Source organism: Cupressus sempervirens, chromosome 4 (assembly GCF_028749045.1).
Source record: "Cupressus sempervirens isolate cs-2001-9-10 chromosome 4, ASM2874904v1, whole genome shotgun sequence".
NCBI lineage: Eukaryota > Viridiplantae > Streptophyta > Pinopsida > Cupressales > Cupressaceae > Cupressus > Cupressus sempervirens.
The window spans coordinates 472,241,997-472,314,085 of NC_143121.1; positions in this window are offsets into that span (position 1 = coordinate 472,241,997).

Genomic DNA, 72,089 nt, shown 5'->3' on the forward strand with positions numbered 1-72,089 from the left:
CGAAGTGGTAGCAAGCCAAAGGTAGGTGAACATTCCAATTGCTATAACAATCTTGTTACAATTAATGTCGTGTCAGTGGTTTTTCTATGCGATAGCTCTCCTTTAGTACTCTTGTTGTGCATCAAACCCCAATTCTCGAGGCTAGGAGACCTTCTAAGGAAGTTGATCACTCACTTGAAAAATGGATTGCCTATACTAAGTACCTTGTTTTAGAGGCCATAAACCTTTCTATCCACTAGCTCAGGTGGTCACCCATGCCTGTGAAGACATCCCATATTCTCACGATCCTTAGTAGAGACAAAAACCCCTTGGAAAATCATGACCCTTGGGAAGTGGATCTTGGCAGCCCCAAGAAGTGGGTGCACTATAAGGGGAAGAATGTGGTGCCAAGATTCTAAGTTTGCTCTGGATAAGTGTGACTAAACTTCAGTTTAAGTGGGAATTTAGTGGATACAATCTTAAAGCCTAGGTTGTGTGTCTTTTCACTTTAACAATAACTATTCTTGCTTATTATGTCTTGTGTGTGTAAAACATTGATCAAGATAAAGCCAGCTTACAAATTTATAACTTGGATACTATTCAAATGTTCTCAAAACATTACACATTGTCAAAACATTACACCTCTTTTTAAAAAATTGAAATTTTTTTCAAAAAACACTTGAAACTTGGAAAACATGGCAACTTGTAACCCTAGAAGTGCTTGTCATGACTAAAATTTCACCTTTGCATAGCATCGATTTGCATTTATCATTATTTGAGCCTCATACTTGGATTCTCTAGGCCTCATATTGCATCTTTTTAGTCCTCATTGTGCATACCCCATCTTACACATTTCATTCATTAGGGTTTACTTTGCATGCCTTAGTCTTTTCATTTCAACCCCAAAATCTACATCTTGCATCTTCCATCTTGCATGCCTAACCTTCATTTTGTACACTTTAACCCTCAATCTATGTGTCCTAACCATCATTCTACACCTTTATTCTAGTCTTAGCATTGTCCTCTTCCCTTTGGCTCTCTAGATCATCAATTTGGAAATCATAGAACCCAAAATTACCTTAGTTCCAACCCATCTTACCAACTATGCTGTAAAACTACCAACTATTCTCTAACTAGGCCCAAGTGAACCATTGGTGTAGTCGGCTCTATCTAAGCATACTTGGTAGTCTAAAAACCTAGTTTATACTTACAGACATCATTTTGGGACCTTAGGTGTGTCATTAGATAGCTAGATAGGCCCCCTTTCTTAGCATGTCCTAAACATCATTGTCTTCTCTTAGTGATTCATTCCTTAGGTCACAACTTTGATTTTGAACCTCCTATCTAATAATGGCATGATCCCCAAAATCCTAGATCTCTGGTATAGCTACTTAGCAATCACCTAGCTCAGAATCAACAAACATTCAACCTAGTCTCCCAACTGTGCCATAAAACTACCAACTATGATAAAACAGGCCCCAAGTGAACCATAGGCACATTTGGTATTTTTGGAGTTCACTTAGTGTTGTCAAAGCATAGTTGATGACTAGCAATATCATTTTGGGCCTCCAGACTACATTATGGGATCCTAAAACTATTTCTAGAAGTCTCTGTAGGTCCTCATCCTGCACATGACCCAAACATCATCTTGCACCCAAAATTACATTTTGCATCATAGGACTTTTTCATATTGCATATCTAATCATCACAACTATCATTTTTATCACCCTAAATGTCATTTTGAACCCAAAACCTTTGAATTCAGTCAAAAATATGAACAAATTATGAGTCCTAGATTATCTATGAATGTTGATGGATGATGGATCTTGACATCCTTTTGTCATTTTTATAATTTTTCTTTGGTCAAAATCTAACTATATATTGATGGATTTTACCTTGTCATATTTATCAACTTGATCTTTTTGTCTTTTATCTCTTTTTGGTCAAGATCCAAAGTCCATCTTCAGAAGGTTAAATTCTTAGACAAAATACTTTGCAAAGATTTGATCTTAAGTTCAAAACCTTACATACACCCTTGTTATTGAATTATCATGTTCTTAGCCTCCATAAATGTCACTTTGACTTACATGTCCCCTTCATCTTGCATTGTTTAAAACCCTAGCATCATTTATAATATCAAACCCCATCAACTTGCCTATCAATCAACTTGTCTCCTTGATCTCATACCCTCATGTTGCATGTCTTGAATGTCATTATCAACCTTATCATAACATCCTTTGTATGATCCAAATTTCATACATTAACCTCTAGCATCATTATCAATTCCAAGATCCAATCCTAATCTTCATTTTGCATAGTAATTTTCATCTCCTTCAGTCAAAATTCCAAAACATCACTTTATATTTGCATTTCAATAGTTTCCCTAGGACACTTGCACCTTTTCATATCAAAAACCTAGATCATTTTGTACTTCCTTAGGTTTCATAACTTCCCTAAACACTTCCAAAAAATACTCATATCTTGCATACCCACTTACAGATTTCCAAGTTTTGCCCTATTTTACTAACTGCACCCTTGTTTTACCACTTGCACACTTTAGGCGCATAGTTGGTAGTTTTAGAGTGCACTTGGTAATTAGGGATTTCATTCTAGGCTCCAAAATCATAATCTTCACTTCCATAGCTTGCATTTCTTCCATAAACTCGATAAAACACCTAAAAACACTCAAATCAATCACATTCTGCATATTGGTCACCCTAACACCTCTTTTTACCAACTGCATACCTTCTACTTACCTATTTCTTACTTGTAGGTCCAAAAGTGCATCAAGGGTGCATTTTGTACTATTGGAGTATAGTTGGTAGTTTAGGTGCATACTTGGGAGGCAGAGATTCCATTTAGGTTTTCCTCCATTGTATTTGCATCCTTATGTATCATGCTAGAAATTAAAAGGACACAATCAACTTTGAGACCCAAAGAACTATATCAACCATTGTTTTTTTAGGTACAAACACAAAAAAAACCTCATCTAAGACCAAAGAAGAGTAAGAAACTTCAAAAAACATTTGACAAGGACCAAACTGAAGCATTACAACCTTTACTTGTGGACCCATTAAGCATGTATCCACAAAACCCTAACAATCGAGAAATGGTGCAACCAACCCTAAGAAACACATCTATTATGAGGTTTCCTTCCAAAATTTCTCCTACACATGGAATGGCTCAATGGAGACCTAAATTTGAACCCATATTTGTACCAATACCACCCAAAGGTGGAAGTGTACCAACCACACCTAAGGATGAACAAACACACTCCTTCGAACTCAACAAACCCAACACAAGTAGCTTAAACCCCAACATATCAAATATAAAACAAGGTAGTCTACACTTAAGTGATGAGCTTGACACATATTAGGACATCACTCACAATGGAATGGCCAAGGCTTTTCAAGACAAGACTTTTCACAAAAACTTTAAATTTTTGGTAGCCCAAGAATTTGTCAAATTTAACCCAAACTTGGAGGGACTTAAGTCCAAATATCAAGACACCCCAACATTTTAAAACATACAAACCATGATTAATTTGGACTTGGATGATGGAAAAGAACCTTTGGAATTCTCAAACACACATATGACACCTATAAGATCTCACATAGAATCAACCTTTGAGATCCTCCAAAGTACCTTCAAACACATCAACATAAATCCCTTGTTTGACGAGCCTCTATCTATCAACGAAAATAAGATTCTTTATAAATATACCAAATGGAAAATAAGACTTGATCTCAAACACATAATGCAACAACAAGATGTGCCTAAACAATCTTGTACTCTAGGGGCACCAAACATACCTCCTTTGGAGGAAAATCAACAAAGCACACCCTTGCTCCTAACTTTACCAAACATTATGAAATGAAATGTTATGGAGCCTCCCATGAGTATACCATGTGAAACGTCAATCACAACAACCTGTATTGACATAAAAAGAAAAATGAATAGCCTTATTTACATTTCACCCATTCCCGAAAGGAACACATCTCATTGCCAAATAATTATGATGTCCCAAGGAGAAAGATCTAACACACAAAGGCATCAAAACAAAAACCCAAACATGATGTTCAACTCTCAAGGGCATAACCAACTTCAAAAAAATGACAACCTATAGTGGTACAAGGACTTAACATTTCTAGTACACAACTAAGTAAAAATCCACTTAACACATTCAACATATCAACAACAACATCAACCACAATAAAATCCTCAAGTGGTGCAAGGATCAAATGTTCATAACACACACTCCAATGTAAATCCACTTGAATTACATGCAATGTACCAAAAAAAATTCCAACAACAATAAGCCATGTTCACTAAAAAACATGAGCAACTAAAACAATAGCTGGAATACTAAAGACACCTTGAGTAAAAAATTGCCTATCAACAACATTTGTTACAACAACAACATACACAATGAAAGCCTCAACAAATACCTCTACAATAATAGTCACACACATGGTCTCACATGCAACCAATAAAGGTATCTCAACAACATCCACAACAAATGGTACAAAACAACCACAACAAGTGATGCAACAACAAAACATGGTACAAAAATTGTAATTGATACCACACAAAGTACCACAACAAGGACCCTTTTGTCTTCAAGGTACTAACATACCTCCACCACCTAGCGACACATCACCCAACTCTTTAGAAACAAAAATATCAGAATCGAGTAAACATAGTTCTTTCCATAATAAATGATCTACTCGTAGACACAAAAGACTTGAAGAGAATACTATCATGCAAAAACCTTATGAAGAGTTACTACAACACTTCAAACAACTTTCCAAACAAGTTGAGGCATTGGGAGTCTAGAAGAAACATGCTCTATACACAGAAAGGGACTTACATCCTAATCCATTTGATAAAAGTCTTTAAATGGCTCAATTCCCAAAACACTTTTAGGCTCCAAGATTCAAAAAATACCAAGGAAAAGGAAACCCTATAGATCACATTAGAAAATTTAGTGCCTCTTGTATTGAATTCAGTGATGAACCCACCTATCTTATGAGATCGTTCCCTCATTCTCTAGGTGGGCCTACACTTGAATGGCACTCCAAACTTTTTGGTACCATAAAAGCTTGGTCGAAATAGGCAAAAAAATTCATCTCCCACTTTGCCTTAAACATTAAGAATGAGGTGACATTTTTTGATTTGTGCTGAAATAAACAAAAAATGGATGAACCATTTATCACATTCTTATTGCACTAGAAAAAATTAGTCAATCAATGTTCATTAAACATTCCTAAAGAACAACAAGTTAATCTATGCATTGAAAATATAGTCCCTAACTTAATGTATGGACTCAAGATCAAAAGTCCAAGCACCATTTCCAACTTGATGAAAAAAGGGGCTAGTATTGAAGACACTCTCATTCGTAACGACATCCTCAAAACCAATACCAACTCATCTAATGACAAGGTGAAATGTTTCTCTAAGAAGAAGAATTTAACCAATGATGGTATTGTGGATGCACAAAAAATCAATGCATCATAACCTGAATTGACTAAAAAAGGTGCAAACCATAAAAATTCACAAACCCCCAAACAAACAACACCTCAACAATAGAAAAAAAGATAGAAAATTTACACCCTTGGGGATACCTCTTGAGACTACACTTCAATAATTACTCAGTAATAACTTCTTGCAGTTACCCCCAATCAAAGATGAACCACTAACTAGAGCTTCTTGGTGGGACAACAAAAAATTCTATGATTACCATCACACCAAAGGTCACAAGACCTCATCATGATTTTATCTAAAACATGAAATACAAGACCTTAGCAATGATGGTATAATTAGTATTGATCCTTCCTTACTACCATCCAATGCTGATCATAGCATCTTTAAAGATCCTTTGGGTAATCATGACAAAGAAAAGGCCTCCAATTCAAACTCAAACTCACAAGCCAATATGAATTACACAAGCACTAGATATGACTACACCATAAATTTATTCAATAAGTTTTACTCCCACATATCCATATTAACCTTAAAGGCTAAAGACCCTCATTGTACTATCACTATGTGTCATACCAAGATCACCCTACCTGGAGCTCCTTCTAGACCCATTGCCTCTACTAGACTTGCACCCCCTAATAGACCTAATGCTCCTACTTCATCTAATTATAGCCTTGTTAAATATCTCAAAAAAAACCCTATGCAAATATCCATCTTGGAGCTACTACATGTGTCCCCCAACATTAGAAGATCTTGAATCAAGCCCTTAAAGAGTCAGTAGTCCTAGATAACATTGATGTTTCCCAGTTATAGGACATGGTTGGAAACCTATCCTCATCACAACATATCACCTTTTCCCCTTAGGATATTCCTAAGGATAGACTTACTCAAAATTACCCTCTTCACCTCGAAGTCTTTATCCATAATTGCAAAGTAAGATGCATCTTGATAGATGGTAGTGCAGGAATGAACATCTATACTCTGAAAGTTGTCAAGGGTTTGGGTTACTCTAAAGATGATGTGGATCACTCTCATAGAATCAAAATAAAGGCCTATGATGATGGTGAATGATTCTCTAAGGGTGTCATCATATTAATCATTAGATTTGGTCCAACTATAGAGAATACATTGTTCCAGGTCCTAGATATCAAAATGAATTGCAACATGATATTAGGATGCCCTTGGATCCATGCTATGAAAGTAGTGCTCTCTACATACCACCAATACTTAAATTTTTCCTATAACAATGTAAAGGTTACCATCCCTAGGTATCCATATCCTTTCTAGTTTTGTGCTAATCTGAGAGATGCTACTACATACCAAGTCCCAAAAAATAATGATGCACATCCCATTGATTCCTCTAAATATGTGGATGCTAATATACTCCTTAGTAAGGCCAAGGAAAATATGAAGATTGAAGACAATGGGTGTGGAGAATACTTTATGTCTCAAGTATCCCACATTAGGGAGTCACTAGTTTCTCCCCAATCTTATGGTAAATCACAACTATTGCAAGAACAACAGTGCAAGATCAGTAAACAAAAGCCACTTCCATAAATTTTATTAGTAGAAGTGGCCTACCTAAATAATATGTCTATGAGAAAACATCTATCTATATTGTGAAAGAGAAAGCATAACAAGAACCCACTCTTATATCTCCTAACAAGTATGGACCTGGGTTTATTATCATACAAAAACAAGGCTATGACAAATGTAGTGGTCTTGGATCTCAGAAACAAGGAATAATTGAATCTATCACTACAAAAGGATATCCTCCTATTTTGGGGCTTGGATTTAAACCATTTTGAATAAGTCCTCCTAGTACTAAGGTACCTACATGTGAGACTATGAATGTTTCAAATGATGAAAAGGCATCTAAGGACACCCCACCTAAAGTCAATAATCCTTATGCATTTAACCATATCTATGTTGACCCAAATAATACCATTGAATTAGATATCCATATATCTACCTTCAACTAGAGCCCATTTAACATGATGATGACATCCCCTTACATTATCTTGAACTATGGGATTGGGACCAGCATAAACCACCAATTTTTGATCGATTCCACAATGATGACACTTTTGTACTAGAATTTGGAATCTATGAAGGCATTATGATTGACAATCATAAAGAAGTAATTTCTCCTAAAGAGAACACATTGGCATATTTTGGGGAGTCAACTCCATCTTCCAAATACGAAACTGAAAGCAAAGGAAAAAATAACAAGCATAGGTCTCTTGGTGAAAACCAAAAGATGCCATTAGACCATGAAAATAAAAAGATAAGTAGCTTCCAAGGATACAAAATGAAGAAGTTGATGCCATGCATGTATCAGTGTTCTAGTGTTCAACATTCCACAAAGCCTTTTTGAGCTCTCTCGATTAGTCTTCATGTGGGAAGTCATTGGTCTCAATGCTACCATCTCTTCCTTATATCCAACTACTTATACCCAAGTCCTACTACCTAACCCATCCAAAAAAAAAAATCAAACCTCTATCCATCAATTCTTTGCATATGTCATCATCAGTAACATCCGATACAACAAATGCTTTGGCGCAATTATCCTCGGATGCCTTGATTTGCTAGAAGAAAACACTATCTTACATATGGCACATAATGGTATGTCTTGAGGCCTTTACAATGGTTTGATTTTAGCTACATACTCAAAACAAATCCTATGTAGTTATGGTCATTTGTGGATCCAAAGATCATTAGCTACTAGAACCAACAAGATATTTCGTTTTAGCATTCATCAACAATATTCTTGATTCCATCTAAAGGACCTAAAAAAAAAGAAAAAAGTCATGAAAAAAAGAAACAAAAAAGTGGAAAAAGTCATGAAAAAATGGATGCCTTGATGAAAAATTGGCAAATAGGTGTCTTGGCATGAAAATTTGAGTCAAGAGAAAAATTCTATCCAGAAGTGAAAACCTAGCAAACAGGCACTTTGGGTAAGTACCATGGTGAAAACCTAGCAAATAGGCACCATGTGTAATCAGTTATTGCTTCTCCATCTATCAGGATTCTATCTGAGTTTTCCCCCTTCTTTGTCATTCCCTGATCATATCTATCATATTAAAAAACATCCCTAGTCCTTGATCATAGTACATGAACTGCTTAATGTCCATTGTTACTTTACCCACGCATCACCAGTTTGTACATACTCTGTAATTTGCCTTTGTACATAGTCTACATCTTGTCTAGGGGCATATTACCTACATAGTTCATGAGTTTGAATTTGAACTAGGGGCATATCCCTAATCGCTCATTATCAATTGGACTTATCACATACCAGATTGGAGCTAAGACTTGCAACTCCTTACAATCTTGAAAAAATCCTAAAAATTCAAATATGATCCTGAACAAAAATCCTAAAAATTCAAATATGATCCTAAATAAATAACTAAAAAATATAAAATCAACTAAATAAAATCACAAAAAATCATAAAACATCTTGAACAAATTGATAAAAATCATAAAATGTTCTGAAATAAACACTAAAAATCATATAATGTCCTAAAATAAACACTAAAAATCATAAAATTTCCTAAAGAAACAAGTAACACAAAAACATAAAATATCCTCAAAAAAGGCTAAAAATCACAAAATCTACCATTTTTTTTAATAAACCTTGTAAATAGTTACTGTGGATAATCATCCCTTTTGCTTAAACACTTGCACTTTCATAGACTAAAACTCAAAGCAAAACACTTCAATGCCAATCACACTATCTGAGCAATGTGAACCAACAATCAATCCAATGTGTCACTATGAACATATCAACCTGAATCAACAATTAGACCTATCATATTCTCAACCTATCAAACACTATCTGAAAAACCTAAAACACTCAAAAGAAAGTAATAATGGAAAATAATAGCTGTTGGCTCACACTAATTAGTGAGTGATTTATTTATTTTTATTTTTTTCTTTGATCATGTTCCTCTACCATTGGATGATATCAAGTGATCTTCTAGAGTGGCCAGGATGGTTCATGGCCATATTTTTTTGTCAATTAAAAATGTCCATTTGATAGTCTAGAGGATGTATATATGCCTTAGGAAGGAAAAGGTCATTTTTTGTCTCCATCATTCTTGTTTAAGCAAAAGTTTTTATTTGCACTCTGGCCCTTTATGCCATAATGTGTTGCATTTCATCTACCATATCAAAATAAAGCTCCAATAATATATAGTGCACTTTCAGAAGAAAAAGTGCTCACCTCATTCTAATAGGTTCTCATTCTAACTAGTCCTCATCTCATCCCTTGATCTTCTATCATTCATCTCTTCATCGACCACCACAATCATGTATTCTGATACACCAAATCATCTTCCACTTTCATCCAGCATCCTCGCATCACCATTAATTGTTTATCAACCTTCTTTGGCTTTTCACCAAGTATAACCTTTTTTTGACCAATCTTGACCACATTTGACCATGTTTGGTTGATTTTACCCATGTCATGATCTCTTTCTATCATTTTGGGCATGCACACAAAGTTTTAGGTCATTCTGAGTCTAGTTAGGTTGATTTTGGCCCTCAAAGCCTTTCGGGTGCAAATTGCATTTTTGGAGCATAGTTGGACTTCCCAAGTGCATCATGTGCACTTGGTACTACCATAGTGCACTTGGAATCAATAAGTGCACCGTAGGCATACTTGGGTGCATTTTTGGGTGCACTAGGGTAGTTAGATGCCAAGAAATGCTCCTAGAGCCCCTATTTCGCACTCCAGAGCCCATAACTTTTGTGTTTCAACTCTGATTTGAAATCTGTCAATTATGTTGGATTCGTATCTTCTTTGTGAAACAAATGAAATAATTTTCATTATTTGGTCACTATCTTGAGTGGTAACCCCTGAAACTACTCTGGACCCCTGGTCGACCCTCATTTTGCACTCTAGACCTCATAAATTTTGCATTTGAACTTTGATTTGTGATCCATTAGTTGCTATAGCTTTGTCATCTCATTGTCAAAAAATTTACCTATAATATTCATATCTCAATAAATTTCTCAAGAAGGCACCCATATATATCATTCCTATTGGGGCATGTTGTTATGGCTTTCTCATCAATGTTCTTTGACACAATACTCTAAATCACATTGTATCAAAGAGGGGCAAAATGAAGACACTAAAAAATGGTTCACATCTACTGTTTCATAACTTCTTCATACTAACTCATCTCATTTTACAATTTTACTAATTTTGATGTTTTGGCCAACTTGATCATCATTTGATTATATCTCAACAATATTCATCATCAATTGTATCCTCTTTCACATCATATCAAATCAACTCAGAATCATATCAAATCAACTTAAAATCACCCCAAATATATTTAGAATCACTTATAATCCATCCTAATCAACTAGAACATGTCAAATATCAAAAATCTACCATCTTCTCTCTAGTCCTAGGCATTATCGAGTGTCTCAATGCCTTGCAAATCTATCAATCTACCAAATCTATCAATCCGACCTTAGTACTATCATGGCTCTCAGTGCTAGGTCAAAAATGTCATTCACATCATATAATCTTTGACATTTTCAAGTCTCTCAGTGTTAGATCATTGCAATATTATATCAATTTAATAACATTGATAGTGTCTATTGATGTTATTATGATCAACCTTATCAATCAATCTTGATCTTGTAGCATTTACAATATCAATTAAATGTTATGTGTCCTTAATCCATCTCATGTGTCCTTGGCATGTTATCAATTTTAATCAATCAATCAATTTGACCATAGATTTGGTCTACCCATCATTATCCCAATTGATCTACATAATCATCACATTTTGTCAAAGGATATTGTCACATTTATCAAATCAAATTGGCTAATCATTTACTAATTTTATCTATAGGATTAAATGACCCATAATTTAATCCTACATTCATTCCAATCATTTTTCATCTCACATCAATAATAATTCTTTATAATTAACATACTCAATTAATTAATTTTATTAATTAATTGATTCATGATTTGCAAAACTATGGAAATTTTCAATTTCCTAAGTCTCATTTTCCACTTCTAATTTCCAAATTACTAATTTCCATTTGTGTGTAATAATGAATTTTTAATTCAAATACTCCACATAATATTGACATAAACTTAACATCATCATGATAGATGGGCATCTTACATCATGAATTCTATCCTTAGACTTGGCTAAGATATGTCATAATCCATATATTCTTATTCCCTTACAAATGTCTATATTTAGCCATCATTGTCATAGATTCTTGGCTTTAACTAGCTTCAAGGTGTCACATGATGCGTCATAGATCCTCCATCATTTTTAGCCATGTTGAATTCTATGTATCATGCAATATTTAATTTGGAATCTTGTGTCATATGTGTCATGAAATCTCTTGCCAAGTTGCATATCCAAGGTGGCAAGTCCAATGCTCTCATCTTGTATGTTGGCTATAAAATGAGCCACACTGCTCTCATTTCCAATCCTTCAAGTCCTTCAAGTCCTCCAAGTCCCTTGATTCTTAGTCCTTGAGTCCTTGGTCCTAGCACCTAAGTCCATAATCATCAAGCTTAAAATGACTCTTCTAGTATTCGCATAGCATTATCATATCATAGGCTTTAGATTTTAAATTGTGTACACTATAGGCAATTGGAGATACATCATATGGAGAAGAAAGAAAGCAATATGAACTACAAATGAAAGAGGGAGTTTTAATTTGTGTTGCTTGCTTTGTTTATTTGGCTTTCATGGTAGACTAAAGGGATTAACATATGTTTATTGAGTTTGTGATTTGCTCATAGTATGTTAGATGTTAGATTGCACTTATTTATAATGTTAGAAAGAATGATACATGGATAATAGATAGTGGTTATTCTCACCACATGGCTGGTGATAAAACTAAGTTTGAACACTTGGAGCACTATGCTGGTGGTAGTGTTAAATTTGGAAATAATGAACCATGTTATGTGAAGGGAAAAGGTTGGATTGCATTGACTGATGGAACCAAATGTGATAATGCCTATTGGGTTGAAGGACTAAGACATAATCTTCTAAGTGTGGCAAATTTGAACAACATTGGATTCAAGGTAGAATTCATGAATGGGAAGGCCAAACTTTTGGATGGTAAATGAAACCTAGTTGGAACTGGTAACTAGATAAGAGGTAATCTATTATTTCTAGATCTAACTGAGAGTTCATGCTTTTTGGCACATATAGAGGAAATTGGGTTATGGAATAAAAGGATGTGTCATGTAAGTTTGATAATTTGGTTACTATAAGCAAGAAAAAAAAAGTAAGAGATATTCCAAATTTGAAGAAACTTGAAATGACCATATGTAAACAATGTCATATTGGAAAGATGGGTAAGACTAGCTTCAAAAGCAAGAATTTCAATACCAAAGAAGTCATGGAACTATTTCATATAGATCTTTGTGTACCTATTGATACAAAGAGCTACATTAGAGACAAATTATTCATTTTGCTTCTTGATGATTATTCTAGGATGATGACAATAACCTACTTGAAGGATAAATCTGATGCCTTTCAAAAATTCAAGTGGTATATGGTTAGAGTTGAGAAAGAAACATGTAAAAAGTTAAAAATGCCTAAGATCAGACAAAGGAGGAGAATTCATCTCTAATATATTCAATGAATAATGCAATGAGAGAGAGATAAAAAGACATGAATCAACACCTAGTACACCTCAACAGAATGGAATGGCCAAAAGAAGAAATAGATCCATCACAGGCTGTGCAAGAACACTGATGATAGAGAAAAATATTGCAACCAAATACTAGAAGGAAGCAATAAATTTTTTTTTATACCTTGAACCAAGTTCAACTGAAGAAAGGTACATAAAAAATACCTTATAAATTATGGTATGGCTATAAACCTAATGTCTATTATTTAAAATTATTTGGAAGAAAATGTTATATCCTGAAAGAATCAAAGAAAGGAAAGTTTTATGTGAAAAGTGATGAAGGCATTTTCCTAGGATACTCCAACAAAAGAAAAGCATATAAATGTTTGAATCTTGCTACTCACAAGGTTATAGAAAGTGCACACATAAAAATTGATGAGTTTTTAAAAAAGAATGAATAAAAAAGCATCAAAGTACTTGAGAATTATAGATTAATTTGAGTCTGACACTTTAGCTAGTGTTTAATAGATTACTCCACCCAAGACACCTGAGTCTTGAGTGTCAATCGAGCTATATCTAGTGGCAACTGAGTTGTAGCCATTACAACCTAAGTTGGACATGGTTCAAACCAAGTCTGATTAGAGGAACTAGAGTCATAGTCTATGGGAATAGAGTCTTAGATAACATAAATAGAGAAAAATTGGAAATTCATAGAACCTTTGAGCAAGGTGAACCAAGTAAATTCAATCCAAAATCTAGAAGTAAGATACCTATACTTGCTAGATATGTTAGAAGTCATCATGCACTTGAGAAAATAATTGGAGATTAGATAGGAGGCATAATGAGAAGGAAAAAACTAAAAGGTACATGTTTTCTTACTTAAGAACCTAGACTTGTTAAAGATGCATTGAATAATGAAAGTTGGATTGAAGAAATGAACGAAGAGATTAAAAAATTGAAAGGAACAACAATTGGAATCTTGTTCCTAGAACCAAGAACAAAAATGTGATTGGTACAAAGTGGGTATTCAAAAAAAAAAATTGAATGAAAATGGAAAAATATCAAGGAACAAGGCAAGGCTAGTGTGCAAAGGATACACTCAAAAAGAAGGCATAGACTATGGAGAAACATTTGATCTTGTTGCTAGAATTGAGGGAGTAAGCACACTACTTGCATATGTTACATTAAAAGGATTCAAAATGTATCAAATGGATGTAAAATCATCTTTCTTGAATGGAATTCTAGAAGAGGAATTTTACATTGATCAGCCTAAAGGTTTCACTGATCTAAAGAAAAGAGACACGGTTTGTAAGTTACACAAACCTTTATATGGTCTGAAGCAAGCTCCTAAAGCATGGTATGAGAGACTAAATGGATATTTGGTAAATATTGGTTTTCAAAGAACAAATGATAATGTTGATCTCTCATTTTACATGATGCTAAATGGCAGGATTTTTTGCTAACTTCTGTCTTGAAAAGCTAATTTTGTGAATTGACTCCAAGGTTTTGGGCGATCTTGCAACCTATTGGAATCCACTCAGTTGAAGATAAATGTGAATGTTCATGAGGAGGCCTTTGTTGGTTCATTTTGATTTTGGATGAAATGAAGAATCTACACACTATTTCAAAAATAACACTAAAAAAACTATGTTTTTGTATATATATATTTTATGAATGCAATCTAACTATGCAACTAGTATGAAATCCTATTCTAACAAGGGGGTTAATAAAGAGAATAACAATAATTTTAAAGCAAATAACATGAAATTCAAAGTAAATAACATGAAATTGAAATACTAGTGAACATAAGCTACAAAAAACAACACGTCTGCGAGTTAAACTTTCAAAGAAATCAGTAGATAACCAATGAAAGTAGGAGTAACGCTTCCTCAATTCCACTTATGCAATCATCGATGATAAAATTTAATGATCATATGATATTTCACTCTTCATCAAATTGCAAGGCCATCAAAAATGCACTCATGTGAGATAGAGAGTTATGCAAGCACAATTTGATGATTTCTTCTCAAGCTAGATACGTCAGCAGAATTCATAAAACCATAGAAAACACCAAAAATAAAAGATTGCACAACCATAAACAAAGAAATAAACCTTTGGCTCAATCACAATTCCATGAACAAAATTCACAAAAAATATGACACATCTAGGCAAGAATTACTACACTCCAAACACGAGCACCAAAAGCATAATTTTATTACAAAATAATGGATACCCCAATTACATATTACAATGGACTATTTACAAGAAATCATCTCCTCAATTTTTGTTGAGAGAGAGATATCTTCATATAGTAAAATGCTTTTAATTTAATAAAACAAATTAATTATATACAAACTAACAATCTAACTAGTGCTTAGTACGACTACATCCATATTTTATTCATTAATTGGATGCGTGAGCCTTTACATGTTAAAAAAAAAAGAAATTATGAGAGAAAAAAGGATGAGAAAGCTTTGAGTCAAAGTGGAAGTGTCTGGAAGTGCTAAAAATGGAAGTTGATCCTTCAAAGGGAAATTGTAGGAGTTAAACTGTTGTCAAAATGCATTTCCAATGCATGGAAAGCTCTATTTTTAGAATTGGTAGTTAATTGTCAGTGGAGCTTATGGAAATGCACACTTTCAAAGCTGCATACCTGCAGACCTGCATACCTGTGCACCTCAAAATGGTTCAAAATCTCAAAATTTTACTAAGTGTCAAAACTGAAATTCTGGCATCTGGGTTTTGTTTTTCTTCATCCCAAAGCTATGCTTGGATGTTTGCCCTTGAATTTCTCTATAATCTCAGTAATTTTAGCCACATATGGTAAATCTAAAGCCTCATATTCTTCCTTGACCTTCTATCTATAATTTTCTACCTCAATTTGGGTGTTAGCAAAATCCCAAAGTTTGGTATCCAATTCTAACAAAGCTTCTTCAGTCCTGAAGGCTTGTTGGATATCTTCATCATCAGTAGCTTCCACAAAAATCTTCTTAAAATTCTCTACCACTACCTCTATAGGCAATAATTTCTCCCATTCCCCATCTTGAAAAATATCTAAGCAAACATTGTTATAATGCTTCTCTACTTCCAAAATTTTCTCTCGTGCTTGGTCCTTGAGCCTATGGATCTCTGCATGTAATGTTTCCATTACTCTATTACTATTTGCAATTTTCTCTATCCAATCATCAATCATATCCAACTCTTCCCCTATATATACATCTATCAAAACTCTATATCTTTGCCCTTTTATGGCTTCAAAAATTTGTAAGTCCTTACTCCAAGCCCTTGCTTCATCCATAAGGCTAAAGTCCTATTTCAAAATCACCACCATTTTATTCATGTTCTCCCATGTAGCATGTAGTAATTTTAGGTTCCCTTGAATAATCAAAATGCCCTTCTCTTAAAAAATTTCCCACCACTATTGATAGGCTTTCAAAAATGGGTCTAACTGTACACTTCCCCCTTCCTTGAGTATGGTATTCAATGTCTCCTCAAGGTGCTCAAGATCTAGAGGACCAACTACTTTGGCTAAATATCCCTTTAGGATCTTGATCTACCTTCAAAGTGTTCGTAGTTCAACCTCTTCCTGCTCCATGCTCTTGAATACTTCCATGATTCCCATGGTTACCACTAATTAGGCTGTATGGCATGTGGGTCTCCCAAGCATAACCTCTTTGATTTGATAGTCTTGGGGGCCAAGGCTTTCTACATCTGTATCTTCAGGAGGGACAACCACTCGAACAAACAATTCATAGTTCCATGTATTATTAACAAAGGCCAGTGGTCTTGCCTCATGCAACGGGGACTCAGGCTTATTCAAAATCTCTAAAGTCTAAAAAATGTCTTCCTTAGTAGCACAAAATTGAGGTCTAGTACTCCTCATTATTTCTTTTTAGAGCCATCTTGGGATGTGCTTAGCTAAAGACCTACCTCTTGAGGATTGAGCGGTGTGTTCTACTACTTCCTCCCCCTTATCACTCCTCCTTAGAGTCATTTCCTATTGTTAGGGCTCTCCTTTTGTGGTCTCTATCTTAGTAGACCTTGCAGCTTGCACCTCAATGTCTTGGGAAGGTGGTTGAGAATATTCCACCATTTGTCCCTCCTTTGACACTTCATCAGTCATTATTTGTTCTATTTCCTCCCCTTGTGATGGTTCCTGAACCTATTCCTCTTTTGAACTCTGGGGCAGAGGAGTAACTGAGCCTTTATCTACCACCATGACTTGTGGTGGAGATGGGGGTGTAAGATCAAAAATTGATGAATCTGGCGACATCTGCATCTAGTCTTCTTGTTGAGGTTCACCTGTAGGGGTATCCCTAATCTTATCACCAACTAGCTCTATTCCTATGGGCATAAAATCAAAATTTGACATTTTAAAAATGTCATCACCCTCTTGACTCTGCTCATCCACCCACTATTGTACTTCATCTTCTCAAGAAGAAACTTCCAAGGGTCTTGTTGGGGTTGATGGTGATGTACCCAGGGCACTTTTTCTCCTTTCTTGCTTTGTGGCTCTAGCTAGCTAAGTTCTTCTTTGCAAGGGTACCTATTCTTCTTCATCCATCTCCTCTTCTTCCTCCTCTTCTCCTTCTAGAATTGTCTTAAGATCAGATGGAAAAGGCACCATTCTCCTAGTCACCCTTTTCTTTTTCTTCATTTGGATTTTAATCCTCTTTTGTTTTGTGGAGGTAGAAGGGAATTATGGCTCTTCTTGTGAAGGAGGAATGGAAACTTGCTAACTCTCTCCCTCTTCTGATTGGCTAGGAACAAAGGGAGGCAATTGAGGGTCATCCTAGACTTGAGCAGCTCCAATATCCTTAGGCCCTTATACACTCTCATCCTACTACTAGGAAGGTGCTTGCACTTTGCCCTATTCTATTTCAATCCTTTGAGGGGAGATCCTCTTCCTTTTATTCTTTCCCTTCTTCTTTGGAGGATGATAGTATCCAACTAGGTGGTCAAGTTGGTATACTATCTCTAGCCTAATGGGAATTTGAGCCACAAAGGTAGGAATTGTGACTTTCTTCCCTCTACCTTTCTCTAGGCGGGGCTTGTGCATGAAAGATCACAGTGTCAGGAATTGGATCAAGTTGAAAAGGCTTTTTGATCCAATCCTTTGTCATTTTGATGACATGCCTCACTCGACAATTAATATCATCACCCCCCTCCCTGTCAAATTTGACATTAATGATGGGTCTCTCAACTATTTTGTCTGAGTTGAATAGGGGGTCTAGTAGCTCCCTAGAATCTTGTTGCCTTATTTCCTTTAGGATGTTCAGTTTGAGAGCCTTCTTCACTAAAAAAAAAGTCATCCTACAATAGTCCCTTATGCAGACATCGTAGTCATTTGTTGCATTCATCCAATGGTCTTCAATGGAATCTTCATGGTGGAACACTTTGCTAGCCAGACTCTCCACTTTCTTGATATTATCAAACAGGGCCTAGTGAAATTGTACTCCTCGAGGGGATAATTCTACCATTCCCACTCAAAGGATGGAATATCTTGATTCCATTTCACTTGGTATGGTCCTATGACTAGGGGCCATGTCCAACAAGGTCTTCATTGTCTCTTCACCCTCTCATATGTAGATTCAATTTTTTGTGCAATCTCCAATAACACTAGTTTGTCACTTGGATATCTAGGGAGATTCTTGGGGTTTGACAATACACCAGCTACCCGCAAATATGTGAATGTTTTAAATTGGATGAAGTATGGCTAGAGAGATATTATCTATGCTATTGCCTCATCATATAAAATCTTTCCATAATCAATTTCTATGAATCAAATAACTACAAAAATGAATGTTGAGAGCTTCTTCTTCACCAGTTGAGGGTAGACAATGTAGGGCCAGACATTAGGATCTTGTATACTGCCTCTTTTGTACAAACTAGGGTAGTTTTTTGCCCTTGTTGCAAGAAGATATACCATGGAAGAATTCATATAGAACTTATTTTTATCTTTAACTACCCCTAATTACTCACACAAGTTTTCACTTAGTGTGGTGGCCCAGTCTAGTGGAATTCTCATTGTCCTGATTGTCTCAATGAAATTGACCATAAAAGTGCTGAGGTGGCTAGCTATTAGTAGACCCATGAATTCTATCAAAAGAATGATGGAATAGCCAATATCCTCCTTCATATACCCCTTAGTCATGTCCACCATTCCTATGACCCTAACCAAAGGAGTCTTCTCAATGAGGTAGGAGGATTGGATGATTTTTGTCACCTCTCTCTAGTGTTCCCTATACCACCTCTCTAGTGCTTCCTAGGAGAGTCTTATGAACTAATCCACCCTGGGGAGATGGAAGACCCTTTCAATATTATCAGGTCATAGATCCAATACAACTTCCCTTGTCACACTCTTAACCACTCTCTCTTCAAGAATGAAATGTTTTGCTAGTGTCATGATCAACTCTGCTGACTGTATTGATATTGTATGTGAAGTTGTGCTTACCAACCTAGAATGAATCAAAGAGGATACTAGAGTAGATCTTTCCATGGATTTGTTGCAAATTTTGAGGAACTATCCCAAATCTGTATGTCCCAAATCGGTATCTTTGATTTCTACATGATCATCATGGAACCTCGATTTCGATGGCACACCTTGGAATTTGAACACAATGGGCTTTAGTGCCATTTTATCTCCAAATGTGGATGCCATTTAACCTGCATGACACAAAAAAAATGTTTACTAGCTCAAAATAAAAAGAAAAACTTAATAAATAAAAACGTAAATTTTTTTTAATTCCTCTTTTATTTAATGCAAAATAAGTAAGGTGCACTCTCTTTTATTATTTATATTTATATATTTTTATTTTTTATGTTTATTATTATTTTTTTTCAATTTTTTTTCCCAATTTTTCAATTTTTTGACTTTTTCAAATTTTTTTTTGGTCTTTTCAATTTTTGACTCTTTAACATTTCTTGAGTCCTGAATTATGAATTTGGGCACCCGAAAAAAAGAGTAGGGGGTCCCAATTCCTAGTAGGGAATGAGGCATGCATAGTGGAACCGCAACAGATAAAAACTATCGGTATATTAAAGAGGTACCTCAAAACAAGATTTTGTTAGTCAAAATATTTGTTGATGATATTCTATTTACAAGTCATGATGACTTATGCAAGTCATTCTCTAAAGATATGAGGAAAGAATTTGAAATGTCAATGTTTGGAGAAATAAAATTCTTTGTTGGTTTACAAGTTCATCAAATGAAGGATGACATTTACATTACTTAGTCAAAGTATGACAAGGAGATATTTAAGACCTTTGGAATGGAAGATTCCAAACTAGTTAGAACACTTATGTCTACTAGACATAGTCTATCCAAGGATGATGATTCAAAAGAGGTAAACAAGACTACCTATATATATGTGATTGGGAAAATTTAGTATATTGTACACACAAGACCTAATATTGCATTAGCAATTGGTATAGTGGCAATAGTTTCTACAAATCCCACAAAAAATTATATGATGACAATCAAAAGAATTATGAGATATCTAAAAGGAACTCATGAATATGGTCTATGGTACAAGAAAGGAGGAAAGTTTGAGTTGAAATCCTTTACTAATGTTGACTGGGCTAGAAGAATTGATGACAGGAAGAGCACCAGTGGAGGAGCATTTTTTCTTGGAAAGAGGTTAATATCTTAGACAAGTAAAAAGTAGAATTGCATCTCTTAGTCTACAACAAAGGAAGAATATGTTACTGCAGTAGTTAATTGTTTCAACATAATGTGGATCAAGTAATTGTTATCAAGAATGAAGGAAGAAATAAAGGATCCAGTGGTTATCTATTACGATAACAAAAGTGCAATAAATATATCTAAAAATCTAGTGATGCACACCAAGACAAAACACATTGCAATCAAGTATCATTTTTTGAGAGAGTTGGTTCAAGATAAAGAGATTAGATTATAATATGTTAACACAAAGGAGTAGATTATTGGCATATTTATCAAGCCATTACCTAAAGATGCAATTTTGTATCTAAGAGGAAAGCTAGGGGTCATTCCCCTATCTAATGCTCACTAGAGTATAGATTAGTGATGCATCAACTAAACTACTTTGAAGATCTATCAAGTTGATGCAAAGAAGTCAGAGCTCATTGCATATCAATCAGTACATCAGGTAAATTATAAAATCACAATGTCTAGTCTTTGGAATTTTATTTCAAAGAGGGAGAGAATCATTTCATATATTCATTAAGGGGAAAATTAATGTAATCAGAGGTAATATTCTATAAGAGGGAGAACTTGATTTGATGGAGTCTAAAGATAAGATGGTAGAGGGAGAATCTCTAAGGGAGTTCTCATGGATGGATGAAGAATCAAAATGAAAATAAGGATATTATAAAATCTTATAAATCATTTTGATTTCTCTATGTTTATTTTCTTAATGACATGTTGTGTTTCCATCAATTCCAAAGAGGGAGATTGTTGATAATAACTATTCAATTGTATATTGTCATTGATGTTACACAAATGTTAGACACTAACTAAGCACTGCCATTTGGAACCATGTTTAAAAGACTCCAATATCTACTGAGCATAAGATTGGAAGAAGCCAGTTTAGAGATTCTTGTGTAAACTAAGTTAGGTTGGTTACAAAAGCAGTTAAATGTAAACCAAGCCAGGTTAATTACCGAGGAACTCAGTGGTAATTCAGTGACTCAATTTTTAGTTTAAGCTAACCTTAAACATATTAACTTTATCTACTAGTTGGTTTGTGAAAGCTAAATTACTGAATGTTATTTATTTGTTTGTTAAGGTATTCAAGCCAGATTGACATGAGATTTCATATAATGAAAGGTCAAGATGTGGATTGAAAAAATGAGAAAGTGAAAAAGAAGATAAGATGCAAATTAAGAAGGATATCAACTTTTCAGAAGAGTATCCAAGGACCTACAAAGAATATTTTGATCATGGAGGATCTAGAGGACAAGTTAGAATAATGATCTAAATATATAATTCAATTGCTTCATTAATTAGGTCAATCATTGTTACTCTCTAACAATTGTAGTAGTGAAGAAATATCTTCACAGAGTTGACTTAACAATCATTTTGTAAAGGTCCCCGGATGGACGTGGAAGGAAATCTTCTAAGAAAACCAGGGAGATAGAAAGCTTGCAGAATATTGCTGATGGTTGTCAATCAACTATTCTAGATTATAACCCTAAAAAATGGAAATGACAATTATTACCTGGAATATTAGGGGGTTGAACAGTTATCATAAACTAGATGTTGTTAGGAATTTTTTTAGAGAACATAAACTTGATTTTCTTCTGCTATAGGAAACAAAGATGAATAAAGAGAAAGTAGAGAAAATTAAAGCTTTTAAAAATTACTCTTTAAATGCTAGTAGTTTAGAAGGTGCTTCAGGGGAACCCTGATGCTATGGAAAAAAAATTGTTGTGCTGGCACAATTTTGAGTGCCAATAAATACTTTATGATTGCTAAAATTACCAGTGCTGATCAAAATGAGGACTAGTATATTGTGAACATATATGCGCCCAACATGAAAAGCTAAAGGAAGAAGGTTTGGGATTCTATATCCAACTTTAAAAGTATAGATTACTCTAGATGATGGATAATCATGGGAGATTTTAATGTCCCTTTTTATGATCATGAAAAAATGGGAGGTAATGTTACCTAGCTTGAAGGAAGAATGGACCTAAGGGATTTTATTGACAAAGAGGGTCTATTGGATATGGATCTTCATGGCATTTAGTTCACTTGGAGTAATAAGAGAGTTGGTAATGATTGTATTTAGGCTAGGCTTGATCGTGCTCTTATCTCTCTAGATTGGTCTAAAGATTTCATCTGCAAACTGGAAGCCCACCAAAAAATTGGTTCTAATCATTTCCCTCTTATCTTCTCTGCTATCAAGTTTAGTTTGAAGAGGAATTTTCCTTTTAGATTTGAAAAAATGTGGATGAAGCACCCTCAGTTTGAAAGAAAAATGGAAGAATGGTGGAATATCAAAATTGATGGTACTGCTCTCTTCAGAGTGACTGCTAAACTTAAAAATGTCAAAAAGAAAGTTAAAATTTGGAACAAAAATTTCTTTGGGAACATCTTTGAGAATAAATCTATTTTGAAAAAGGAGATCCAAAATATTCAGGATAAAATTCAGAAGGAGGGATACACCCTTGACCTTCTTTTAGAAGAAAATGACAAGCTGTTTCAATACCATGACATCATTAAAAAAGAGGAGATCTACTGGAGGCAAAGATCTAGATTGACATGGCTGACTGAAGGAGATAAAAATACCAAATTTTTCCATCTATCCACGCTAAAGCGTAGAGCTAAATCTCACATTTCACATCTTACAAAGGGAGACTTGAAGATTAAGGAGGATAAAGACATCATGGATGAAGTGGTGAATTTTTTCTCAGGGCTTATGACAGTGGATCCCTTCATCAATTTGGAACATCAAGCTGAGTTTCTCAAAGTGATCCCCACTCTGGTTTCTAAGGATCAGAACAAATTTTTAAGCTCAATTCCTAAGAATGATGAAATTTTCAAAGCTATTTGTTCTCTAGGAGGAGATAAAGCTCCTGGTCCAGATGGTTTTCCCATGTTTTTCTTTCAAAAATTTTGGAAACTTGTAGGAAAAGATGTTTGTGATGCGGTGAAGGAATTCTTTGGGGCAAACCAAATGCTGAAGGAAGTTAATTCCACCTTCCTATGCCTGATCCCTAAGAAAATTGGAGCTGACTCACCTGACCAGTTTAGGCCGATCAATCTTTGTAATTCTCTATATAAAATTATCTCCAAAGTTCTTACTTCAAGACTACTTCTGGTGACCCCTTTGCTCATTGCTGACCAACAAAATGGCTTCACTCCAGTTAGACAAATCCTTAATTTTGTTATTTTGGCTCATGAGAATATTCATTCCTTATCTTGTTCTAACAATCAAGGATTTGTAATGAAAGTGGACATTGCTAAGGATTATGACAGAATTGATTGGTCTTTCCTCTCTAATATTTTGCTTGCCTTTGGCTTTGACAAGAAGGTTGTTGGACTGATTCATCAGTTAATCTCTTCTTCTTCTATTGTTGTCCTAGTTAATTGTAGCTCTTCTCCTTTTTTTAATCCCTCTTGAGGATTGAGACAAGGAGATCCTCTTTCCCCCATCCTATTTGTTATAATGGCTGATTGTTTGGGGAGGTACATTGGGGATCTAGTGTGTAGAGGAGTCATTAAGGGTTTGCAACCCTCTTCCCATCCTCTTATTTGTTCTCATGGCCAATTTGTTAGTGATACCATTTTTATGGGGAAATCCAAAGTCAAGGAAGCTAAAAATTTGAAGCAATCTTTAAATCTTTTTTCCTCAGCTTCTGGTCAACTGGTTAACTGGAATAAAAGTGTTGTGTTTTTTCTCAATACCCTCATTCTTAGACAACATAAAATTGCCAAAATCCTTGGATTTTCTATTGGTTCTCTCCCTTCTTCCTATCTGGGTCTTCCTTTAGGCTTGAAGGTTTCAGATTCCTTCTGGGAAGACCTCATTAACAAATTCAGCAAGAAGTTGGCAGGATGGAAAGGGAACCTTTTAAGCCAGGCTGGTAAATTAATTCTTCTTAGAGCTTCTCTCCAAAGTATACCAACTTTTGCCTTAAGTCTCTTCAAAATCCCCACTAAATTTGCTGAGGCTATTGATAAAATTCAAAGGGATATTTTATGGACTGGTTCAAAGGAAAAAAAGAGAATACCTTTAATTTCCTGGGATCATGTTTGTAAACTGGTCAAGGAAGGTGGTCTGGGTATCCGGAAAATCAAAAGCATGAATCAAGCTCTTCTTACTAAACAAGGATGGCGTGTGTTCCATGAGAAGAAAGAATAGAGTACCATTTGGAAACACAAGTACCTCCCTAATTCTGTTTCTCTTCCTAATTTCTTCTCCTCTGTTGATGTTAGTCATCCCTCCTCAATTTGGGGAGCTGTGCAGGGTACTAAGAAAATGCTTGGAGAAGGGTGCTCATGGAAAATTGGAAATGGGTCTAGGGTGAGTTTTTGGGAAGATTTTTGGCTTAAGGATCACCCCCTGATCGAAGATGTTCAAGATCTAAATCAAGTTGACTTATGCAAGCAGAGATATGGCACTCTTGTTAGTCATTATTGGTAGAATGATGCTTGGGTTAACTTGAAGGATATTGATCAAAGTTTCTATCACATCCAATTATCTCTCAATGCTGTTTCTCTTCACCCTTCTTTTGAGGATGAGATTATTTGGTATGCCGATCCTAGTGGGAAATACAAGGTTTCTTCTCTCTTTGCTTCTAAGGAGAAGGAAAATCATCCCTTGTGGTCTCAGGCTTGGATTAAGGGTCTCATTCCTAAAATTAATTTCTTCTTTTGGGTCCTGCTTCAAAATAAAATTCTGACCCTTGATAACTTGCAGAAAAGAGGTATTAATTTGGTGAATAGGTGTATTTTATGTAAGAAAGGTTTTGAAGATAGAGACCACCTATTTCTGAACTGCTCTTATTCTCAGATGGTTTGGACTGAGATCCTAATGTATTGGAACTTGACTTGGGTTCATCATAATAATGTGGAATCTTCTTTTAAAAGCTGGAAATGCCCATCTAAGAAATCTAATGTTCAATTTCTATGGAAAATTACTCTGCCTCATCTCTGCTGGGGTATTTGGAAAGAAAAGAATAATAGAATTTTTAGAAATAGAGAGGTTCCTGGATGGGTGCTTGGTCAGAATATTATTAGAACTTGTAAGGAGAATTTCAGATCTCTAAAAATATTTGATCAAACCTTTCCTATTGATAATCCTATGTTTCCTGGAAACCCTAAGATTCAAACTGATAACCCAAGATTGAATGTCACTTGGAGTTCTCCTCCGAATGGTTGGATTAAAGGAAACTTTGATGGTGCTGCTAAGGGAAATTCGGGGAGTGCGAGTTGTGGAGGTGTGTTAAGAGATCATATGGGAATAGTTAAAGATGCTATAGCTATCCCTATAGGTTAGACTAATAGTCACATTGTTGAAGCTACGACGACCCTTTATACTATGAAAATTGTAGTGGATTTGGGATGTCCAAAATTATGGTTGGAAGGTGACTCTTTAAATATTATTAATATCCTTAATAATAAAAGTGCTATCTTATGGTCGATAGAGACCACTATCAAGGAGATTAAATACCTTATTCAAAAATTTGAAAAAGTTGTCATATCTCATACCTTTTGGGAGGCCAACAGTGCTGCTGATTGGGTTGCCAACTATGCTGTCCTAACAGGGCAAATGGTGAGGTGGACCAATGAATTAAATAATCAAGTTGATCTCAAAGCAATTATTCATTATGAAGCTATTCATGCGAAGGTGGGTAAGATTTGAAAAGATTGGAAAGTTAATGATTTCGTGGAGTGATCAAATTATTGCCAAATTTTCATTCCCTATGAAGTATGCTCAAATGAATGCGACGTGGTGTTCACATGTTTCTCTGAACAAAGGTGCCTATTTTGGTGGGAAGAAAAATAGTTTTCTTTCTAACCCTCTCCTTCTATGTATCTGGTTTTTCTGGTTTGAATGTGTTTACTATTCTCTGCTGATGGGGGGCGAACCACGCAAACAAAAACCAAAAAATTGTGAGGCATGGAAGGCTCGCAAGGATGTTTTGAAAATTCTGTAGAAAGGAAAAGTGACTTGTTACATGGAGCGACTCAATGGTTTTAAGCCACACATCACTATGGATTTCTTTAAGAACTGGTCCAATGACAAAGTCACTCTCCATGGTGTGACTGTGAAACTTACGAAGGAGTTTATTGCTAAGATCATGGGGCTTCCTACGGTGGGCATAAAATTCACTAAGCGAACTAGTATCTCAAATGCAACCTACAAAAAGTTTTCAAAAATGGAAGAAGAGGAGAAGCTTCTGGAAAAGAATGGTGATTTCTTTGATGTGAACCAGATAAAGGAGATCTAGAGGGATGTTCTCTGCTGCATCCGTGTGTATTTCATACTTGATGGAAGAAATAAAAGAGTTCATAAATGTCATTTTTTTTAAAAAATCATTTCAAATATAAAGATAGAATATCTTTCCCCTTCTTTTTGCGGTTTTCTTTACTTAATAGTTTAGAAGCCCATAAGAAAAAGGAATCCAGACCCATTCTTCATGAAGGTCTGATCCTTCTTATTGAGGGATATTGTAAAAATAAGTGCATTGCCTCTACTCCCTCCAAGGAAAAGAAGAAAGAACCCATTAAGAGTAAGAAGGGTGACCCTGTTAAAGGTAAAGAAAATGCCCTGAATATGAAACCCTCTGCCTCTCAAGTTCTTGAGGATGAGGAGTTTGAGACTGATAATTTGAAAAGCTATGAGAATTGGAAACCTGAGGATGAGGATGATACTGAAACTAGAGAGTTAAGTTCTAATTTGGATGGGTATCCAGAGACTAAAGATAATAATGAAAAAGGAAAAGAGGAAAATAATAGTGAAGGTAACTTTGAACAGAGTAAATCTAATAATGAGGGCAACCAGGTTATTTCTAGTGGGGGTAATAAAGTGGAAGATAACACTATTGGGAATCCTGTTGAGAAGAACAAGGAGGACCATACGGCTATTACTACTTCTCCTATTAAGGGGATAGAGGAAGAAAAAAAGGAAGGACTCTGTTCATCTTGAGGACTATGTCGAGGGTCGAAAGGAGGATCAAACAGAAATGGAGGATATTAATGATAATGTCTGCTCCCCCCCTCACGAGATTGCTGAAGATGATTGTGACGATATGCAAAGGGATACCATGCTTTCATTCCTGCATTTTGCTAAGAAGAAAGCCGACACCAGTCTCAAGGTTGATTCTTGGATCTACAATGAAATAATGGGTTTGAAGAAAAAGGTGGAAATTCTACAACATAACCTAGATACTATCAATGCTAAACTTAGTCATATGGAAGGACAGATGGGAGACATCCCTAAAAAACTTAACAACTATGAGAAGAACCTCACAATGTTAATCAAGGAGAGTAGCACTAAGATGGAATAGGTCACGTCGAGTATTTGGGCTGCCGCTGCTAGCTTGGGCAAAAGGGCGAATGAAGATATCATTTCAGCTGAGGGTCCGAGCAAAAGAACTAGGTAGAGCTCGAGGAAGAGTGCTATGAAAGCTACTGCTACTATGGATGTTTTTTTCCATTCAAGATACTGCTGCTATTGGTAAGGAAGTAGCTAAATTTATCCTGGAGCTGCAATAGTGGCACTGGGGTGGGTTCTTTGGTTTGGTGCCTATCTGGTATTGGTTGCTAGTTGGGGACTCTGTTCTTGGTTTCTACTTTTTTATATAGTTAAGACTATTTGTGGTTCCAAGTCCCTGTAAAACTTGGGTTAGTTTGTTTTTGGACTTTTCTAGTGGTTTCAGGTCCCTATAAAACCTGATTTTGATACTGCTTTTCAGTTTGTTGCAATTTTTTTGTGGTTGGGATGTATTGCTTTATCTTTCTATTTTTTTGTTAAAGGGTTTCGGGGTCCCTTCAAAACTTGCTTTTACCGTAATCTAAAACAATCAATTTGTAAATCATCTAACCAGGTGGCATTTCAAGATTGAAGTGTCTTAAGACTTCTAACAAGGCCATTCCTAATAGGATATTTAAAATCCTTTAATAGGGTCACACCTAACAGTGTGTTTTGTAACCTTTAATAGGGTTGGTTCCTAAAAAGGCTCATTTTAGAAGAGTGAAAAGTTGTAACTAGTTGCATCGGTGATTTTCCCAAATTGGGTTTCCACATTAAATCTTAGTGTCTTATGTGTTCATGTTATTTTATTATTGTTTTATCTTTTTGAAACTAAGTTACTAAAGGTTAATAAACATCATTATCTTAATATTGCTTTGTTAACCGAGTTATAGTGAATATTTAGTTCTAACCGAGCTGTGAGCTAAAAGGAATTTTGTATTGACATCTAAGAGATTTTGAATTATTGTAGTGGTCACTAATTAAACCCTCCCCTCTTAGTTACTTCTCTTATATTTCTAACAATCCATATGAGATGTACTGATGTGAGATTTTACATGTCACAGGTTTACTATGACTAGACCCTAATAGAGGGGAGGTTGGTGCTGCAACAATTATTTTAGGATGTCACTATCATAGGCTACCACTTGAGCTAGGAGAGGCTCATAGATGAGTATCCATTATCATGCCTACTATTCTCACTAGTTTCAATGCTTATTATTGATAAGGGCCAAAAGGGATTTCCTCTAGGTTGGGGTATGTTTGAAGTAGATTTGATTGGGCAGCTCTTGAGGATGGAATGGAGACATGCGATCTTTGCCAATATGTATCATGAGCTTCACAAGATAGTCTACCAATATGGGTAGATGTGGGCATGTAGTATAGTGTTTCCCTAGATATGGGCTTGGGAGCACATTTAAGTGATTCAACTATGAGTGCAACTGCAATAGCACCGCGATCCCTTCATTTTGAGATACATAGGGTTCATCTTGCAAAGTTACAATGGGGATGTGACTTACTATCGACATATTTTCGATGAGCTTATCTCTTTTGTCTAGAAGCCATATCATCAGTGTCATAAATGTTTTGGCACATGGGAACTTGAGTACATGTGCTACAATTAGCCATTGGTTGGGAGGCATTTAGAGATTGTAGGGCAGTTTGAGATCAATCAAGTATGATAGAAGTTTGGTCAGCAGTAGGTGATCTTGATGGAGACCACCACCTATGCACAATTATATGGTGAGGAGGCACATAGATGGCTACCCATGTTGGATCACTAGACCGTGTTGAGGGACAAAACAACATTGATATGGGATCCTTGGGATTACCATTTAGAGTTGGAAGATATGAGGAAAAATATGAGATATTTGTATGAGATGTAGAGGCATCCTTTCTCAAGGTTCACATAACTAGATGCAAAATTTGTGATAGTAGGACAAGGGAGATGGTGGAGATTGTAGAGGAGGCAAATATTGGGGTTGTAGGCATATGGAGGTTGGGAATAGCTCCTGAGAAGGTGGGAGGAGATGGATGTGGGCCTAGGCTACAAGAGAGGAGAGTGAGGATGAGGAGGAGTTGGAGTTTCCACTAAGACATAAGAGAGTGGGGTGAGTAGAGCCATGATAGGAGAAGCTTGTTGGGGGAGATAGGGAGGAGGATGGTTAGGATGCTAGAATTTAGGCCCTTGATGCAGAGTTATAGACAACACAGATTTCCCTAATAGTGAGACATCAACAACTAATAGATTATTGGGCATGAGGAGAGGAGATCCATGGGGAGTGGGATGCTGCCAAGAGAGAGTCAGAGCATAATGGAGTATAAACCACCTATTAATATGATACCTACAGAGGTGTGCTACCAGATTACTCCAAGTAGGCAAGGAGATTAGAGGTTGTTGTTCAGCCGCTAGATAAGAGATAGGGTCCACCTCCTTGACCACCGCCAACCCAAGAGGGCAACAAGCAATCCTAGAGTCAGGAGCAGCCTAGGATGATGTCCTTGTGAAAGTTTTGTTGTACCATATGTATTTTTGGACATTGATCTAGGTTTTGGATCCCATATTATAAATTTACTTTGACACATTTGATATATATGAGATACTAGATTTGATCTATGTACTTGTGTATTTATGTCATCTTTATGCTCATGTATTTGATGTTATATATGGATGTTTCATCATTTTGAGTTTATGTTTCAATGTGATGCTTATGTTCATATTTATATCCTCATATATCTCTCTGATGGATAGTTTTAGCTCTCATGTTTATGATATAGACTCATGTTTTGAAAATGTGGTACTTGGATATATTAGATGTGATGATTTAGATTAACCCCTTATGATGATAGGATGGTAAAGAGGCAAAATGAAAGATCAAGAAAATGAAAAGATATGATCAAGAAGAAAGTAAAGAAAAGATGAAAAAAATGAGCTAATATATCTATGAAAGATGAACATAGAGCTCTCCCCATATGCAGAAATGCAAGACTAATCTAGAATGTATCTAAGATGCAAACTAAGATGCAAAATGGTCTACTTACAAGGGACAAAAAACATCTAGACTCTAATTTCATCATTGAGAATATACTAGGGACATTGAAGATCATACAATCATCACTAGTAAAACTATGACAATATGAATATGATCTATGCTTGATAGGAATGTGGGAATCCAACCTAAGCATCAAGGACATGTAAGTCAAGATGACTAACATAGTTAGATTCCCTAAGTTTAGTATAGCAAGATTACACTTGTATAAACGCATAAGCACTAGGATAACCCTCAAGTGTGGTCTTGCAAAAATAGACAAGGATGATACATTGTAGGTCTGAGGTGTCAAGTAGGACAAGCATGAATTCTTTAAATACTTTAGACTAATAAAGTATACCCACAAGTAAAAAACATGTAAAATATGCCTCATGCCCCCAATATTCTAGTCCATGACATCCTTGAAAGATTATTAGGGAGGGAACATTGAGCAACAAAATTATCATAAACAACACAAAAAGAAGATAAAGTTCATCATAGCTCAACGAGTTTAATGTTTAATGCATGTGTATAAGTCACATGGCCATTTCTTCAAGACTTGAGTCTGATAGTGAGAAATATTATATCATCCTAGATTGTAGGTAAGGTATCTAAAAAGTTTTGAAAAACACTTGATGTCAGGGGGGGTAGTGTTGAGGAACACTATTTTTGTGAGTTGCCAAAGAAACCCTAATGCACAGGGAGACCCTGATAATATAAGAAGCTATGCCCCTAAGATTAGGACAAGAGACAATTCCAAGCTAGGAAATGTTTCATGGAGTGAATGATTAAGACTAATAGGCATAGGTCCGAGGGTATCAAGTAGCTCTTGTTTCCAAGTTTTCACCACTTGGTAGATTTTTTTAGGACTTTTTTCAAATTTTTTGTATTTTTTGAATTTTTGAATTTTTTTTGGTGATACATCAAAGAGCCTACTACTAGGTTTTCATTGAGATTATCATTTTTTAAGGACATTTTTTGATTTTCAGATTTTTTCTAGGATCAATATATATATATATATATATATATATATATATATATATATATATATATATATATATATATATATATATATATATATATATATATATATATATATATATATATATATTTTTTTTTTTTTTTTTTGAATTTTTTTTGGTGATACATCAAAGAGCCTACTACTAGGTTTTCATTGAGATTATCATTTTTTAAGGACATTTTTTGATTTTCAGATTTTTTCTAGGATCAATATATATATATATATATATATATATATATATATATATATATATATATATATATATATATATATATATATAACTAAGTTGTGAGTCTTAAGCATAGAATTTATTTAGACGTAGAATGTTGATAGTCTCAACAAGTTGTTACCCTTAATAAGTAGAAAGATGATATGCACCAAATCCAAATGCTACTGTGACAATGTTAGAACCCAACTAGTTAGGCTCAAATTTCCCTTTTTGTTAGGTATTTTGCTAATTTTTGAGATTTTCTCAAAGTACAAGCTCACCCACTTGGAACTCACGGGGATGGACATTTTTATTGCAAGTAGTACACATCTATTTTTGATAAGCCCTCATATGATCAAAAGAATCCTTGCAGTGCTCATTGAGAGTTTATAGCTCTTGTATTCTCATAGCCCTATGGTCTTCATCAATTATCAACCCATGCATGACAACCTCATAACCATAGATTAACAAAAATGGTGTAGCCCCTATAGGATTATGTATGGTGGTCCTATAAGCCAATAGTGCTAGATTGATCTATAGGTGCCAATCTCTACCTAACTTGTGAACCATTCTATGTGGGATTTTGAGCAATGTCTTATTAAAGGCCTCAACTTAGTTATTCCCTTGGAGATAGTAGATTAAGGACCAATGTTGTTTGATCTTGAATTTCTTACACAATTATTTTAGGTCCTTATTTTTGAATTGTACTCCATTATCAATAACAATGGAGGATGGGATTCCATAATGATAAATAATGTGGTTGAGAATAAATCAGGCAACATGCTTTCCTATAGCATCATATAAAGGTACAACTTAGACCCATTCTTGTGAAGTATTCCATAATTGTGATGATAAACATGTGACCACTAGACAAACTTGGATGGATCTTCCCTACCAAATCAAAGGTCCATTGTTAAAAAGGCCAATATGTAACAGAGGGTATAACATCACATCTAAGAGCATGAATTAAGTTACTGTGAAGCTGGCATTTCTTACAAGATTTGGCATATCGACCAATGTCATCCTACATGGTTGGCCAATAGAGGCCTACCCTAAGTAGTATATGAGGAAGTGCAAGGCCATTATAGTTTGCCCCACAAATGTCATTGTGGACTTTGGCTAATGCCTTTCTAGACTCTTCTAGTTTTAGACATGTAAGGAGAGTTCCACCTACAAGTCACTAGAGACCAAGGTGTAGTGTGAGGCATTGTGAAGGAGTTGGCATTTTTGGTTTTGTGTGAGATTTTTAGGAATGATTTGATCACATAGGTAGGAGAAAATGGTGGAGTAACATGAGGTGTCATGGATGACAATAGAGTAGATCACATGATTGTTGGAGGATTCATAAGCGGGTTGACATAATTCTTCCACCAGGAACTCAAAAAGTGATTCATGTTCTTGTAACTGAAGAATAGATACTAGTGTGGCCATATCATCTGCAACCTTATTTTCTACTCTAGGAATTTTTTGAAATGTCACAAATTTGAAGTAGTTCCATAGAGCATCAATCAATTTCTTATAGGGTACCAACTTACCATCTTTGGTTTGATAATTATTATTTACTTGGTTTATGACAAGCTGAGAATCTCCATAGATATGAAACTCTATGATCTTCCATTCTAAAGTCATTTTAATCATGTTTGTTAAGGCCTCATACTTTGCTATATTATTAATGTAAGGAAACAAGAGTTCATAGGACTTAGAGATTGTGTAGCCATGAGGTGTGATAAAAAAAAAGCCTACACTAGCCCCATTTTGGGTGTGAGAATTGTTAAAGAACATCTTCTAGGTTATTTTAGTGACATACATGATGGAAGTATCAATAAATCCAATCTATATAGGAATTGTATCTTACAATGGAAAATTAGCAAGTTGGTCAGCTATGGCTTGCCCCTTGATAGCTTTTTGTTTGATGTACTAAAAGTCAAATTTTGAGAGAATCACCATCCATTTAGCTAGATGTCCATTAAGTGCAACATTACTCAGTAGATATTTGAGGGGATCTATTTTTGCAATGTGATGCATTGTGTGATCCAACATGTAATGAAAATTTTTTTGGGAGGCAAATACCACTACAAGGAAAGGCTTCCTAATGTTGTTTTATTTCATCTCATAGGCCATCAAAGTGTGACTAATGTAGTAAATAGCATGCTCTTTTCCAATCTCATCAGTTTGTGCTAAAAGTGCTCCTAGGGAAGAATCTATAGCTTAGATGTATAGTATCAAAGTTTTTCCTAGTATGGGTGGCATCAATAATGGAGGTTTAGCCAAATACCCTTTGATTTCATCTAAGCTTTATTGACAAACTTTGTTGTAGATACAGGTAGAGCCTTTGTGAATGTTCTTGTTGAAGGATTGAGCTTTATCAGCCAAATGGGATATGAAACTCCTAATGGATTGCAAAGACCCCTGAAGACTTCTTAATTGGATAATATTCCTAGGAGGAGGCATTTCCATGATGGCTTACACCTTTTTAGGATCAACTTCAATGCCTTTTGTTGATATGATATAACCTAAAAACTTTCTTAACGTGATACCAAAGGCAAAATATTTGGAATTTAATCTAACTTGAAATTGTTCCATATGGTCCAATATCAAACTAAGGTCATCCAAATGTCTATATTTTTAAAGATTTGGCTAATGTGTCATCAACATAGTCTTTCATATTTTTGTGCATCATGTCATGGAAGATGGTGGTCATGGCTATTTTTTCCTGGTCATCATCCAACAAAAGGTACCCCATGTCATATAAAGGGCATTACATTAAAGGTGGGTCATCATCCTCTAATTCACTAAACATGGGGGCTCTTCTATCAAATATTGGTAATTCAGCTTCTAGCCCAAAGCCCAGGACAATAGTATCTCTGTGTTTGTGACCCTCACTATGACTTAAGGGTTCTACAAGGGATTTCTTATCACTAGTCAGGGACCCTCAGCCATAATAGCCTATTTTTTTCAAAAATTTGTATCCTTTTCCATAATGATTAGGACAGGTAGGAGTAGTTACTGCGACTTCCTAAATATCATCCTCTTCCCTATATATCCAATCTCTAATTGCTTGGTCTTCTTTTTCATCTTCTAGGGGAATCAAGGACTAAACAAAAGTGCTAAAAATGATCATAGTGGAAGTTGAGGGCTTCAATTTTGTAGAAGGTTTCTTGTAAGATTGAGGAGAAATTGATAGAGTAGTAATAGAGTCAAGAGTATACTCACCCATACCCAGGCTCATCATTTTCAATTTTTGTTCACACTCTTTTAGTGATGGTTTAAACTCATTAGAAGAGTGACTGTGAGGGACTAGAATTTCAAAAGTAGATAATGTGTTGATAGACATTGAGTTGTCCCTAAGAAAGACTGTCTCGATACCATTAAAAGGAGACTTTATGTACTAATGCTATGTAGATGGTACTACTTGCATGTGATGAATCCAAGGTCTTTCTAGAAACAAATTATATGACAGTAGAATGTCTAAAAATTGGAAGACCACATCTTTTTCAACAAGAACAAAACAAATTGGTAGCACAATAAGACCTTTAGAAGGCATTCAACCTCATCATAGGATTTGATGGTGATCTTCCACCTAGGGTCAATAAAAAATTCAAATATGCCTAGCTATTGAATAATGTTAAAAGAGATGGTGTTTAACCTTGCATCATTTTTTATCAGGACTCAATAAATATGAGCATGAAAGATTTAGAATTCTATGTATAGGGCCAGATTAGAGGGGTGTCTGAGTGGCTTTTCTTATTCTCTAGAGAATTTGAGGTAATGTAGTGAAGATAGGTGATTCACCATAGCTTGGAACTACTTAGTGTCAATATCCTCTAAACCCTTCTATTCAAGAGAGCTCATGAATTGGAATGCTTGAATATCAACTTAGAGATCCCTATCCATGGAGCGCAAAGCTGTGTGTTTATGTATATGATAAGCTCTCAATTGAGCCCTAGAGACAAATCCCTTGCTATTAAACCATGCAATGAGAGGTACCTTAGACAAGAACTAGAATGTAAGTGTCCAAAGGAGTCCTCAAATGTGCAATACAAGTATGATCTATGCTAAAATAAGATGTATAATGCAACTCAAATAAGCAAATGAGAGTGTTACAAAAGCTATTTTAATTAAACTAGGTGATTTAAGCTATTGAAAAGAGAAATATAGTACTTGAAAATGAATCTAAGCTAGTATGATGATGATAATGAGAGAATTTAGACAAGAAGTCAAGGTTATCCACAAGTTCTATTAAGATCTATTCAAAAATCCGCAGCATAACAATACTCAAGAAGTGGATCCTTTGTGAAGGAGAGAGATCTCTCTTTTAAAAGTAGATGAACAGTTGAGATCAAGATCAAGGAAGTGGGAAATCAAGAGTGGGGGTTTAATTTTGGCATGACCCATGTGTAAGAACAAGTCAACCAATGAAAAGGAGTTGACTTTTGATGTAAGACAAAATCCTTTTCTTTTAATTTGTAAATATAAAAAAGAACTTTATGTGTGCACAATGAGTGGGTTAGAAGAGTAGGGTATTTTATTTAATGAAAAAATGATATGTTCTTTTAATGAATTATGGACTTAGGATAATATAGTCAAACTATAGGTTAAAATTAAATAAATTTATTTTTAGTAGTTTAGTCTAGGGAAATAATTAAATAATTTAGCCAAAATGCTGAGAAGGGGGCTAACAATCTAGATAATCATTTTTAGGTGATCACATAAGCAAGGTTTTTGGATAGTTTAGCATGTCTCTAGCCCTATCTATTTAGATTCCTCTTTGCATCAGGTGGTATTAAAGTTTGAGGTTTTTCCTTGTGGAGATTAAATATTCATTAATTTCATTGAATCTTCCTTAAAAGTTTTGATGCAAGAGCATCATGGGTTTTCTTGTAGTCCTTATCATTTTTTCGTTCTACCAGTTACTGCTGAGTGCCACTTGCTACCAAGTTCTAGTTCTTGTCAAGTTTCAGTTATTTTTGAGTGCTAATTAATGTCAAGTGCCAGTTGTTTTCAAGTTGTAGTTACTACCAAATTCTAGTTGCTATCAAGTTGTCCAATGTTGGCTGGGTGTTATTTCATGTGTTGAGGGAACCTTATATTTGATGATGCTCCTTTCCTTCTTTGACTGAGTTTTTCTATGATTGGTTCTTAGTTTGAGCCAACTTATGTATTTAATTTGGATCATGAATTTAATGTTAGGACCTTGTCTTGGAATGTGTGTAGGCTTTTTTAAGGTCAACATTTCTATTATGTAATGATCTAGAATCTTTTGTAAGACATTTTGAAAAGTACAAATAAGGGTGTTTAGATTTAGGTTAGGTATCACTTAGAGAGTTAAGAACATGTGTTCTTGGAAGAGAGAATTTAGAGCTGGATCTTGGATTTTAAAGTTATATGTTGTATTTGGCCATAACCTAGAAGACATTATAGATGGGCATGTATAGTGATAACTTGATGAATCAATAAAGTGTTTATTGTTCTCTCTCCTTGGAGCTATTCTTTTTGTTGTTTTTTTTTTTTTGTTTACTTGGCAAGGTGTTTGGATAGTTAAGCATGCCTCTAGCCCTAGATATTTAGATTCCTCTTTATGTTAGGTGGTATCAGAGCTTGAGGTTCATTCTTGTGGAGATTAGATCATTTAGAACTCTAAGTTGAATTTGGTTGTAGGGTGGTAGCTATCCAAATTTGGCCTATAACTTGAAGAGGGTTATGATCTTGTAGGAACCTATTTATAAAGATGGTTTGAGGTAGAGGAAATGTTGACATTTCTATTATGGACATGTTGAGACAAATTCCAGCCATATTAGATTCTATGGAGACAACCCAATAGAGAAGAACACATTTGATGATCATGCAATGACACCAGACTCTAATCTAGAAGCTAAAGATGATCAAGATAAGGAAATATTATTGAGAGTGTTATTTAGGGAACATTCAAAGCCTGTTGTGGAAGTTGTTCCTTATGATGAAAATTTGCACACCAATGCCGTGTTGGATTTGATCTCTGACATGGAAAAGCTATTTGAGTTTGAAGACATTCCTGATAATAGGAAGCTAAATATTACTATCATTAGGTTGACAAGTCATGCCTCACTATGGTGGGAGCATTTACAAATTGATAGGCAGACAAGAGGAAAAGTGAAGATCAGGACCTGGTTAAAAATGGTGAACAAGATGAAGAAGAAGTTCCTTCCTATTGTTTACCAAGTTATCTTGTTGAGGAAAATGAAAAATGTAGGAAAAAAGGACATGACTGTCAAAGAGTTTATTGAGGAATTCTATAGATTGGACATCAGATCTAAATGGATTGAGCTATGGAATTCAAGATGAGATAAGTTTATTGAAATTGGAAAGTGTGGAGGAAGCATATCAATATGCCTTGAAAGCTAAGGAGATCTTGACAAAGAAGCATGTACATAGACAAAAGAGGTAGAGGTGGTAGATTCCAAAGAGGAAAAGGTAGATCTTATGGCAAAAATGATAGATCTAGGAGGAGGTAAAATAGAAAGGTGGTAATTATTATCGAGGAGGTACCAGTTCTTATTGAGGAAGAGGTAATTTTTATTCTAGAGGAGGATTTCATGGTAATTGTTTCAAATGTGGCAAAGAAGGACATATATCTTTTGAATGTAGATGCTCTGGTGAAAATGAAAGTGATAGCAAGAATGTTATGATACAAGGTGAATATGTGCACCCTTAGAGTGGTCCTAAGGTTGTAGAAAATTTGATTTTGAGAAGAACTTTGTGCAGTGAGATAATTAAGGATAAAGAACCTATTCATAGTAGAAGTCTTTTCAAAACCAAATGTAAGATAGCTTGGAAATGCTACAAAGTGATCATTGATAGTGGAAGTTAAACAAATTTGGCATCAGTGGAGCTGGTTATAAAGTTGCATTTGTAGAGGCTAAAGCATCCTAAACCCTATCATGTTTCATGGATTAGGGATAAGCATAAGATATTAGTAAGTGAATAATGTGTTGTGAAATCATCTTTTATCTTAGATGGAAGATCTAAAAGAGTCCATAAGTTCCATTTTGTTTTTCTAAACCACTTCTGTCATAAAGATAGGATTTCCTTTCCTTTCTATTTGAATTTTTTATTATTACAAAGTCTATATGCCCATAAGAAGAAAGAAACCTATCCCATCCTTCATGAAGGCCTTATTCTCTTAATTGAGAATTACTGCGAGAATAAATTGTGTGCTTCTCCAATTTTGGAGAGGAAAAGGGGGACAATGACTAATTCTCAATCTAAAAAGGGCAAAAGGGTTGTAGGATAGAGTGTGAAAAAGGAATTAATGATCAAGGATACACCCCAAAAAAATAAAGAGGAAACTATAGAATCCTCTAATAATAATGAGGATGAAAATATGGGGACTGAGGAAAAAAATGTGGAGACTCAGGAAGACACAGAGATGGGGATATTAGTTCCAATTTGGGGAGTTATTCTACTAGTAAAAATGAGACTAAGATGAATGATGAGGAGGAAAGTCTTGAAAAAGATGAAGGGTCAAGAAATATTAGTAATGAGGTGTCTATTTAGGGCATAGTTGGAGAGGAAAATGTGTAGAAGGAGGCGAGTAAAGAGAAAGAACTGGGAGAAGAAGAAGCTAAGGGTATTGAGTACCCTATGGACAAGAAGATGGATGACCCGACTATGGGGGCTATACTCACTTTCCTCGATACTACTAAAATGAAAGCTGATTCCTCTCTTCATGGTGATTCCAGGATTTACAATGAGATTATGAAACTAAAGAAAAATCTGGGTAAAGTGCAGAAGGATCATGAGATTGATAGGGACAAACTTGTGTTGCTGGAAGACTAGGTGGGAAATATACCTAAAAAATTGAAGGAATATGAACAAGACCTCCGACACTTGATAAAGGAAAGTGGAAACAAAATGGAGTAAGTGACTTCAAGTCTATGTGCAGCTGCAACAAGTTTGGGGAAGAAGACAAATGAGGTTGTGTCTCTGGGATGACCTAGCAAAAGGACCAGATTAAGCTTATGGAAGAAAGCTACATAGGAAAAAGTTGTTGAGGATGTTGCTGGAACTGGTCTTACTCCTACTGATACTATTATTAGTACAATTGATGTGGGTAAGGAGGTTGCAAAGATTATTAAGGAATTGCATTAGTTTCTTTGTCTCCTTGTTTTTTGTTTGCATTTAGAACTATGTAACTTGTAGGTTCCAGGTCCTTGTAAAACTTGGTCATATTCTCTGGCTATATTCAGTGGTTTTAGGTCCCTATAAAACTTGATTTTCTTTTTTTTTAAAGTTTTCAAGAGTTTTTTCTCCTTGTTGGCTTAGTTGAATATCTGTTTTCTACTGTGAAGGGTTTTGGGTCCCTTCAAAACCTACTTTTACCTTAATCTAAAACAATGTGTTTTGAAATTAAAGATTGGATATTACTCTGATGAAGTCTTGTGTGATATTATGCCTATGGATTATTGTCATATTTTATTGGGTAGACCTTGGAAATATGATAAACATTCTGTGTATGATGGAAGATTGAATCAATATACTATTTGGATGAATGGAGTTATGGGTACATTGATGCCTTTGATTGAGTCTCCTAATGTGATCAATTGTACTACTGTAAGACTTTGCATGGTCAATAGAAAGTAATTTGAGAAATAGATAAAAAGGAACGAAGTCTATTTTCTATAATTCCAAGAGGGCCAAGTTATGGTAGTAATGGCTAAATGATAGAGTATAGTGATGGCCAAGTAACAAAAAATGGTAGAGGCCAAGTGACAACAAAAATTGGTAGTATTATTCGAGTACCAGTAGAAATTGAAAGTTTGCTGAATAAGTATAAATAGATTATTGCTAAAGATACACCTGATGGTTTACCACTTGTAAGAAGTATAAGTCATTGTATGGATCTGATTCTTGGAGCTACTTTTTTGAATGAAACACCATATAGATTGACACTTACATAGAATGAATAACTAAACATACAAGTGCAAGAGTTATTGTAGAAAGTTTGAGTCCATGTATTGTACCTATTGTAATAGCACCTAAGAAGAATGGATAATAGAGAATGTGTATTATTTCTAGAGCTATTAACAAGATCACAATAAAAAATAGGTTTCCTATGTTGAGGACGGATGACATAATGGATTGTTTGAGTGGATAAAATTGTTTTACGAAAATTGATTTGAAGACTAGTTATCATTAGATTAGAATCAGAGAAAGTGATGAATAAAAGACTATTTTCAAGACAAAAGATGATTTGTATGAATGGTTAGCTATGCTTTTAGTTTGAATAATGCACCTAGTTCTTTTACAAGGTTGATGAACAAAGTTATCAAGAGATTCTTGGGTAAGTTTGTGATTGTTTAATTGGATGATATTTTGATGTTTAGTAAGACTAAGGAAGAACATATTGAGCATGTTTAAACAATATTTCAAGAATTGAAAGAGGAGAAGTTGTTGATTAATTTGAAAAAGTGTTCCTTTATGCAAGAAGAGATTGCATATATGAGATTTGTGATTTTAGATGGTGGTTTGAGAATGGATCTTGAGTAGGTTGAAGTAATTTTGGAATGGCCTACACTTGAGAATATGGGTGAGGTAAGAGCATTTCATGGTTTGGCTAGTTTCTACAAAAAGTTTATAAGGAATTTTAGTTCTATTTGTAATTCTATGGCTGAGACAATGAAAGGATATAAAAATGATTTCAAATGGACACATGGGGCTGATAAGAGTTTTGAGACTTTGAAACAAAAGGTTGTTGAGATACTTGTATCGGATTTACCTAATTTTAATAAGGTATTTCAAGTTGAGAGTGATGTAAGTGGTAGTGCAATAGGAGTTGTGTTGAGTCAAGAAGGTAAACTTGTTGCTTTCTTTAGTGAGAAGTTGAATGATGCTAAAAGAAAGTATTTTGTGTATGATCAAGAGTCTTATGCTATTGTTCAAGATTTGAAGAAGTGGAGAAATTACTTGATTTCTAAGGAGTTTGTGTTGTATACTGATCATAAAGCTTTACAGTATTTGTGAAGTTAACATAAGTTGAATCAGAGACATATAAAGTGGGTTGATTACCTATAGAGTTTCACGTTTGTGATAAATCATAAGAGTGGAGTTACTAATCAAGTTGTAGATGCATTGAGAAGAAGATATTCTTTGTTGAACAAGATGAAGGTTTAAGTTCTTGGATTTGAAGAGATGAAGGAGTTTTATGATACCGACCCTAATTTTTTGAGGCATGGAGAGAGTGTAGTCCACCAAATATATCAAATCATTTGAGTAACTATGATGAGTACTTCATTCAAGAAGATATGTTGTTCAAAGGAATTCAGTTGCATATACCAAGAAGTTCTATGAGATTTAATTTGATTAAGGAAAAGCATTGTGGTAGTTTGGCTAGACATTTTGGAATTCATAAGACATTGAGTTTTCTTAAAGATAAGTATTATTGGCCACATATATATAAGGATGTTTATAAGTTTCTAAGGAGTTGTGGTATTTGTCAAGTTACAAAAGGAGTAAGTTAGAATACTGGACTGTATACACCTATTTCCATTCTTGAGAAACCTTTTAGTGACATCTATACAGATTTTGTTCTTGGATTGCCTAAGACAACAAGAGGGTATGATTCCATATTTGTTGTTATTGATAGATTTCTAAAATGGCACGTTTCATACCATGAAAGAAGACATTAGATGCTATGTATGTTGATGAATTTTTCTTAAAAGAGATTGTTATATTTCATGTATTACCAAAAAGTATTATTTTTGATAGAGGCAATAAGTTTGTTGGTTACTTTTGGAGGACTTTGTGGAAGAAGATGGATACTAAGTTGAAGTTTAGTTCTACATTCCATCTAGAGGAATATGAACAGATAGAGGTTGTGAATAGAATCTTGGGTAATTTTTTGAGATGTTTAGCTAGAGATAAGTTGAGTAATTGGGATGGGATATAGTATTGCCACAAGTTGAGTTTGCACTTAATAATTTTGTGAATAGGAGTACATGAAAACACCTTTTGAGATTATTAATGGAATGCAACCCATATGAATATCATATTTGAGGTAAGTTACTAGTAAAGAGAAGAGAATTTTTCAAGGGGAAGAGTTTTACATGTTTTATGAAGTCTTTGCATGAGGAAGTGAAGTTTAGGTTGGAACAAAGTAATCATAAGTATAAGGACAATGAAAATAAGTTTAGGAGACATCATGTTTTTGTAGTTGATGATGATGTGATGATGTTGATGTCTAAGCCTCATTGGCCATTAGTTTCTAACATTAAGTCATTTTCTAGGTAGCATTGGTTGGTCAACACTATGACCGAGCCATCTGGAGAAGGCCGAGCTACATGGATTTGTACATATTCCATTATATGCCAAGCAAGTCAAAGGTTGTTGAGTACCCCCTTAGAGACTGAGTTACTATACATGCCAAGTGAAACATATGAAGACTGAGTGATGTAAAGCTAACTTATGCTAAGTAAGTCAGTATATGCTGAGCCTATAGAAGCTAAGATACAACATGAATTTTATTAATGATCGAGTGTCAGGACATTCAATTTCCAAGTCAACTAGTTTTGGCATATCTGTTTGTAATGACAAAAACACTTATGTAAATCATTTTGGGTGAATTATATGCAACATTTATGGATTTTAGAGACAAATAAGGAGAAAAATACATTTTTTTTTAGAAGACATTAATCCTAAGAAAGGAAGATTAACCAATAAAAAATTAGAAGGTTTAAAAAACAAAATAATGATTCTAGATCATTGATTATGATCTAGAACCTTCCATGATTGTGTATTTAAGAAGAGATAAAACCCTAAGTCATATATGTGAGAAAGAGTGTGAAGGGATACATAGGAAGTTCATGAATGTACAAAAGAGACTAAGGACTAGAGCAAGGAAGGGTAAGTTTGATAGAAAGATTTGATAGAGCAACCTAGGAATGAAGGACATAACATAGAAAATTAGATAAGAAGATCATATTTTGAAATTAAAGAGAGGAGGTCTATAATAAGCTTCATAGAGAAAACTAAGACATCTTTAATTATCTAGAAAAATCTCTTAACATAGTGGTTTAAATAGACCTCATTAAATATCCCAATAGATTGCTTACTTCATTATAATTTTAAATCCTTTAATCAAGGTAGACTTAACAATCTTGTATTACTTTCAACTTAGCAGACCCCTCGTAGGGAAAATCATTAGAAGTAATCAAATTGTAGCCCTAATAGAAAAAATTTGTTTTTGGAGCATTAAAGATTTGTGGGTGTCATCCCCACCCTAGAGGGTTTTCAAGTTTCTGGGTTATCAAAATCTTTATGTTATGTGTTTTAGTTTTCATGGATGACATGCATAGTTAGATTTATTTCAGTTTTACAGTTCACAATTATATGATATATGATCTAAGATATGAAATGGATTAGGAGATAATTTAGTTAATTGGTTATTTGATTTGAGGAGATAAAGTTTTAAAGATCCTAATTCACCCCCCTCTAAGTATCTTGTTTCCTAGTAAGACTTCCAACAATTGGTGTTAGAGATTAGTTATCTTGAAAGAAGTCTAACAAATTGAGAGTTTAGATCTTAGAGATGGAGGCTTCAAAATTGGGAAAGATGATCGAGAATTAGATGATTGACATATAAATCATACAAAAACAAGTTGAAGTAGAAAAAGAAGAGTTAAGGAAATATTTAAAGAAAAGGAAAGATTTATCTATTCAGTAGAATGATAGACTATATAAGGAAGTGGATACGAAAGGATTGATCAACAGTGGGAATTCTAGTGAAAGTGATACAAAAATAATTGAGCTATTGGAGAAGAACAATGTTTTGAAAAAAGAAGTAAGAGGATTGAAGAGAGAGCATGAAATCCAATCAGTAAGACTATGCAAAGTAATTAAAAAAAAGAAGAAAGTTGAAGAAGACAAATCATGGTTGAAGAAGAAAATAGAAAAATAACTACTAGACTTAAAGAGAGGTTATTTGATGTACACAATCTTACAAACACCCAGCTAGACATGATGAATTAGTTGTTAGTTGAGAATCAAGTGCTAGCATGAAGAACATACATTTGAGATCATGTAGTGACCAACTAAGGAATGATTAAAGATCTAAAAAATAAATTATAGAAATAATGAATAAACCTACTAAATTTATTAGATAATTTGAAGATTTGATGAGGTTACCAAGGTCATCCAATGATAATTCTAGTCTAGGAAATATCAAAAATTCTTCATCTACTAAGGAAGGTGAGTCATCTAAGAGTGGAGAGATAAGAAATGAAAAGTCAAAAGGAAAGACTACATGTTATCATTGTGGAAAACTTGGACACACAAAAAACTTTTGTAGAATCAAGAATGGTAAGGAATATCCTAAACTTAAGTTTTCTGGTAACTATTTTAATTACAAGAAACAGGGACAACAAGAAAATGAGTGTAGGTCAAAGGAAAGTGATACACCTAATACATCTACATTTGAGGGACATTGCTACATCTTTCATAAACATGAACATAGAGCTCAAGAATGCAGATCCAAAGAAAAATATGATTGGACATCTAAAAAGAAAGCATATCCACCTAAGCAAGGTAACTCTTACAATTGGGATTAAAACACATGGTGTAATTGTCATTATTATGGAGAGTATGGTCATATCGTAGAAGATTGCATAAGAACACATTTTAGAGGTAATTGCAAGAAATGGTTAAATGAAATCCTAGTTTTTTTAGTTGTCTCAATGTTGGACATGTTAGTAAGGACTATAAGACCCAATAATACAACAAAGAAAAATACAAAGTTGAGATGAGTCAAACTTGGAAAAAGTTAGCATAAGGTGAAAGTAGTATATCTAGTGAAGCTAAGATCACCCAATTTAATGGATTAGGTGATCACACAACATTCAACTAAGAAAATAAGATATGTAAGGAATTGTAGACTTAAATGATATATTACACACTAGTTCCTAACAAGATATGTTGTTAAAAGTTCATATTGACATGAATCAAGATGCACTAGGATAGATCTAAGAGAAGAATTGGGAAATGGAATCAATTATACAATCAAGTGCAAAGCATCAATAATATTATCTATATTGACCAAGCATTGCAATATGGACCACAAGTTTACAATGACCAAGATAATGCGATGGCTAAACCAGATGGTATTAACTAAGCTAAGTAATGAAGATTGAGATAGATATTATGAATCTACTTTAGTACAACACATTTATTAAAGACCTGAATCAATAGATTGAAGGTATTTATTAAATCTTGATATTTAGTTTCATTTACTAAGTAATTTTAGTGCACATAGGCGATTCAAAGGCAATCAAGGTGATTTTAACGAAAGAACAAGTGAATCACAATGTGCCATCGATAGCTATGGAGAATTAAGTAAGGTTTATAGTGTCGAGTTAAGTTACTTTCAAAATTGTTGAAGTGAAGTATTTTAAACCCTAGCTTTGAAATGGCATCCATTGCATCTATATATGGGAAGGAAATGTTGAAGGAAATCAATGCACAAATTATGAAGTATAATCAATGTCCTCCACTAAAATTCATAGCTTACTCTAACATTGCAATGATTAGAGATGCATCTGACACCCTGTCATCAATTCTACTGAGAGTATTAATGGTTCACAATGTTTGGTCATGCTATTATGCAAGATTGAAAAAATTGAAGATTATTAATTACGATTAACTTATGAAAAGTTGTGTGATAATGAAGTTCTAAAAGATGAGGATAATTTTTTCCTTGAGAAAGGGCTTACTCATGCCCTAGTATTTCCAAAGGTACTAAAATTTAAATGGATACAATTGTATTGATACAAGTACATGACATGAAATTATGGTTGGAAGGTGGACCAGTAAAGATAAACAAATAAACCATTTATCGAGTTACCGGTTATCCTACCCTAGATAGAGCAGAGACAATGAAATGTGCCATGAAGAATGTTGTTGAAGAATAGGTGAAGGCCAAGTGCAACTACCAAGGAATATCAATTGATGAGATTGAAGATCTGATTATTGAGTTTGCAGTGTGTGTAACTGCATAAAAACTATATTAGTCAAGTTGATTGAATAGTATTCCTTACATTGTTGTTGATCTGGGTTATAAAAATGTAAAGAAAGATCACAACTATGACATGACCAAGCTGCAAATTCAAAAACTATCAAAAAATATTGGAGCAATTCAGAGGGCCAAGAACAATTCATGTAAATTTGGATCATTTTTAGTTTGTATATTTTTCTATGGGCATAATTCATTCCCTATTGTTGGCACAGTTGTGTGGGATAGGAATATACCGGTCACTGAACAAATAAATGTTCTCATTGCATAGCTTGAACAAAATTTTGAGGCTATTATGGAAAACTATTTTGATGATTTTAAGAACAAGATGAAAAATAGGATGAGGATTCCAAGATCAATAATAGATCACTATTTTGATGATATATGTTTCATGGTAGACATAGATTACACCTATGTGCACATAGTGTTACCAATGATTTCATGGTTAGGGCCAATACAATATGAAGTCAATGTAGATGAAGTCATTGCACTATTGTCTAAGGAAATTGACAAGAATGTTGAGCCCTTCAACAATAACTATTCAACCAAGATTAAAGTGATAATGCAAACCAAAATGCTCCAAATGGATAGGAAATAAAAGAAGATGATATAAGATCTTGAGGGAAATCTTGGCAAAGGAAAAATTTAGATAGATGAAGTAAAAGGAGAGTATGAAGAATTTGGTGAAGAAGAAGAAGAAGACAAATAAGAGAAAGAAGTTAAAGATAAAGAGTTAGTTGTTGCCAATCCCAAGGCAATGATTATTGGTCCTAAGGTGAAGAAGGATCTAAAGAGAGATGTGAAGAAGATAGTAATACCTCCTAAACCTAAGCCAAAGAGGAGGATAATAACTATATCCAAGGCAACTCAGTCCCTAACTACAAAGACAAAAAGAAGCCCAATAAAGAGGAAACAATTTAAAGGAACCGAGAAGATCCTACCTAAGAGGCCAAGAAGAAAATTAGTTGTTACACCCAATGAGGAGGAGGAAGATGAAAAGAAAAAAATGTCTAATGATTTGAAAAATCTTCAAATGGTACCCAGACTACCTCCCATGAAAATTGACTAGGCATGCAATAATATTAGGAATTCAACTAGCATAACGGGCTTTAAGAAGATTAAGTATGATTATTTAAATAAAGATGATCAAAGGCAATATTGAAAAAGAAATAATGGATATGATGAATTTTTTTTAGATATACACCTATATAATTGGGTGAATAACTAGATCCAAGGCAGCTCAGTCCCTGACTGCAAAGACAAAAAGAAGCCCAATAAAGAGGAAACAATTTAAAGGAACAGAGAAGATCCTACCTAAGAGGCCAAGAAGAAAATTAGTTGTTACACCCAATGAGGAGGAGGAATATGAAAAGAAAACCAAGTCTAATGATTTGAAAAAGCTTCAAATGGTACCCAGACTACCTCCCATGAAAATTGACTAGGCATGCAATAATATTAGGAATTCAACTAGCATAACAGGCTTTAAGAAGATTAAGTATGATTATTTAAATAAAGATGATCAAAGGAAATATTGAAAAAGAAATAATGGATATGATGAATTTTTTTTAGATATACACCTATATAATTGGGTGAATAACTAGATCCGAGGTAGCTCAGTCCCTGACTGCAAAGACAAAAAGAAGCCCAATAAAGAGGAAACATTTAAAGGAACCGAGAAGATCCTACCTAAGAGGCCAAAAAGAAAATTAGTTGTTACACCCAATGAGGAGGAGGAAGATGAAAACAAAACCAAGTCTAATGATTTGAAAAAGCTTCAAATGGTACATAGACTAGCTCCCATGAAAATTGACTAGGCATGCAATAATATTGGGAATTCAACTAGCATAATAGGCTTTAAGAAGATTAAGTATGATTATTTAAATAAAGATGATAAAAGGAAATATTGAAAAAGAAATAATGGATATGATGAATTTTTTTTAGATATAAACCTTTTTAATTGGGTGAAGGTATTCTTGAGGATTTACATAACAAATTAGATGCAAAATGGAAGTGGGTATCATCTACTGAGAGACAAATAAGGGAGACAACATCAACCCAAACAATGTCTAATTTAGGGAAGACACATGTCCATTTTCCTAAAAGATTTTACATAAAAAATTGTACACAAAGAGAGGGAATACCAAATTAAATATGATGAAGTTGAGAAAGAAAGCATTGTGATATGGAAGAAATCATTTGAATTGCTAGTTCCATCAACAAAAGAAGAAAAAGGGGAAAAGGGCAGAAATGTTGTAGAGTTGGGAAAGTCAATATCATGATGACCTTGAGAAAATTAAAGAATAAGTGAGGAAGTTAGAAGAGAGTGAACAACATGATGTTTTCACTAAAGAGTATATTGTTGATTCATCACCACATAATCAAAATATATTAACTAAGGAAGACTTGAAAATGTCAAATAAAATACTTCAAACACTTCTCCTCTATGCACCAATCTATTTTTGTTATAGATACAAGACTATCCCTAGATTGATAGTGTACCAACTGATGATTTTCAAGTTGCATAAGTTATAGTCATTCCTAACCTAAGTGTTGAGTAGTAGGGAAAGGAAATAATTGTTCTGCCACATTTTGCTCATGTCACTGATGGACAAGAAAATGAGAAAGTGGAAAAAGATCAATTTTCACAAGACATAAAAGAGGGAGAAAAAAAGATAGAATTGATAGAAACTGAGAAGCAAAAAGAGCAAGAGGCTATCCAAGCTTTTATTTAGCTATCGAGTGACATTTCTACTGATGCATTAACTATTAAATCTATTCAATAGGTGACATCAACTAAACCTAGATTGAGTACAAAGGGGAAACAATTGTAGATATCACTATCTAGTGATAACATCCCTCAATCATAGTTATTAGCACACAAAGTTGATACACCAAAGACAATAGTCAATTTAGATGAGGTCATTACATGACCAATATATGACCTTGATAACATGACCTTGGATAAAATGTAACATTTAAAAGCTTTTCTAAGTCACAAGACAAAGCAAGTGGGAGTTCAAGAAAAAGTAGGTACTCCATGACATTAAGGAGATTTTTTTTGATGCTTTTGATATTCATGATGCAAATGAGCAACATCCAATTTTGGATCAATTAGTGTATATAGTTGACTAAGTATATAATGAACATATAGAGACCAATGATAAGATGATGAGATGGTTCGAGAAAAGGTTTGAGCACAAAGTTTTGGAGAATGTCTCAAGAAAACTTGCAATAAAGCAGGTTGAACATTCTACCCTTACCACTAGTCTAAAAGGAATTTTGACAACTATTCATTCTTTGTATATGAAACTTTGTGAAGTTTATTTCTTCACAATGGAGAATCAACACTTCATTGATCAAATAGAAGCATATTTGAAGGCTTGTACTATTTCATTGAGAAAGAACACTAGCTCTATTGGTGTTTTTTTTAGATGTTAAAACAGTGCTAAAACTACTAAGTGAGAAAAGGCTTAATACCTAGATATCAGTACATACAAAACCTAAAGAATAGCCAATTCTCATTGTCACTTGCATATGCAAAGTACTAGGACCCAACTTCAACAAAACCTCAGACGGTTTTCTACTCTTTTGGCTCTGTAAAAACCAGGGCGGGTGTACCCGAGGATGGTTAAAAAATGGAACAATTGTATGAGAATTATTCTTAGTTTCATTTTGATTCTCATTTCTAAATCCTCAAACATATACATAACTCTTACCAAATTGGTAAACACATCCCTTGAATAGATATGGCCAAGAAATCTTCTATAGATCTGCAGATGTTTTCAACAGCAATGGCTAAATGAAGCTAAAACATTCCATGCAGGCAAGTGCTGGCCAACTTTGAATATCTTACAGGAAATAAAAGTAAAATTTGATTTTATGATGTATTTGAAAAAACCAGTCATAATATACTTCTCTTTTGGCTGAAATACTTTTGATCAGTGCCTAATCCATTGGGGTTCAGAGTCTATAGTAAATTCTTAGATCTAATTTGTTGCTTTGCAAAAAATTCTTATCAGCAATTCTTATCAGAATTTATCATTCAAAAATCCTTTTCAATACCTAAGCAATCTCATCACATTCATCAGAGCCTTTATTTAATCCATTGAATTAACAACAATAACAAATGGATGTACAACCCTACTAGATTGCAATCAATTGCATAAGCTTTTACTCACACAACATCAAGGTAGCTAAGTACTGAAAGGAGACAAAATTCAGAAAGAACTAATATGGGGACAGTTCATAATTTGTATTCATTTCCTTTGCAAATGGTATATCCTTTACAATAGACCCATAAAGACCTTCAGAAAAGAAGCACAGTTCTTTCTACATTCATGTATTCTCAGAAATTTTGACAGAAAAGTATACTACAAACTTGCTTTCCAAATGTTTGGACCAAAAATAGGACTAAGCACAATACTTAGTAAAAATAGAATTCAGACCATTCTTTAGCCTTGGGATCTCACTTAAATAGTGTGAGATGCAACAAGCTTCAGGCTAAAGAAGGTGACAGGTGTCCTTTCAAAAAAAAGACAAAAACAAAATAACAGAAAGATTAACAACATTTCTTGGCGGGTCCCTTTCTGTTATGCTTCTGAATTGTTGAGACAAGAGCACGATCTGACCTTGCAGTCATTCTTCACTTTCAGAGTACATACCCATGAGGTCTGTAAGTGATGTATCATCTTCTGTTACCTGCAAACTTACTTTAACCTGGGGATTTTCCATGTCATCATTGCTGATTACAAGGGTAACTATTACTTTTGCATCTTCTTCCTCATTGTCTCCTGACATCTGTTCACTAAACTGATTTTTCCACTTATTAAAAGTATCATCATTTGGCCAATCAAAACTTAGAGTTTCTCTTTGTATCTTTATTAAAGAATTTGCATTTTCCTCTAAATCATCAAAATCTTTTCTCATAACAATATAATACAATTGTACTTTTACCAGCTCCTCGTTTGTCTTTGCCCAAAACCAATGGCCAATCTCACTGATGATGTTTATTATTCTGTTATCGAATAATTCATCCATTTCCTTTTTCCATTTTTCTTTTTCCTTTACTGTATCAACAGATTCTAAAGCATAAGGAAATAGGGTGAATTTTTCAGCAAGATATTTTGAAAAACAGAGTATCAATCTTCTCTGTAAAGAATCTCTTTCATTCTCAAAATTTTCTAACTTATTGAATAAATCAAAAATATTTTCAACTTGATGATAAGGCATTTGGACTGCAGATATACATATAATTGTAATATCATTATTTCTCTGTCTCCATTTCTGTGCAAGAGAATCTAGTCCATCCTTTTCTTTATTCAACTCATCCATGAGGGTTACAATCCTTGTCAACTGATCAATAAAAGTTGACCATTATATTTTATCCCTCAAATATGTCACACCCTACTTCCATTTTTCTTCCTGGTGATTTCTAAATTCTATCTGCCACTCATGTAATTTGGTTTTTTTTGCTTCAAATTCCTCTGGAGTATAGAATTGGGGTCTTTCAGGGGTGTCAGGTATTTCAATGATAGGGGTTAATCCAACAAATGACTGTGAAGGGTATGCAATTCTCAGTGTACTGGATTCTCCCACTTTCCTTTTTCCAAGTATCTTCTCCAATTGAGATACCTTGTTTTCCAGCTCAATTCTCTTTTTTACCTCTTGATTGTAAGCATCCACCACTATTTCATATTTACTGTGCAAATCAATCATTTCCTTCTCTTCTCTTTCTGCAGTGGCCAAGGCAAATTTAGAATAATCCACATTCATGTGGGCTGCCTATACATTTGAAGTATCAACAACTCTCCTTACAATGATACTCCCTGTTAGTCCTGAATCATCAGGCTGTGATGCAGTAGTCCTGGATCCTCTTCTTAGGGACCACATAACAAGGGCAGCTTGATCATTGCTGAATGTTGTACCCAAGAATTCCTCTTTATTTGGGTCCTGTAGTCCTAAATTATTTGATACAAAATTAAAAATTAATGCATCAACAATATCCCAATTGGGCAATAATAAAATATTTTCACTTTTTACCATCTGTCTACCCTCATCAGGGGTTATATTCTGGAACTCTTGCATCATTTGTTCCTTTATTTGATTTTGAATGGAGGCATCATCCATTTCTGGATGCTCTGTTTTCATATTCTTACACCTTTTCTCAAAAATGTGCATGTTTACCCTCCATGCAAACTGATGGAAAGCCCTAGATCTTACAAAACTATTATCAGACAAAAATTGTTGACTGGCTTGTTCCAAAACAGGGTCCAATTCCCTTCCTCTGAAATCTGCTACAGTTAATTCAAAACTTGGCATAGGAGGTTCTTGGGGGTTCCCTTCATCAATTTCTTCTTGTGTAACAAAAATTTCTCCTTGTGACCCCATTTGTTCAAATTTCTCATTGGTGAGCTGCTCTTCCTCAATTCTCATTGGAGTTTGAGAAGGTGAGTAACCTTCATCAGGGGATTCTTCTTCCCTTATTATTTTTCTTCTTTTGGGAGAAGGTTCAGGGGGTCTTTCTTCCAGGACAGTACTGGTAGATTCAACTACCTATTTTTCTTTGTGTACAATGGGCATCTGCTGCCGAACAATAGTATATCCTGTCTTCTTTCGTACCACTAGTTGACCCATTACAATGTTGGGGGTGAAACCCAATTTTCTCATAACCTCTCTGGCTTTATCTAGAAAAGAATCAATAAAATGCTGTTTCTTCTCATTCATTACTTCCATTATCTCAGAGAAAGTACTCATGAGCTTATTTATCTTATCTGCATTGGTTGCAGCATTACTAAGAGGACTGTAATCTTTGTCAAAACAATTAATAAACTCCAAAACTTTTGAATAGACTCTCCATTTTTCTTTCTTTATTTCTTGCTCATGGAGAGAATATTCATTTCTTATTATATCTTCAGGAAAATAGAATTCATGCTGAACTAGACGAAGCTTGATTCTAAGTCTAAGAGCAAAGTTAAAGAAACCTTCTGTATCACAAAAATGAGCATGAGACACTGCCATCTTATATTGATCCAAAATTTTTTGGAGAAAGATCCACCCTTCTTTAGTTATCACAAACTGGTGGGCTATAGTGCAAGTAGGAAAAATTGATCCTGTTCCCCTTTTGTGCAAAAAGGCCTCCTCCACTCCTCCCAAATGCCACAAAAATTCAGCTACCCCTACCTTTAAAGGTACCTAATAGGGTAGTACATGGGGTGTTCCTTTGAATCCATAGACCCTAATGACAGTTGAGACTGAATATGGGATAATATCTCCCCAATTATGTGAAACTTTTAGACTATGGGGTTTGTCCATAGGCCTAACAAGATGCATTAGTGCCTTAGGAATTCTGGGATTATCACTCAATGTGAGGCATCTTAGTTTGGAGGCAAAGTGCCTATCAAATCTAACAAAGCTAGCATTTTCTACTTCCCAAGTCATGTCTGCACTCCATAATTGGACTGGCAGTGCCTCCCCCTCTTGTTCCCTATTTAAAACCATTTCTTTACCAAAATAAGTGGCCCCTTTAAAAAGAAACATATGCATCAATAGGGAGTACTGACCCCAAACCTTTTCCACCTTGCCCTTTACAATCCCCACCAATCCCTGGTGAATCTCATTAGCCAAGTAAGATGCTAAATCAAAAATTATTTCCACACCAAAAGAGGAGACTTGGGTGATCATATACATGAAGCTCACCGGAATAAAGTCTTCTTCGCCCTCTCCGAAGACTCTGCACAGGGTCCTATATATCTCTCCTGCCTTGGCATTAAAGCATGATTTCTTGAATGGTTCTTTAGAAGACGATGTTATGGTTGGGAGGCCTCCAATCCGGCCTATGTGGGCTTTCAGTTCACCTTGTCTAACTACATCCCTTTTGGACATATATTCTTTTTCTAACTCTATCAAATTAATGGGCACATGATACATAGTGAGAGGTCCCAGACTGAAAACCTTCCTCATCTCCTCGGGACTAATGGTAACTAAAGCCTCACCATCCATTCTTCTCACTACCTTAGTGGCTTGGTCATAATTTTTCGTTATAGCTTCAAGCAGGTCAAAATCCATAAACACACTAGGGACAACAAGCTTTCCAAGATCAAAATTCCATATATTGGCATGAGGGGCATATAACTTCCTTTCCGCAAACCATTTTTTGAATAAACTCAAACCAGTTTGAGAAGTTTGAGCATCCTGAACCCAATTACCCTTATCATAGAATCCATCAACTATCCTTAGCCTAGGGTTCAGTGAGGTTAACCTCTTAACTTGCACTATTTCTACAGTAGACTCAGGAAGCAACTCAAGCAAATAATCATGGACATTTCTATCCAAGTAGTTTATTGCACCTGAAAATCCCTTCTTCAGAGGCATCTTGGGCTTATCTTTTTAGAACTTAAAAACTTACGAAGATTATGGTAGTAATACTTACTTGAATTCTATCTCTGTTTTCCTCTGTATTCTTGCAAATTTTCCACGAACAGACAACTTGACAATTTTTATCAGACCTTGGCACACTTTTCTTTCAGTAATGGCTTCTGCACAAGAATGGCTCCAAATCTTTGTTCGCATGAGATGAAACTGATGAAATCTCTCTGTATTATACTCTGTTTTTCCTCACGGACAAAGCTTTCTTGTCTAATTAATAAAGAGAGTGGCACTACATTTTTCATTTAAAACTGCGTCGTCGATCTTCAAAGATCCTATGATCATGTGGTGCAGAGAGAACAACTAGGAGTTGTATTTGCCATGTCAGTTATTTTACCCAATGAGAACTTGCCACGTACAAAATTCTTTCTTTGATGACACTTATATTTGGACCCACTGACAACTGAGAACACGTGTCAGCATGTTGCTACTTCGTTATGCATAAAGAACGAGCACCTTGCCATAGCAAAGCGGCGACAATCGTTGATCTGATCCAGAAATGATCGAAAGATATGCTACAAGGCTTCTTAAGAAGGAAGGCGGCGGGCCCAACTCGCTATGTCGCTATAATTATCTCCCTTGCAACTCTTCATAGTGAGGAGACGACATTTGTTGATTACTTACCAAATCAAAGGTGAGGAAAAAGCACAGGATCTCCTGATTTATATTTGCTATGTCACATGGCTTAAAAATCATGCAACTTATCATAGCGAGGTAGCGAGCTCCGTTGATCCACTTCAAGCTGACATTCGGGATTTTTTGTACATTCAATCAGATAGGCATTAATGAGAATTGGATCTCTGCATAGTTGGCACATGTCAAAATTTACCATAGTCATTTATCATTCCACGTCACCAAAGATCTTGCCGATCTTTTACCATTTTACGGGGCCTCGCTAACTCGCTAACGGTGAAGCACTTGAATTTTCCGATAGGGAGGTAGCGAGCTCCAACACTTAAAAGGATTTCGTGCCGAAAAATGCAAGGGTTACCCAGTAATCACTTCTATCAATTAAAACTGATTCTGACAACGGTATTTATGACTGGTCATGCCACCTGGTGTAATTATGATACAAGCAAGATGCAATGTCATCATCTTCAGATTTTCATGTGGCCTCGCTACTTCGCTAACGGTGAAGTGCCTGATTTTTCCGATAGCGAGGTGGTAGAACATCCGAAAAAACCATCATTTCGGCTCTAATGTCAGATATTCTAGTTGGTCCCTATTCTTTTTGGACGGTAACTTGCAAAGTGTACCTGCACAATAAATCATTTAATAAGCAAATCTCCGATCACAGTATCTTCACTTTACGGTCCCGCCTCTTAAAATACTCAACACTCATTACCTCGCCATACTTAATAAGTATGCAACTTGTCATAGCGAGGTAACGACAATGATAGATCTAGTCGAATCTGATGGTTGGGACAAATAGGAAGAAAGGTAACCCGGGAGAAAGGAAAAGGAATATGACAGCATATTCATCTCTTTTGAAAATTCAAAATTTCACGCCCAAAAATTTATGAATGGAGATGATATAGGGTTTACATGATGATTATTTCTTATGGATGGATTATCCAAAACCCCATGCTTCACTTAGGAATAGAACATTTTAATTTTCTATGATTTAACAGAAAACTTCTACTACACAAAAAGTCAGACCAACAAGCTCAAGCTCACATTCATATAATAAATTGACATTTGATCAAGGAAGATTAACAGAGTTAATGGGTAAAGGCAAAAATGTTAGAGATAAATTGATTTCAATCCAACTCATTTTTTCTACCCCATTTGGAAATAATATAGAAAGAGCTACTAGTTGCACAAAATTTAGTCAAGAGAGATTTTCACTCTCAACTGTAGATAGCTTAATTAATCTAGTTGCCCAACTAGAAATCTAGATTCAGTTCCTGGAATCAGTAAGATGCTAATGGAATCAAGGATTAGAGCCAATTTTAGCAAATAAGAAAACATTTTTGGACAAGTCTAAGTTGACCATTGCAAACCCCAAGCCATAGAGTGCCAAAAACAAGGGAGAAAAATCATTCATGACATCAATCATGAACAAGGGAAATAAGATCAAAATGGTCAACATCACAGAAATGAAATCATATGAATTAGCATCATAGATCACATGTATGCACATATGTGTTTATATATTATATAATAGAGTCATGTTTTTGAAGACCAAATCATAGTCTCAGGGGAGTGATAATTTTTTTAATTATATATTTTGGATTTGCTAAGTCATGAAAAAGTATTTTTGCCACTAATCTCAAAGGGGGATATTGTTGATCTCTAAGCCTTGTTTCCTATTAGTGTCTAACACTTATTCATTTTTTAGGCAACATTGGTTGGTCATCATATGATTGAGCTATCTTGAGAAGGTTGAGATATGTGGATTTGTATATATTCCACTATATGCCGAGCAAGTCAATGGTTGTTGAGTACCATAGTAGAGATCAAACTACTATACATGCCGAGAGAAACATATGGAGGTTGAGTGATGTAAAGTTAACTTATGCTGAGTGAGTCAATATATGTCAATCCTATAGAAGTTGAGAGACAACATGAATGTTAGTTATGACCAAGTGTCAAGATATTCAATTGCCCAGTAAATCTGTTTTGGCATATGTGTTTCTAATGACAAAAACACTTATGTAGATCATTTGGGCCAACTTCTATGCAACATTTATGGATTATAGAGAAATATAAGGAGAAAATTATGCATTTTGTTAGAAGACATTAATCCCAAGAAGCAAAGATTAACCAAATGGAAATTAAAAGGGTTAAATCATAAAAGAATGAATTTTGGATCATTTATTATGATTTAGAACCTTCCACGATTGTGTATTTAAGAAGGGATGAAACCCTAATTTATAAATGCGAGAAAGAGTGTGAAGGGATATGAAGGAAGTTCATGAATATGTGAAAGATACTAAGGATCACAGAGAGAAAGGCTAAGTTTGATAGAGAGATCGAACAGAGCAGTCTAGCAATGAAGGACAAACCATAGAAAATTAGATAAGAAGATTAGATTTAGACATTGAAGAGAAGAGATATATAATAAGCTCCATAAAGAAAGATGAAGGATCATGTATTGAGACTTTTTTTTTTTTGTATTAGGGAAAATCTCTTACCATATTAGTTTTAATAGACCTTCTTAAATCTCCTAACAGAGTACTTACTTCATTGTAAGTTTAAATACTTTAATCAAGGTAGACTTAACAACCTTGTAATACTTTTAATTGAGCAAACCTCTCACATGGTAGATCATCAAAAGTGATCAAATTGTAGCCCTAACAAGAATTTTTTTTTGTTGCAATAGTAAATATTTGTGGGTGTCATACCCACCCCAAATTTTCCTTCACCTTGGAGGGTTTCTAGGTTACCAAATTTTTTGTGTTATGTGTTTCTATTTTCATGGATGACATGCATAGTTAGATTCATTTCAGTATTACAGTTCATGATTATATGATATATGATCTAAGATATGAAATGGATTAGGAGTGAATTTGATTATTCTATTATTTTATTTAAGGAGCTAAAGTTTAAAGATCTCAATTCATCCCCCACCCACCCACGCCCACAACCCTGCCCCTCAATATCTTGTTTCCAAAAAAGACTTCCAATAAACGATTTAGCTAAAGAGAGGCATATTTTTTATTGGAACATACAATAAGCTGAAAATGAAAAAGTGTGGAACTTGTAATATCTTGAGGAAGTTTGATAATGTTAATACTTAGTAATTTGAGTTACCTAATGACATAGATATATCTCCTATATTCAATATTGTTGATTTGTATAAGTATCATGAGCTAGGTGATGAAGTTGTTCTACCATATGATAATCCTAAGAAGTAGATTGAAGTGATTGAATAGATACTAGATCAAATAACTGGTAAAAGAACAAGAGGAAAGGATTACTATGAATATTTGGTGAAGTAGAAGAACAAACTAGTTGTAGATGCTATATGGATTTCTCAATTTGATTTGGATTAATATCAGTTTGTGACATCTTAATGATTCAGGAGAATCATTTCTTTCAACCATGGTTGTCTAATGTAGGGGCATCCAAGATTGCCTTGTAGTCATGCTCATTTTTTTCATTTTACCAATTACTATCAAGTGCCAGTTACTACTAAGTTCCAGTTGCTGTTGAGTTTTAGTTACTGCCAAGCGCCAGTCACTACCAAGTACCAATTGCTGTCGAGTTCTAGTTACTGCCAAGTTTTAGTTGTTGCCAAGATGTCCTATATTTTTTGAGTGTTCCTTCATGTGTGAAGGGAATCTTATTTGTTGATACTCAGTTTCATCTTTGACTAAGTTTGTCTATGATTGGTTTTTAGTTTGATCTGACTTATGTATTTAATTTGGATCATGAATTTAATGTTAGGACTTTGTCTTGGGATGTGTGTAGGCCATTTTAAGTTTGGTCTTTCTATTATCTAATGATCTAGAATCTTTTGTAAGCCATTGAAAAAATTATAAATAGGGGTGCATAGGTTCAAGTTAGGTATCACTTAGAGAGTTAAGAAGAGATGTTCCTAGAAGAGTGAATTTAGAGATGGATCATGGATTTTGAAGTTATATCTTGCATTTGGATGTAACCTAGAAGGCCTTATAGTTGGGCATGTATAATGGTAACTTGATGAATCAATAAAGTGCTTACTATTATCTCTCATTGGTGTTGTTCTTTGTGTTGTTTTATTTCATTGTGTTTAATCAACAAGGTGTTTGGATAGTTATGTGTGCCTTTGGCCCTAGCTATTCACATTCCTCTTTGTGTCAAGTTCAAATAAAAAAAATGCAAATTTTAGGTGTGATGAGTGTATAGGTCATCTCTAAAAATCAAGGTTAAAATTCTAGACAAAGATCGAATCCACATGCATGATATTGAACCAAATCAATGAATACTCCATTTAGTAATATATTAAAACACAAAAATCCCAAGTCTAATAACCAAGAGCTTAGTTGGATCACTAAATGTATCTTCAACCAAGAACCCCATTTATAGTGCCTCTCATAGTTACATTTTATCTTTCTAATTTTGATTTGAGTTAGACTCTATTTATTATTGGAATGTGAGGTTGATGGTTTCTATTGATTTCAACATCCTTGTCTCAATCTCTAGTGTATCGATGGGTGTAAATTGATAGGTTTCCAATAGTTGTGGTGTATTAATCAATTATGCATTGATTATGTATTGTTGGTTGTAAACCAAGAGATTTTTAGTAGTTATGGTGTATTAGTTGATTATGCATTATTTTTAATTTATATTAAATTAACATAAAAAATTAAATAGCATGGCACATATTTCTTCATAGAATGATTACTAATTTTGACTAAGTTTGAAAAATCTTGTGGTGTTTGGGACCTAAACTTGACTTTTGAATAAGTAGTAGTTTTTGTTAAACAATTTATTTCAAGATCTGAACTTAATATGTAACTAATTTATTTATTTATTTAGGTCAACTCAATATTGTTTCAATGAATTGATCATTAAATTTGATTGAGCTTGATAATTCTTAAGGTGCTCTGGATTTACTCTTAACTCATTTGTCTCAAATTACATTGTAAGTGTAAAGTAGTAAGTTTTTTTTAAATTAAAAGTTTGTAAAGATATTTGAACTTAACTTCATAAATTTTTAAATATTAAATTAAATTAGTAATTAATCTCTAACATTTAGTGATGTAAATATATATATTTGTTTGGATCTATGTCATGGAATTAAACACTAATCTTTTAAATTAGACTTAATCTTTGAATCTAATTTAGTCATTTTCTTACTAGTCATGGCTAAGAACATCATGTTGAAGAATTGGTCATCAAATTTGATTGAGTTTTTCAATTTTGAAGGTGTCTTATATTATGTCATAACTCCTCCACCTTGAATAAATTCATAAGTGTAAAGTATTATTTTTGAAATAAAAGTTGATAAAGTGATTTGAACTAAACTTCATAAATTTGTTTATAATAGTGTTTTATATAAACCCAATGATGTTTGGCAAGGAGATATAGGAGCATGATGTTAATGCTAGATGACATTGAGGGGAGAGGGGGGAATTAGTGCAACCACAAATTAAAATCCTTTAATAATCTTCCACAACATGAAACATGCAATGAAAAGTAATGCATGAAAGTAAAGCAAATCAAAGACATACAAGAGTAATAATAACACCAATTATTTTCACATAAAAACCCTTTATTAGAGGGGAAACAAAACTGGTAATTAGTACCCACAAATATCACTATTGTAGTAATACATTTTCCCTATTAGGAGAAATTACATCCACCTAGTTAAGGGCATACCTAATTAAGTGTATCTTAGCTCGGTTAAGAGCTATTACAAAGACATGTTATGATCTGCCTAATCAAGGGATTTAAAACTCATTCTAAGAGGTACATTGTTAAATGATTTGTGCTTCAGACCCTTTAGGATCCTACTTACCCTATTAGGAGTGACCAGATTAAGATATTTTTTTCTTTCTAATATGCTAGAATCAATAAGTAAAATGTGATATGATATTTGCATTCAATGCATGACATATCCAATGTATCTCTAATAAATGCTCTGTTATGAACTAGACATATCCAATGTATCCCTAATCAATCCTATGATACAAATTGCTTTTAACATACTTTTAATCTTCTATAATATTACCACAACAACAATACAACACATATGATATTTCATCTCCTTTTATACTTACTCTAAGGTGATAGAAAAACAACATATTACTATTTAGTTGGATTAAAATGTGCTTAAAATTTAATGAGTGAGTGTTATTACATCAAAGTGGCATGATGTCATCTTAGTAAAATTTACTAGGTGAATAATCCATCTTATGACTTTATATTTATCATATTATCAATTATTCAAAACTAACTCTAATAGTTATAGTGTTCTTCATATTGTGACCTATTCATTACATCAAACCTTCTCATGTCCATGTCTCTAGTAGATAAAAATTTGGAAATAGATATATTTTACTATTATATCCTTTTTTTCAACCAATAAATAAAATAAAACATACTACCACACATTCAAAATACTACAACTGATATTATGTTTAGCAATACACCATACTTCACAATTTGGAGAATATGATTAATTCTGTTAATGCTATAGTTGAGCTATGAGTTGTAGATCATATTTTTCCACTAATGACAATACTAGTATAATAATCTAACCATTTTGACTCCAAAAATATATCCATTCATCATCATCATCCCAACAATCTCCCTCTTGGCATTGACGACAACACTTAGGAATTTTTTTGAGTATGTGTACAAAAAAAGAATTGACAAGTTAGTCACCAATCATCCAAATATAAATCTAACTCCCCTTGAATTTGTTATCACTACTCCTCCTTAATACAACATTTATACATACTACTTATTGGTACAAAATTTTCATTGACATGCTAGTCCCCCTTTGACAACAATGACAAAGGTGTACAAAATATCAAATTTTGTAAAATTTGCTTACACATGTGTTTGTACCCATATGGACCTAATATTAAATTTTTTTTTGTGATATCTTGAACCTTTTTTAACTAAGGTTCAAAGCAGTTCTAAGTGGTTCGATGGTTTAGTTGGTTCATCTTGCAATTCAATGATTCATAAATTTAGGTTCAAAGAACGAGTTCAGTAACTTGATTGGTGCTAATTGGTTTAGAAGGGATTCACAAGTTTAAGGTGTAAGGTTCATGTATATAGATTCAAGCTTAGCATTTAGGTAGTCCCATGGATCTATTTCAAAAGCCTTAAGGTTCAAATCCAAATTTAAGGGTCAAAATCTCATTCCACTCAATACTTGAAGGCTCAAATTATTTTGAAACAATCTATATTTAAATATTTGTGTTGAATTGATCTTAGTTATAAAGATCTTACATGACATACACTCTTTTCCATTAAGGAATATTTAACCCAAGGAGCCCTTAGATTAATGAAGTATCATAGTCATCCCTTGTGAAAGTGGAGCTATCAAAAGCATTTGAAGTCATACATGGATCTACTTCAAAAGGAGTTTATATTTTCCTTCATTGAGCATTGTCAAAACAAGACTCCCTTCAATGAAGAGTCTCCATTTGTAGAGATTTTCCATTAAAAGACCAAGATGTAGATTCCCATATTTTAGAGGTTCAACATGTTCATAATTAAAAATTGGGTTCAAGAGTGTGGAGGTCACTTCAAATGTTCCAAGTCCATTCACCTCACTTCAAGGAAAAACATGAGAGGCTCAAAGAATGGGCCATAGTATAATGTTATGTCATAGATGCTCAAGTTCGTAGAGATCCCCGAATAAAGTCATGTCTTCATATTTCACATATGAATCACTTGTGGAAAGGGAATAATGTAACTATTTGATGGAATGAAAGCATGATGATGATCGTATTCTCAGCCAATTAAAAGATTATGTTTATGAATAAGCTTATATATATATATATATATATATATATATATATATATATATATATATATGTCCTTGATATAGCTCTACATGAGTTAAGTATTCAAGAGAATCAACTCTCGGTAAAAAACTTTAGTTTCAAGATGTCAACCTTGTATTATTTCAAATCATTATGAATGTTACATAAATGGGATCTCATATTTGTTGTAACTTGATGACTAAAAAGAATTATACTAACATGACACCAAATTCAGCATCGAAAGTAGGCTCATACTCTCCATAGACCAAATGAAATAGCTCAAGCTACAGTTTAAAAAATGAATGAATCCTAGCCATAGATGGTAATGTACCGAATATAGACATGATGGCCAAGAGGATACATATCATGCTCGGGTATTTGAAGTCATGGTAGTCCATGTATTTTCTTGATAGAAAGTCATAAAATAATGGGTGAGCATGAGTCTTTAGGGTAAAGGCTGCAAACCTTTGTAATAGGACTAGAGTTGGTAGCACCCCCAGTGGAGTACTCATGGTGAAATATAGATGAAGGGAGCTTATTAAACTCCTTGAATTGACTATGGCAATCTATGTGTGTGTCTACCATCCATTCCTAACCTAAGTCCCATCCTATGTCAAGGAAGGTCAAAGAAACAAGGGTAGCCTAGTTGTAAATAGCATTACAATTGAAAGTTACCCCTCACAAAGTCCAAGTTTGAGATCACTCAATAAGAGAAATTAAACTTGAGCTTGGGACAAATGTCGATGGGAAGTCAAAAACCAAGGCATATACTAATTGAGATCTTCACATGGAATCACAAAAAATCTGTATTTAATGTGCCACATCGGGTCTCTTGAAGAAGGTTGTGGGTGTGAAGACAAAATATTAAAGCACCCTTTTCAAAATATAGAATTTATTGACAATAGTTGGTGTCTATGACTTGCTATCCTATCAAGATGGAAGATATAGAATACTAAGTGCTTGGCTAAATGTCAACACAACTTCTATAGCTCACATAATCTCATGAATTTCATATTACAACATCCTATCAATAGTTCACATTTTTAATTCTTCTAAACTATTGATTAGAAGGTGTTGTTGTGCACAAGCCAAGGACATATGAAGATCAATGATTAAAGTGTAGTGGTAAGACTAAAAACAAGAAAAATCCTACCTATACTTCCCAACCATTGATATTAAGGAGGATACCTTTTAAACATCAAGTAATTTTTATAATGTTTGAGTGGAGAGACATCTAGCAAAGGCATGAAAATGAAATATTCACCATAAAATTAAAAAATAGAGCCATCAAGTGGAAAGTCAAAAATAGGATATTCCAAGTTTCAGTGAAGGCTTCCCAACAACTCATTAAGTTTAATAATGACTCAGCATTATAATAATGGGTGTTATTAAAATGAAGATGCTTGGGTATGCAAGGAAAGAGGAAGATAGCACAGTTATGATAACTAAAAAGCTATGCGAAAAGAAAGAGATAAATAAGCTGGCAAAAGAAAACAAAGGGGTTCCAATTTTTTTGAATTTTACTAAGGGAAACTTTTAGTGACAATAGAATTAGGGGCTCTAAATATAGGAGAGAAGAGAGATATTTCCTTTTCTAGATAGTGTTTTTTGTAGGTATCATAAAACAAAGTCAGTTTTATTTTGTTGTATTCAGAGGAGGAGTATTTTAATACATCAGAACTTTGAGTTGGTGTTTTAAATCTCTGATCAATGTTAATCTTTGTATTATATTGGTTATCTTTGAATGCATTTTGATGCGTAGGATTGCAGTCATGATTATATTTTGGAATTTGTGCTTTAATCATTTATGTGTTTGGAAAAGATCATTGTTCTTTTTCTCTGTTTCTATTATGTAATGCAACATTTGGGTAAATGAACTTTGTGTCATTTACTATTCATTTTCCTTTTAGTCATTTCATTTTTTTGAATCTATATCATGTTTATGGATAGATGTTTGCAAACCTTTTGTGCTTTTTGGTTAAATGTATCCACATTTGTATTCTTGTGGATTCATTGTAAATCATACGCAAGGAGTTTTACCTAGATAAATTCAGAGGATGCTTGTGCTTTTCAATAGTGATGTGACCCAACTATTAGTACATATTCAATCTTCCTATCTGGGATTTTTGGGGTTAATTTGTATGTATTTCTTTGGAGGACAATCTATTCACTAATAAATTTTTGGCAACTCTATTGGGGAATCCAAAAATGAAGATCAATGTTAGTATTTATTTCCTTAGTTTTCTAATTATCTCCATGTATAGGAGATTGGTGACTCTATATAAAGACTATGTTTGATATGAAAATTATGAGAAAGTTAAGGCCAAACCCCATTCTGATGGAACTTTATTCAATGGAGGATAAAGTGTTGCATAAATTTGTGGATAGCTATAAAGAGAGCATTTCCTAGGCTGTTAGGAATAATGTAAATTTGGAAGACAATGCCATGTCTTAGCTATTATGGAGAAGCCTTTATGTCATATTCAATAAGTTGAAAGAGTTATAAGAAAAGAGAAAAATGCTACAAATATATTAGAAAAGAGTATTTTAGTTAAGTGAAGAGTGGAAGGTTGATGGATAAGTAGCTCCAGTTATCTCAGTTTTACTCATTTACTTTAATCACCTTGTCATGAATGATAAAGAAGTCCAACCAGATTTGCTCCAATTTCATGTTGATCCAGTTTCAATAGATGAGAATATATGTGACAATAGTGGAGAAATGACTCAAGAAAACTAGACATGCATAAATGAGAACATTCAAATTGAAAGTGAAAACCATGGCGGTAGTGACAATGAAGGTAAAGAAGATTTGTCAGCTAAAGTGGAAGAACCTCTAGTAATATCATCTTACTTTACCTCTCACAATAATTTTTTTCTCATTGATCATGATGGCACTCAGGAAAACATAAATAAGGTGATCTTAAATCCTTTCCATCTCCATATTTTGGAAATTTCAGATTTGAAAGTGATGATAGTCATCTTATTTTAGAAGTTCCTGTTTGTGAAAAATTTGAGAACAAGATGCTACCAAAGTATCAATCTTTCACTTTTAATGAAATGGATGAAAGTGATATTAGTCATCTTTATTTGGAGAGTTTTTTTGTAAGAAGATTCAGAACAACCTGTAGTCTGAGACAAAATCTTGTTCTTTCATGGAAACTAAAGATGATCTCTCATGTTTAAAAATTTGTGATCAGCCCATGGAAAGATCTGGTCAGTTTGAAGATGAAGTCTGTATTATTGACAAGGTGAAAGTACATGTGGAAAAGATTCCTTCTCATGGTAAAACTCTGATTGAAGAAAGAGGTGCTGAAGTTAACAATCAACCCATAGACTATCTAGCTGAAATATGGAGATGAACCCTCCTTGTTCAAGAAGAAGAAATCATAAGAAAGTTCTTATTGTCTCTTCAACTAGAAGACCTCTCTCAAATTAGGCCACTTGATGATAATCTAATTTTTCATAGAGATGAGGTAAAGATGCCTTTGGATGAAACTCCTTGTGCTAAATTTCTTTATGAGAAAAAGAGGTATGAAGCTGACTTCCAACCTAATGGGGACTTGGCTGGTCTATTGCAGGATGCCCTTCTCATTGAGGAAGATAAAATTATAGACAAATTTTTATCATCACTCAAATTGGATTGTCTCCTTAATGCTGACTTAGGTATTCATTAAAATTAGATTGAGAATGAAGCATCCATTAATAATTTTTCTTTTCATTCATCTATGTATGGTTTTTCTAGTTTGGATTGTGGAAGTGATGGCACTTTGGGGAGAAAAGACAACATACATTGCATGTTTGATGACAATTTGATTCTTGAAAGCAATGAGGAGAACATGTAATCAAGAATTGGCCCTATATTGGATGAGGCATCTCTTTGCCTACAAGTTGATCATGATATCAAATTCTATATACAAATGGTGAGTCCTTGTAACAACATTTCCAGATACTGTGCATCTTTTCTTGAGGAGGTTTCTTCTTTTCAAAAATTTCAGCTTGAACTGAAACCTGGCTAGATGAATGTTGAAGATAAATTCTTGAGTGAAAAAGAGTGTTATGATGAGTTATGGTTGTTTAGGAAGAAGTGTTAGGTCAATATATTCATATGTGTTTTTAGCTTGAGGTTTGGTATTGAAGAAGTCATCAGTAAGAAATGGTTTGGAGTTGCTCTATTGAGGCATGGTTTACTGATGTAGTAAGACTCCTTCTCCCAGCTAGTAAATGGATTCACGTTACTCTTTTTCTTTCTTTTGGTTATCATGGTAGGCTCTCTTCCTACCTTTGTAAATATTGTAAATATGTTTTTGGTGTGCATAGTGTTAGTTTGAATAATGCACCAGCTTCATGCTTGCTGGTAGTTTTGGTTAGTTGGCTTTTCCCTACTCCCGTCTTCCCTCTTTGTAAGTAGCTCCCAATTTTCTCTTCTTGGTGACTCTATTTTCCCATAGAAAAGGAATTTATCTTTTTCTAGAGATTTCTAGAGTTCCCTGCTTTTGAGTCAAAAGTAGTCCCACAGTTAGAGCCCCTATTGGTACCCATATGGACCTAGTATTTAAAAAATTTAGTGTGAGATCTTGAACCTCTTTAAAATAAAGTTCAAAGCAGTTTGAAGTGGTTCGATGGTTTAGATGGTTCATGTTGAAATTTAGTGATTCAAAAATTTAGGTTTAAAGGATGAGTTCAATAACTTGAATGACACTAATTGGTCTAGAAGGGATTCACAAGTTTGAGGTGTAAGATTTGGGTATACAAATTTAGGCTCAACATTCAAGTAGTCCTATGGATCTATTTCAAAAGCCTTAAAGTTAAAATCCAAATCTAATGGTCAAAATATTATTCCAATCAATAATTGAAGGCTCAAATTGTTTTGAAACAATCTATATTTACATATTTTTGTTGAACTAATCTTAGTTATAAAGACCCTACATGACATGCACTCTTTTCCATCAAGGAATATTTAACCCAAGAGTCCCTTTGATTAATGAATTATCTCAATCATCCCTTATGAAAGTGGAGTTATGAAAAGAATTTGAAGTCATAAATGGATCTACACCAAAAGGAGTTTATCTTTTCCCTCATCAAGCATTGTTGAAACAAAACCCCCTTTAATGAAGAGTCTCCATGTGTAGAGATTTACCATTGAAAGACCACGATGCAGTTTCCCATATATTAGAGGTTTAACAAGTTCACAATTCAAAATTGGTTTCAAGAGTGTGGAGGTCACCTCAAATGTTTCAAGTCCATTCACCTCACTTCAAGGAAAAACATGAGAGGCTCGAAGAATGGGCTATATTATGATGTTATGTCATAGGTGCTCAAGCTCATAGAGATCCTTGAATAAAGTCATGTCTTCATATTTCACATATGAATCACTTGTGGAAAGGGAATAATGTAACTATTTGATGGAATGAAAGCATCATGATGGTCATATTCTTGGCCAATTAATAGATTATGTTTATTAGCAAGCCTATATATGTATGCATATATGTGTGTGTGTCCCTGATATAGCTCCACATGAGTTAAGTATTCAAGAGAATCAACTCTTAATAAAAAAATTTAGTTTGAAGATGTCAACCTTGTATGATTTCAAATCATTATGAATATTTATGTATATCAGAGCCAAAATTTGTTGTAACTAGATGACTAAGAAGAAGTATGCTAACGAAACAAAATTTTTGGCACCGAGAATAGGCTTGTACTCTCCATAGACCAAATGAAATAGCTCAAGCTACAGTTTAAAAAATGAATGCATCCTATTCGTAGATGGTAATGCACCAAATATAGACATGATGGCCAAGATGATACATATCATGCTCGATTATTTGATGTCATGGCAGTCCATGTATTTTCCTGATAGAAAGTCATAAAAGAATGGGTGAGCATGGGTGTTCAAGGTAAAGGCTACGACCCTTTATAATAGGACTAGAGTTGGTGGCACCCTCAGGGGAATGCTCACATTGTAACAGTATAAATGAAGGGAGACTATTACTCCTTGACTTGACTATGGCAATTTGTGCCTGTCTACCATCCATTCCTGATTTGAGTCCCATCCTATGTTGAGGATGGTCAAAGAAACAAGGGGAACCTGATTGCAAATAGTGCTACAACTGAAAATTTCCTCTCACAAAGTCCAAATCTAAGATCACTCAAAACCCGAGCTTGAGACAGATGTTGATGGGAAGTCAAACATCTGGGTATGTACTAAATGGGATCTTTATATGTCATAACAAAAAATATGTATTGAAGGTTCCACATTGGGTCTCTTGAAGAAGGTTGTAGGTGTGAAGACACAATATTAAAGCACCCTTTTCAAAATATGAAATTTCTTGACAATAGTTAGTATTTCTGACTCAATGTCCTGTTAAGATGGAAGAAATAGAATATGAAGTGCTTGGCTAAATGTCAACATGACTTCTAGAGCTCACATAATCTCATGAATATCATATTATAGCATCCTATGAGTAGTTAAAATTTTTAATTCTTCTAAACTATTGATTAGAAGGTATTGTTGTGCACAAGCCAAGGCCAAATGAATATGTGGTGATTAAAGTGTGGTGGCAAGATTAAAAATAAGACAAATCCTACCTATACCACCCAACCATTGATATTAAGGGGGATATCTTTTAAATATCAAGTGATTTTTATCGTGTTTGAGTGGAGAGACATCTAGCAAAGGTGTGAAAATGAACTATTCACCATCAAATTAAAAAAGAGAGCCATCAAGTGGAAAGTTAAAAATAGGATATTCCAAGTTTTGCTGAAGGCTTCCCAACAACTCATTAAGTTTAATAATGACTCAACATTATAATAATGGGTGTTATTAAAATGAAGATGCTTGGGTACATAAGGAAAGATGAAGATATGTATGTTATGATAATTGAAAGGTATGGGAAAAGAAAGAGATAAATAAGCTGACAAAAGAAAATAGAGGGGTTCTAATTTTTCTAAATTTTATAGGGGAGACTTTGAGAAACAATAGAATAAGGGCTTTGAATATAGGGAGAGAAGAGAGATAATTCTTTTTCTAGATAGTGTTTTTTATAGGTATCAAACAACAAAATCAGTTTTATTTTGTTGTGTTTAAAGGAGGAGTATTATAATACATCAGAACTTTGAGTTGGTGTTTTAAATCTCTAATCAATGTTGATATTTGTATTGTATTGGTTATCTTTGAATGTAGTTTGATATATATGATTGTAGTCATGATTATATTCTTAACTTTGTGCTTTAATTGTTTGTGTGTTTGGAAAAGATCGTTCTTCTTTTTCTCTATTTTTGTTATGTAATGCAACATTCAAGTAAATGAGCTCTGTGTCATTTACTATTCATTTTCCTTTTAGTCATTTAGTTTTTCCACATCTATATTGTGTTTATGGATAGATGTTTGAACACCTTTTGTACTTTCTATTTAGAAGCATTTATATTTGTATTCCTATGGATTTATTATAAATAATACATGGGGAGCTGTACCCAAATAAATTTAGACGGTGCTTACACTTTTCAATAGTGAAGTGACCCAATTGTTAGGGCATATTTTGTCTTCCTAGCTAGGATTTTTGGGGTTAATTTGTATGTATTTCTTTGGAGGACAATATGTTCACTAACAACATGTAGAATTATAACTTCTTGATTACCTATTCAAAATTGGTCTTCAACATCTATAGGACAATCTCCCATATTTTCTTGAGATTTCAAGAATCACTATATTACCACATATCAGATAGACTACCTCCTCGAAGGCATCCATGATGCCCATACCAGGTAAGGCTAATACTACTTCCTCTTCCTTGACTCCTTTTGCAAAATGTCCACTTTAGGGATTAACTGGCATTACAAATTCATCAGCATAATGAGTATTCTCTCCTTTTTATTATGAGAAGTTTTGAGCTTAG